Here is a 56,302-nt window from a genome sequence, read left to right as displayed (position 1 = left end):
TGCGCAATGAAATCACCGTGCAGTGTAAATATAAACTCTAATATAAAGTCTAAACGTTCTCCAAAGCCTCTTTCTATTTAACTATTTCTGCTTCAAGTCGTGTTCAATAGAAGAACCTTCACCACTGCAGAAGCAATAAAAGCACATTTATACACTTATGAAAAATCTTTTTGCAAGGACACAGATAAATCCTTCAAACACTACTAAAATTGCTTTTCTTTCCCCAGATTTGAGAAGAGTGATGTTGTGAGCCTTGATGTGTCCCTTGCACTCAATCTTATCTTCAATAAATGAGAGGTGGGAGGAGAGGGTGAGTAGTACAGATACTCTCTTCATATTCAGCCTCCACCAAGCTGTTAAAATGGCAGCTCTCTCCTACACCGACAGCTTCCCAATCTCGCCCTCTCTCTTCATCTCACGTACCGGTGCTCGACTTGAGAGGGAACTTGTGTCCGTAATTATGTTTGTGTATGTGTGTCCTCATTCCTGAGCTCATGTTAAACAATCCCCCTTCCTGATAATGGAATGGCTTCTCCACTGTGATCTGTAGCTGATGTCTGTCATGATTGCACAAGCGGGGACTGGCCAGCCACAGATTAAACAGGTTATTTGCTCAGTGGTAGCCGTCAAGAGAGCACAGGGGTGATTCATCTTTGTAAAAAGAAGAGCTCGGGGTAATTAAATATTCATGAGCATTTTTGGTCATGCCCTCAGTATGAGCCTGCAAATAGTAATGCATTATTAATCGGAATTTAAATTAAGTGAAACTGTTCTTTCAGTGGCTGGCATTGGTGATGAATTCTTACACTCTAAGTGCAGGCGAAAATACGATAAGCTGTGAGAGGAATGAAATACAGATTAAGTACTTTGACACACTGTGTCTAGACGGCCCAGCAAATATTAGTTTGGTGACTGCAAGGCCTCTGTTCCACTAATTTGCTACTCGCTGCTGAGCAAAAGCAGAAATCGATGGGGGTTTGGGGTCACTGATCAGGAAGCCACCGCCAGTGAAACGCGCAAGCTGGAGATCATTACATGCTCACATTGGTCAAGGTCAGTGCAGGATAGTAGAAATATTTCCTGTCCAGACAGGCCTAGTACTAACAAAAGAATGGCAATTGATCTGAAATTGATATCTGTTGAATGTCTGTTTTTGGAAACTACTGCCTTGGCAATGTGATGATCAGTATCTGGTCAGTTATCATATAGGCTACTGTGTATAATGATAATTTAGAAAAACATGTTTTGGATTTTTGTCTTTTATGAAATTATTTTTGGTCAAAAACTAACATTTTGCTTAAAGGTGAAGTTCACTTCCAGAACAAAAATTCAAAGATAATGTACTCACCCCGTTTTCATCCAAGATGTTCATGTCTTTCGTTCTTCAGTCGTAAAGAAATTATATTTCTGGGGGAAAACATTTCAGGATTTCTCTCCATAGTTCACTTCAATGGTTCCCGCAGGTTTGAACTTCCAAAATGCAGTTTAAATGCAGCTTCAAAGGGCTCTAAACGATCCTGGCCAAGGAACTTTGTAAACACTGGGTCAGTACTTCTGCAGCAATGTACTTTAGGACGATTTTGAAGTTGAAGGGAGAAAATGAGATGGGAGTTTTTCGACATATCCTGCATGTCTTGAACCAGAGTTCACACTGATGAACATTTGAGGTTAAAAAGTATATAATTTTTAAATTTTTTAAGGAAATAACCAATTATTTTACCAGATTGCACCCTTCTTCCTTGGCTGGGATTCTTTAGAGTCATTTGAATCTGCGTTTAAACTGTATTTTGGAAGTTCAAATTTGCGGGCACCATTTAGGTCCACTATATGGAGAGAAATAATGAAATGTTTTCCTCAAAAACAATTTCTTTACGACTGAAGAAAGACAGGCATGAACATATTGGATGACAAGGGGGTAAGTAAATTGTCTGTAAATATTTGTTCTGGAAGTGAACTAATCCCTTAAGTAACGTTTATGAACCACAAAAGATACTGCCTTTGTATCGGTGAATCTTGCAAAAATATATCCAGGTTCAATGTAGTGTACCATCAGAATGATTTTGAAACTGATATTTCAAGGAAAAAGCTTACATACAGTTGCTTTATGAATGAAAGTTTGAGACAGTGAAACAGATACAATGATAATAACCTAAATAATGTAACAATGGAAACAAAAAATCAAGCAATCAATTACACTACCAGTCAAAAGTTTTTTGATGTTTTTGAAAGAAGTCTCTTGTGCTCACCAATCCTGCATTTATTTGATCCAAAGTACAGCAAAAACATTACAATTTTGAAATATTTGTACTATTTAAAATAACCATTTTCTATTTGAAAACATTTTAAGATGTAATTTATTCCTGTGATTTCAAAGCTGAATTTTTAGCATCATTACTCCAGTCACATGATCCTTCAGAAATCATTCTAATATTCAGATTTGCTGCTCAAAAACATTTATTATTATGTTGAAAACAACTAAGTAGAAGTTTTTCAAGTTTCTTTGATGAATAGAAGATTTTGGGACAGGAATTTATCAGCATTTATCTGAAATAGAAAACTTTCGTAACATTATAAATGTCTTTGTCATCACTTTTGATCAATTTAAAGCATCCTTGCTAAATAAAAGCATTAATTTCTATAATTTCAAAAATATTATGCTGACTCCAAGCTTTTGAATGGTACAGTGTTACAAAAGCTTTTTATTTCGGGTAAATGCGGATCTTTGGATCTTTCTATTCATCAAAATTTTAAGCAAATGTATCCCCCCACCCCCTTCCCTTGATTTTGGGTAAAAAATGATTTTAAGAGCATTTACTGTAGCATCAGTACCTCAATAGGAAAACACATTCCAAACTCATCTTCTCTTTTTATCTAGAATGAAGCTTACTTGTTTTTGCAGTATGTATGGCATTTTAAGCATCTTCTTTTCTTACCCCTGCTAATTAGGCAGTGCTACCAATCAGAACAGCTGCTGCCATGGTAATTAGAAAAACAAACACACAGCACTGACTTGGACACCTATTTCCATGGGAGTCATCGCTGACACCTCCTCAACCCTGCCAACCATTTCAGCCATGGGGAAATATGAGATACACACAGGTACAGTACACTCCCACATATGTACATTACAAGCATGCACATACACAGACAAACACACAGTGGCTTTTAAAGACTGTAACATCTCATATTTAAATATTGCAATTAGAAGAGAATGAACAAGCAAAATTAGTGCACTGTCCTGTGTAATTATAGCATCCATTTGTATCTGTTATTCTTGTTAAATTGGAAAAGCAAACAAACTTTTACACATCAGCATCACCAGTCTGACAGTGATTTGCATAAGCACTTCAATTAATGGCCAGCTGTGGGGCTTGTTGTCATATATAAGTTCAAATCAGCATATTAGAATGATTTCTGAAGGATTATGCGACACTGAAGACTGGAGTAATGATGCTGAAAATGTAGCTTTGATCACAGGAATAAATTACATTTTAAAATATATTCAAATAGAAAACAGTTATTTTAAATTGTAATAATATTTCATATTACTTTCTGTTTTTACAGTATTTTTGAGCAAATAAATGCAGTTTTTGTAGGCGTAAGACACTTCTTTCAAAAAATATATATATACATGACCCTGGTAGGAGATGAAGGGTGAAGGTCGGGGGAAAGAGAAGCACTGGAGATTAGTGGCTGTAACTCACCTCTCTTTATTTCTCTCTCTTTAGGGCACTGTCAGTGTAATGAATGGACTGAGATTGGTTAATCCCCCTCCTGGCTATTAGGTTATATCCTGACATGCCCTTGGGGGGGCCATGTGTGTATGCGACATGAATGCACCTCCCGTAACGTTATCCTGACAGCGGGGTGCTGTGAGACACACTCCACAGATTGTCTGCATGTGTTCATCCATTCTTCCATCAGTGAGAGTTCTCTACATGCTGTTGTTGCCAGAGGACATCAACTGTTTCAATTCATCAGCTGCAGATGGCTTCGAAGAACGCTTGACGTGAAGTTCACATCAGTCAACATACTGAACATGCTGGGAACACAGTCCGATGCAGATGAGATGCGTTTGAACGTCTGGCATTAGGCATGTCAATGAGAATCATTCTGAATTTAGTAGTATGAAAACAAACAGAAGGATGACATTTCCTTTATTCTGCAGCTCAGATAAATATTCATTTGCTGCTATTTCCCAGAGAGACGCTTTGTAGTGACTCATCATGACTGACGCTGACTTTCGCTTTCAACAGTAAACGAAAGATTCAGTTGAGTAACATTTTGACTGCTGTGTAATAAACATGCCAATTAAGTGCTAATATACGGTACAATTTCTACAGCAGAACAAAATGAAGGCTTTCCATGCTCTTTGGCATATCAAATGACAGAATTGGTTTTAATGAATCTTACATACACAATAGACTTTAGTTGGAGTAGGTGCTTTATTTGATCTGACACATTTACACTACCAGAGTTGGTAAGACAAGGCTTGTATAGCCGATCCGTTATGTTAATATTGTGAAAGATTATTATAATTTAAAATAACTGTTATCTATTTTAAAGGGATAGTTCACCCAAAAATGAACATTCTGTCATTAATTACTCACCCTCATGTCGTTTCAAACCCGTAAGACCTTTGTTTATCTTTGGAAAACAAATTAAGATATATTTGATGAAATCCGAGAGTTTTCTGTCCCTGCATAGACAGCAACACAGCTACCAAGTTTAAGTCCCAGAAGGTATTAAGGACATTGTTAAAACTGTCCATGTGACATCAGTGGTTCATCCGTAATTTTATGAGGCTACAAGAATACTTTTTGTGTTCAAAGAAAACAAAAATAACAACTTTATTCAACAATTTCTTCTGATGGTACCTTTATACATAAGTATTCTCGTAGCTTCATAAAATTAAGCGTGGTATAAAGCAGCACTATACCAGCATAAACCAGCCTGGACCAGCACTAAACAGCATAAACTAGCACTATACCAGCATAAACCAGCCTGGACCAGCACTATACCAGTATAAACCAGCCTGGACCAGCACTAAACAGGATAAACTAGCACTATACCAGCAAAAACCAGCCTGGACCAGCACTATACCAGCATAAACCAGTCTGGACCAGCACTTTACCATCATAAACCAGGCTGGACCAGCACTATACCAGCATAAACCAGCCTGGACCAGCACTAAATAGCATAAACTAGCACTATACCAGCATAAACCAGCCTGGACCAGCACTATACCAGCATAAACCAGTGTGGACCAGCACTATACCAGTACTATACCAGCATAAACCAGCCTGGACCAGCATTTTACCAGCATTAACCAGCCTGGATCAGCACTAAACTGCATAAACCAGCCTGGACCAGCACTAAACAGCATAAACTAGCACTATACCAGCATAAACCAGCCTGGACCAACACTTTACCAGCATAAACCAGCCTGGATCAGCACTAAACTGCATAAACCAGCACTATACCAGCATAAACCAGCCTGGACCAGCACTAAACTGCATAAACCAGCACTATACCAGCATAAACCAGCCTGGACCAGCACTATACCAGCATAAACCAGTCTGGACCAGCACTATACCAGCATAAACCAGCCTAGGCCAGCACTGAACAGCATAAACTTTCACTATACCAGCAAAAACAGCCTGGACCAGCACTATATCAGCATAAACCAGCCTAGATCACCCAAAGCTTATTTATTTAGCTTTCAGATGATGTATAAATCTCAATTTCAAAAAAATGAACCCTTATGACTGGTTTTGTGGTCCAGGGTCACATATTTAAATTGAATGTGGAAAGCAGTGTTTTCAGATAAGTTATTGTATGGCTTCAGAATGTTTGCAATATAGCACAAGTTGGATGTGTGATGTATGGATTACTTGTATGATGTATTATTTTTCTACCTCTACAGCTCCAGTCATCATCATTAACAACAGCACCCTGGACATTCTGTGAAATGTCTTCTTTCATGTCCAACCGAAAAATGAAAGCCATACAGGAACGACATGAGGGTAAGTAAATGATGCCATAATTTTTAATTTTTGGGTTAACTATTTTATATGTTTAAACAGATTATATAAATGTAATATAAAGTTAATACAAACCCAACAAGCAAACCTGTTCGCTGGTGTAAAACACCTAAAGCGCTTTAATCAATGTGCCGAATGCTCCAAAACAACTGGATTTTAGCCCCTTCCCCCAAAACCCCACTGCGTCCTATAGGAGCTGTCAAAGACAGGCAAGCCTAGACACACATGCAATCTGCTCTACACAGGGGGGAAAAGGATCCCCTACCCCTGTGTCTCATTTATCACACCAGGCGTCCAATAAACACACACAAACACACAGATGCACAGGTAGACAACTTGCCCTCCAAGCATAAAATGCAAGCCTATGGAAAAACAAACACGCGTGGCTATTCGCAGTTGACATACATACTCCATCCATTTGAGTGCAAAAAAAAGCCATGCACACACATGCACGCTCCTGCATAATGCATGCGCGCACGCTCGCACACTTATAACCCATAATCCACCCACACAGAAATTGAGAAGGGTTTTCCCCTGGTGCAGAATTAAAGAGCTCACGCTTCCCAGCCCCCACTTCCTCTTACCTCTCTCTTCCTGCACCTCGGAGCTGGGAAACACTGGCAGCTGAGCGGCTCGCCGAACCAGACCACGTGCTCCTATTCATTATGTGGACTGAGATTACCCTGGGTGCTCTTTACAGGCTTTAAGCCATAACAAATGCATGCACTGTTTATATGTGTATTGTATGTGTGAGGTTATTACCTTAGCCAATAAACAATTTCCTGCAAAATCCTCCAGTTTGAGCTCAACATCAATACTTGATTGCATAACGTAGGGACTGCTATAACAAGAACACATACCCTATACAACAGTTATGGTATATATGCAAAAAGAGCACAAAGGGTTTATCGTATAGAAAGCTAAGCGGTGAGCTGAGGAGACACGATAAAAAAGGGTCAGAGTGAAAAATGCAAAATGCACCTGCAAAATCTACAGATTTATATCATCGCCTTCAGATAAACACGCTGCCAAAAGCTTTACATGTCAATCAGACGGTCTCTTCCTGTCTGAGTGGGTGGATTGTGTTCAGAATAAGCTACAATATGGACCGCGCTGTATCCTGGTTGCCAAAAATGTGGTTATGTGCGTCGATAGCAATTCTCTGAACTAATGAAACAAGAGCGCTCACAGCTGGCATCGGTTAGGTAACGTGTTAAAATTGGTAATTGAGGTGAGCTGTGTGAATTGTTATGAGAATTGACTTTTTCCATAAAGAAGTGATTGCACGGAGAACATCAGGACTCCCACTGGTTCCAGTTCCTGAACTAAAGCACTTAAAAAACAATCTCTAATCATCAGTCTTCAGGATTCTGGTAATATAATGACGCACTTGAGATATGTTGTGCAACTTGGATTGAGCTGTGCATTCTTGCTGTAACATATTGGACTGCATTGACTAACAGAGATGCTATTGCATAATTCATAGCAGCTGTGTGTATATTATATTGATTAAATGTGCCTTCATGTCTTCTTTTACGGAGGTCTGTGCGTGTATGAATTTCAAGGCGATGTTCGAAATTACATGCTGTTATCACTGGCTCATGTTAAAGTGGACTCACCTGATTTTCTTTAAACTATTTCAGATTATACTGAAGTCAATCAGTTCATGGTATTAATAGCAGTGGGAGGAACCAAATTGCTTTTGAAAGGAAGGTAAGATTATCATTTAAGTGATTCAAGCTTTCATATCCTAACTAGGTCAGGGAGATGACATCAAATGTAGACATGTTCACCATTTCTATTTGTGACTGTGGGTGACACGTATAGACGCTGTGGTGTTTCCTGATTTACTGCATGAAAGCCAATGTTACGAGACCTGTAATCTAGATGTTGTGAACCTATCAAATCTTTATTTACTACTTTTCTTTCTAGTTGTATTTCTAGCTGTATACTGTTCAAACGTATGTGGTCTGTAATTTTTTTTTATAGGAAAAAAAACTTTTTTATTCAGCAAGGAGTAACAAGAATAACAGTAAATTGTTGCAATAATAATAAGAAATGTTTTTTGAGCAGCAAATAAGCATATTACAAGTATAAGCTTTGCATCACAGGAATAAATTACATTTTAGAGTATATTACAACGAGAAAAACAATTATTTTAAATTGTATCAATATTTCATAATGTTACAGTATTTCTGATCAAATAAATGCAGCTTGTTCAAAAACATTTGAACAGTAGAGGTCATAAGTTTACATACACCTTGCAGAATCTGCAAAATGTTAATTATTTTACCAAAATAAGAGGGATCATACAAAATGCATGTTATTTTTTATTTAGTACTGACCTGAATAAGATATGTCACATATCAAAGATGTTTACATATAGTCCACAAGAGAAAACAATAACTGAATTGATAAAAATCATACGCTTGATTCTTACTACTATGTTGTTACCTGAAGGATCCACAGCTGTTTTTTTGTTTAGTGATAGTTGTTCATGAGTCCCTTGTTTGTCCTGAACAGTTAAACTGTCTGCTGTTGTTCAGAAAAATCCTTCAGGTCCCACAAAATCTTTGGTTTTTTAGCATTTTTGTGTATTTGAACCCTTTCCAACAATGACTGTATGATTTTGAGATCCATCTTTTCACACTGAGGACAACTGAGGGACTCATATGCAACTATTACAGAAGGTTCAAACGCTCACTGATGTTTCAGAAGGAAACACAATGCATTAAGAGGCAGGGGGTGAAAACTTTTTGAATTTGAAGATCAGGGTACATTTAACTTATTTTGTCTTCTAGGAAACATGTAAGTATCTTCTGTAGCTTCTGAAGGGCAGTACTACATGACAAAAATATGATATTTAGGCAAAATAAGAAAAATGTACACATCTTCATTCTGTTCAAAAGTTTTCACCCCTCAGCTCTTAATGCATTGTTTTTCCTTCTGGGGCATCAGTGAGTGTTTGAACCTTCTGTAATAGTTGCATATGAGTCCCTCAGTTGTCCTCAGTGTGAAAAGAGGGATCTCAAAATCATACATTTATTGTTGGAAAGGGTTCCCATACACAAAAATCCAGAAAAACCAAAGAATTATTTTCTCTTGTGGACTACATGTAGCGTCTTTTATGTGAAGTATCTTATTGAGGTCAGTACTAAATAAAAAATAACATGCATTTTGTATGATCCCTCTTATGTTGGTAAAATAATTAACACTTTGCAGATTTTGCAAGATGTATGTAAACGTTTGACCTCAACTGTATGTCATGACACAAATTCACAGCATTTAATCGCCTTTGTGCCTTTACTTCTTCATTTTAAATGGTCCTGTGGTGTGACCAACTATTTAATGTAACCTCAATTAGTATAAGGTCATAACACTGCATATATATTAATTATAGAAGAAATTATTTTTAAGAACAGTTTTAGTGACTTACAGCATGACACACCTCAGGATACTTCAGAAACTATAAAGGAGGCTTTTGGATTTGGTGTTTTAGAAGCATGAAGAATGAGACAATTAGAATGATATGAGAGATTATGTGTAGTCATTGTTCAACCTATAAAAACCCAAATTCCTTTAAATTGACTGTAAGGCATAATCCTTCTCAAAAAGGAATACAAATCCATCCTTTTCAGTCTTACAAGAAAGGCACAATTGATACAAGCACCACAAATGATTTTGATTCCATCTTAATGATTTTAATCCAGTTCACATCAGCATCTCTCTCAAGTGGAGGAAAAAGTGGGTTAGATCTCATGAGTCGACTCCACGTTCTAGAAGCAACATGGATCTTTTTCTGGCGTACGAGTGTTGCGAGATGTTTATCTTCCGGTGGAAATAACACCGTGATTTAATGAAGTTCTGCCCTAAAAATGACGAAACCGAAGCATGAAGCTTTTGAAACCGCATGGCATTTAAATAATTCCAGCTTTGTTATTTAATTTACATTGGAAATGTATCTGTATAATGCATCAAGAAATGTTGCCGTGCACTAAAACCCAGACGCAAGACAGCAGCAGAAAATCTATACAGATGCATTCCCTCCAATGTGAGGTGCATTGTAAATAGTTTGCAACAAAGGGTTTTATAAACCTACAACACTATGAGAATCTAAATCACATTATGATGCATCTGTTTTAACTTTAAAGTACATTACAAATGCATGCGTTATGTCATCAAAACGTAATATAAATAGAAAGTAGTACCAGGAGACATGTCTTTTCGATTCTAAAGATATAAACACCTTATTACATAAACATGTTTAATTTCTTAACAGCGTCAGCATTAATTAAAATAAAACAGCTGGACTTGTCAAGTTACTTCTGCGTCCTTAAATCACCAAACGAACAGCGCAGTCGCCTCTGAAGTTTAACTAGAAATTCAAAGCAGAAAAGCACTGAAAAATTGTAACTGACAGCTTGGGCACAGTGACACAAATGCTTAGTTTGGTTCTTTTGAGGTCAGTGCGTGTTACCGCAAACCCGAAACATTGAAGTAAACATAGTTTAGTTTGAGAAAAGTTGAATTTTTCTATTATAATTCTCCATTCGAGTTACAGAAGCCACAGGCTACTTGGTAATTATTGCAGTCTTCTCACTTTCCGCCTCTGCTTGAGATACAGCTAAAGGGTGAGCTAACTAACTAGAGGCCATTGGGCTTGGGGTTGGATGAGGACGGTTGATTTTTTGGGCTGTGTTCCATATACTATTTTGTTTCTGCTGCCAATAGGCAGCATAGGAAGATTTGTTAAATGTTAGAGCAGAGCCATCATCTGACACCTGGAGTCATCAGGCACTGAAAGGTCAGCTCTGTCCGTCTGTTAAATGCCACAGAAATGTCATTAACATAAAAATGGATGGGAAGTAACGGAACGGGATCTAGAATGCCATTCAGAATTTTTGAACAGCTCACATGCCACAGGACAGGAAACATAAAATCATTTTACAAGTCTTTAGAGAAAAATAAAACTCACTCTTCCTCTACATTCTCATTCATAAAGCAATTTTTAATTCTTAAAAGTAATTTGGCAGTCAGTTACCTGATCTTATTTTATTTATTTATTTTTAATATTTTGATTTATTAAAAACACGTTTTTTGATATCAAAATAAGAATGCACCTCTTCTATAATGAATATGTCTTCAATTTCAAAATTACAGTTTTATTATGCTATTATACCTGGGTTATAATGTGAAAGTGATTAAACAATTTTTGATGTGTATAAAAATGAATAAATAAAAAATGCAATTCTTCTATAATGAATGTCTTCAGTTTCAGAATTACAAATTTATTATGATATCAAATCTGGCTTATAATGTAAAAAATTTTAATATCTTGAAATATGAAGAAAATTGCCTCATTAAAAGGTCGAAATAAATTTTCTGAAGTTATCTGGTAAAAAAAAGCTTAGTGTATCTTGAGAATAAAAAGAGTAAAGTTATACGCCAAAATAACATATTCATAATATTCATATTCATATTATTATTTTTTTTAAAAACAAAAAAATAAATAAGTAAATAAAAAATAAATAAAGGAATAAATTAGTAAATAAATTTACAAATAAAAAATGTCTTAAATTCTGTGATTAAAAGTCATTTTGATAATATTTCTGTAGTAAACGGTGGAAAATGTCAGCATTCTAAAATTGTAGCAAATAAAAATGTCTTAAAAGGTTTAAATAAAAATTCTGGAGTTTTCTGGTAAAACAATTTAGTGTTTCTTGACAATAAAAAAAGAGTAAAGTGGTCAAATGATACACCAAAAAATCATATTCATGATATTTAGAAAAAAAAAAATAAAATAAATAATAATAAATCATTAAATACATAAACATAAAAATAAATGAATAATTAACTACATAAATAAATTCACAAATAAAAAATGCACCTGTTCTGTAATGAATGTGTCTTCAGTTTTGTGTTCAAATGTCTTGAAATGATAATAATGATAAAAATGATAATATTTCTGTGATAAACGGTAGGAAATTTTAACGTCCTAAAATTGTAACAAAAAATGTCTTAAATAAAAATTCTAAAGTTTTCTGGTAAAATATTTTAGTGTTTCTTGAAAATAAAAAAAGTAAAGTGGTCAAATGAAGAGTAAAGTGGATAAATGATATTCATGGTATTTGTAAATAAAAATGAATAATAATAATAATAATAATAATAATAATAATAATAAAATAAATGAATGAATACTTAAATAAATTCACAAATAAAAAATGCACCTTTTCTATAATGAATATGTCTTTAATAATACATAATATTTTAGTGTTTCTTGAGAACAAAGACAATAATTTAGTAAAATGATACACCAAAAAACATATTCATGATATTTGTTAAAATAAATAAATAAATAATAATAATAATACACAAACATAAAATCACATGAATGAATAACTAAATAAATAAATTCACAAATAAAAAATGCACCTCTTCTATAATGAATACATCTTCAGTTTTGTGATTAATATTCATTATGATAATATTTCTGTGGTACACTGTGAAAAATGTCAGCGTCCTGAAATTGTAACAAACAACAAATATCTCATTAAAAGTTAGAAATAAAAATGTACAAGTTTATATATAAAATACGTAATGTACAGAACATATAAATTACATACAAAAAATTGAATTAATAGGGCCTAATAATAGTTCATAATTAAAATTAATAACAGCTATGCAGTTACAAAGCTTGACATTTATGTAGTTATTAAGTCAAAAGCTTAGGTAAACAGGTTTAGTAGGTCAAAAGCAGACGATCATTTGCTTATTTGTCATTGACCTAATAATAAGATGCTTGCTTGGGATACTTCGCTTCTTTTTCAGTTTTTCAGGTTTCATGCTGACTGGTGCTAATCTGCTAGATTTGAGGGTCTGGAATTGCATTCGTATAGTTACAAAGGAACAAAGAAGAATTATGGAGAGGAAGGTAGGAAAGCCCGGTCAGGGAATCCTAATGACTTTATTGATTGTGACGCAGACATGTATAAATGCCTGACATCACAGCACGCCATCAGAGTTCATCACCGAAACAGAAGGGAAAATTGCCCACAAATCTCATCTAAACGACTCTGACAAATGACTCTTTATATACAAGTAGGAAGGAGCTCTAGAAGCTCACAGCACGCTACCCAAATCACTGAAGGAGACATCAACACTGGAGGCATAAATTACTGTCTTTAAACATGTAGTCTGTTGCTCTGTAAACCAAATCTGCACGTTCTGTTTGCTGTGAAATTACACAGGCGAGCGCTGCAAATCTGGGATGTATTTTTCTAAATGTGTCAAGTCTAAAACCTAAATTTCCTCGCATCTTAACACGCTCCTTTTTGAGAAACAAACGAGCGCTCTCATTTCTGCTCCATCCCCCAATACAATCCCCCTCCCAGCAGTAAAATCCCATTCCAGTGTGCCTGTGTGCAATTGCCTCAACCCAGTGATTTATGAAAAGGAAGAAAAATCTCTGTGCAGATGGGACTGAGAGGTTAGAAAGAGGTATAAATATTCCTGATCATGTATTCAGCTGCCCCCGAGGTCCCTCCGTAATAGACGGTATATCTTCTAGTGCCATTAACCCGTGAGATCAGACGTGGTTGCATGTTACAGGGACAAGGGAAGCAAATTACGCGCAACCGCTCACGATCACACCTGTGTCCTATTCTCTAGCGTAACCTGGGTGTTGTTATTGTCACCTTCACCGTTAGAATATTGACAGTGGGATTGTTTTCTAAGAGAAAAGCGCTAGTTGAAAGCACTGCTGGCCCTTTGTAGTGCGAATTGAGTCTTTGTTAGTGATTCTGTTTGATCATCTCTAATTGAAAAGAACATCCGTAACATATCGCAGTGTTTTTTTCATTGTGCACGTGCCATAAAAATCAATAAAAAGCAACACGCACGTCCTTTAGCTGCAATTAATTGTACTTTTCAATCTATAGTATATTTCGTTTGTATTCCTATATCTAGTGAGGTGGTCTGTCTCTAGCATCTGCATTTATATGCAATTGTAGAAACAATTTTCACTCAAAAAATGTGCACAAATACAAAGAAACACAAGTAACACACTGAATTAACCATGCAATTGTAGTCTTTTTTTTAGAGTAAAAAAACTGGCATAGTATTTTCTTAATAATTCTAATCTTTTTTTTTTTTATTTAAATTTCGATTTGATTATTTTTACTGTAATACATATAAACTATAATACATACATATATATATATATATATATATATACATACAGTGGGTACGGAAAGTATTCAGACCCCCTTAAATCTTTCACTCTTTGTTATATTGCAGCCATTTGCTAAAATCATTTAAGTTCATTTTTTTTCCTCATTAATGTACACACAGCACTCCATATTGACAGAAAAACACAGAATTGTTGACATTTTTGCAGATTTATTAAAAAAAAAACAACTGAAATATCACATTCAGACCCTTTGCTGTGACCCTCATATATTTAACTCAGGTGCTGTCCATTTCTTCTGATCATCCTTGAGATGGTTCTACACCTTCATTTGAGTCCAGCTGTGTTTGATTATACTGATTGGACTTGATTAGGAAAGCCACACACCTGTCTATATAAGACCTTACAGCTCACAGTGCATGTCAGAGCAAATGAGAATCATGAGGTCAAAGGAACTGCCTGAAGAGCTCAGAGACAGAATTGTGGCAAGGCACAGATCTGGCCAAGGTTACAAAAAAATTTCTGCTGCACTTCCTAAGAGCACAGTGGCCTCCATAATCCTTAAATGGAAGACGTTTGGGACGACCAGAACCCTTTCTAGAGCTGGCCGTCCGGCCAAACTGTGCTATCGGGGGAGAAGAGCCTTGGTGAGAGAGGTAAAGAAGAACCCAAAGATCACTATGGCTGAGCTCCAGAGATGCAGTCGGGAGATGGGAGAAAGTTGTAGAAAGTCAACCATCACTGCAGCCCTCCACCAGTCAGGGCTTTATGGCAGAGTGGCCCGACGGAAGCCTCTCCTCAGTGCAAGACATGAAAAAACACCTGAAGGACTCCAAGATGGTGAGAAATAAGATTCTCTGGTCTGATGAGACCAAGATAGAACTTTCTGGCCTTAATTCTAAGCGGTATGTGTGGAGAAAACCAGGCACTGCTCATCACCTGTCCAATACAGTCCCAACAGTGAAGCATGGTGGTGGCAGCATCATGCTGTGGGGGTGTTTTTTTTAGCTGCAGGGACAGGACGACTGGTTGCAATTGAGGGAAAGATGAATGCGGCCAAGTACAGGGATATCCTGGACTAAAACCTTCTCCAGAGTGCTCAGGACCTCAGACTGGGACGAAGGTTTACCTTCCAACAAGACAATGACCCTAACCACACAGCTAAAATAACGAAGGAGTGGCTTCACAACAACTCCGTGACTGTTCTTGAATGGCCCTGACTTAAACCCAATTGAGCATCTCTGGAGAGACCTAAAAATGGCTGTCCACCAATGTTTACCATCCAACCTGACAGAACTGGAGAGGATCTGAAAGGAGGAATGGCAGAGGATCCCCAAATCCAGGTGTGAAAAACTTGTTGCATCTTTCCCAAAAAGACTCATGGCTGTATTAGATCAAAAGGGTGCTTCTACTAAATACTGAGCAAAGGGTCTGAATACTTAGGACCGTGTGATATTTCAGTTTTTCTTTTTTAATAAATCTGCAAAAATGTCAACAATTCTGTGTTTTTCTGTCAATATGGGGTGCTGTGTGTACATTAATGAGGAAAAAAAAGAATTTAAATGATTTTAGCAAATGGCTGCAATATAACAAAGAGTGAAAAATTTAAGGGGGTCTGAATACTTTCCGTACCCACTGTATATAGCAAAGTTAGCTAGAAATCATCTGATTCGTCCATTGTTTTACAACTGACACTGATCTGTGTCAAAAGTTGAGCTATTTTTAACTTGGCATAACAAGACACACTGTATGTCTACTGCATGCTTAGACCAACAATTAAAAAATAGGGCAGATGGTAACGCTAGAATGCATTGTGTATGCAGCACCACAACTAAAGTGGGACACTCCTCACAGGCAGTTACCCCTTCTAAATTAGTTCAAAGTCACCATGATACCAAAACTGACTTTTTATTTCTTTATGGAATAATGAAGCGTTTATTATAAATAATTTATCCGTGCACATCCTTAATTTGTCCTCATAATTCATGTGTCCTCATAATCTTTATTCAAAAACAAACTTTAGCTTTACTTCGCAACCGGTTTTTAAGGGCAGGACAATAATACTTTGTTTCTACCTATGTCATTAACAGAACAATGAACTTTCCCTACAAATTTAGGTTCTAAAAACAATTTGGGAACATTGTTTTGAAACATTCTATCAACATTTTACCCACAAAAGAACATTATTGGAATGTTTATTTTTAATATTCTAAAACATTAAAATGTCCTGCTTTCTTGTTGTGATTGTGATAGAATGTTATTTAAATGTTACAAAAATGTTTGCTACAACATTCTACTACATTTTTACCCAAGTATGTCCTTTAAATGTTTATTTTCAATATTCTAAGAATGTTAAAATGTACTCTTTTCTTCTTGAGATTAGAACATTATTTGTGACACTGGACCACAAAACCAGTCATAAGGGTCAGTTTTTTTAAAACTGAGATTAATACATCATCAGCATTCAGGAATGGCTTTTAAAAAAATGCAGCGTAGAACGCGAGGGTCTTGACACGTGCTTTTGAGACGTGACGCAATGACAACAATATTCAGTGACACAGATATTTCTCTCCAAGCTCTTTTTTAAGGAACAAGTTGTGATAATAGCTTGAAGAAATGTCAAATAAGATAAAAGATGTGAGACGTGAGCGTAATGGTCATGCCGTAAAGCATGTTTACATAGAAAAACAATGGAATGGAAAAACGTGTTCTGTGTGAATGGACCCTGAATGCGAATTTTGTCATTGTTTTGGTGCACACTAGCTTACAGATAATCTTATGGTTAACATATTCACACTAAAAGCCAAAAAATTTAAAAAAATGTTTCTTACAGCATTCTACAAAATTTTGACCCAAAATGTGTTATTTGAACGTTAATTTGTAATATTCTAAGAACACAAAAATGTACAGTTTTCTTGTTGTGATTAGAACACTATTTCATTGTTACCAAAAAAAAAAAAGACTTCATAGAATGTTCATCAAGTGCAAATAACATCATGAGGATGTTTTGAGAATGTTTGAAAATGTTAATGTTTTCTCTCAATGCTATGGGAACATTTATCAAATATTAATAAAGTTTTACAATGTTCCGTAAACATTACTTAAAGAACGTTTTGTTCTAACTTAAAAAGTTAGAAATTATGTTTATTAGCTTGACAGCTCGTCTGCTTTTGGTACTTAAAGGGCTGTTTCACCTAAAAACGAAAATTCTGTGATTAATTACTCACCCTCATGTCGTTCCAAACCCGTAAGACCTTTGTTAATGGAACACAAATTAAGATATTTTTGATGAAATTCGAGCACTTTCTGCATAGACAGCCACACAACTACCACGTTCAAGGCCCAGAAAGGTAATAAGGGCATCGTTAATATAGTCCATGTGACATCAGTGGTTCAACCTCAATTTTACGAAGCTAAAGAAAACAAAAATAACTACATTTTTCAGCAATTTCTTCTCTTCGATGCCTATTCACAAGAGTACCAGTATCTTAAAAAATAGATATAGATAAAAATAATTTTGGGTCTTATGGGTCTGAAATGGCATAGGTGAGTAATTAATGGCTAAATTTTCATTTTTGGGTGAACTATCCCTTTAAAACTGATTTGGATATTAGAAGGTTTCAGTCTAATACATTTAATCTAAAGCATCAAGCCTATTTTCTCTCATATAACTGAAACCGTCACACCATGTTTGCTGCAAAGTGGACACGGGTTTACCATAACACATTATACACTGACCTGTAGATGGGCTGCAAGTGGAAGTCAAGCTTAATTAACTAATTAATTGAAACTTCCAGCTGCTGGTTGCAGCATCTGTTGTTGTAATCTTCTGCTGCGAGTCTCCGGTGAGAATTAATTTACTCTCCCTGCTAACAAGCCATCGGTGGGTCAAATCTGCTCCCTTCAGAGGACTTCAAAAACAAGATACATGCATAATTACTCTTTGCAAAGTATGTTCAGAAATACAGTCATCTGTTAAAATGTGCATCAGGCTGGTTGTGTTCATAGCATTGTCTAATTTATGTATACATTGCTGTCCTGGTAAACACTTAAATGAGGACAGTCCAGTGTCTAAAAAGCACCCTCTTGTGGTTGAGCATGGACCTGCAGTGATTTGTAAATGATTGGGGAGGATTGGCTGCAGCTCAACTATTAGGGTGAAAAAAATTGTTATTGACTTTTATTGAATGTGGAACACTCCAGCTGCGAGGTTTAGAGATAAGATTAGTTCTTGTATAAACATCTTCACACCACCCAGTAGTGTATTTCCACATGAACATTTATTGCAGCATTGTAGACACCAGAATATTTGATGGACACCACAAGGAGGCAGCAAATATTTTACCAATATAAAGCGTCTATGCAGAGTTTGCCATCCATCAGTGCTTTCTGTGTCAGTTAATTAGTGGTGCTTGCCAAAGCATCAATTATCACTTGTTTGAGTTTAAACAATCCATCCAACAATCACCTAGCGGTACCACAGCAACATGCAAACAACCACTCAGAACAACTTGGCAACCGTATACCAATTTGGCAACCACATGCAATACTGAGTTAGCTTAATCAGTATTTCAAGTTAAGAGCAATTAACATTTGTGTTCAAGAAAATCAAAGGATAACTTAATCTCAGAGTATATTAACCTAATCAGTTTCTAAGTAACTGAACAGATGTACTCAGAAAACATATTAAGATTTACAGCACACTTCCAACTAATACCAAATGTTTTCTGAACTCTGGTTCACATTCTCATTATGAATAAAATTATGAACAAACGCTCCTCCTGTAATGTTATTAGAATGTTTGTTTAAAGGTATCTGGTTTTTAATAATGTTCTCAAGATCATTGTTTACACATCATTCATGGAATGTTCATTGAAAGTGTTGAAAACATTTTTAAATGTTGATACTTATTTTAGAATGTTCAGAGAACTTTCAAAAGTAACATTCCATAATTGAAAAATGTTGAACCAAAACTGAAAAAGTTACTAAATTTTACACTAAACTGTGTTATTTTAATATCATTGAATTATTATTATATGTCTTTATTAATTTTGTGAATTAGTTCTTATATTTTAATTTTAGTTAAAGTTTTATTTTGTTGCTTTTTTAATATGTATATTAATTTTTATTTCAGTTTTAGTTATTTTAGAATGTTACATTTAGTACATTAACTAAATGAAGATGAGAAATGTTGCATTAGTTTTTTTAATATGTCATTTTTATTTTATTATTAATAACATTTTAGTTTATTTTATTGTAGTGTTAGTTAATTATAATAACTCTGACACTGTTAATAAAAGTGTTTCAACATCTGACTTCTGAAAGCAGATCAAAAAGTCAAATGTCGAAACTAATAAAGGCTTAAGCCTTATAATCTGAAAATCATTGACTGTATGAATGAGAGAGTATTAAAGCGAAAGACAAAAACTTTTGCTTCATTTATCCAGCCAAGCGGCCTTAGTTTTGCTCTAAAATCCGTGACTTGTGTTGTAAGATTAATTACAAAGGAATTTTCCCCTCCTTTTCTCCCCAGTGACGGAGGAGAACAATGAACAGAGAGGGTTGGATGGACAGATTGGAGAGGAGTGTAAATGACAGTGGGAGGTAAGCCCAAGAGATGACATGGGTCACCACACGTGCAAAAGAAACCTGCTGGATTTCCCATTGTCTAGATGAACAAACTATTGAATTGTTACAAAGTAACAATTATTCATTCATTTTGTATTGTCATTTTTGACTTTTGGTTGTCATAAATATAATCATTTAGTCAGTACATTATCAGTTAAATCAACTGAGGCAGTGCCTGGGGGTCATTGTATTCTTCGGGAACTATGCGCGTTCATATGGAGAGGGTCTTTGTGCTAAATCCTTAAAAGATGGTAGCTTTTTGGATCGCTTCTTGGATTTCAAAGGTGAGAGGGGTCACTTGATCTGCTGGTGCTTATTAGGAGGGGCTTCATGACATGCAATAGCTTAGGAGCCCTTCTGTAGTAAAATATCTGTATAGTGTTTGTGTGTGTGCACATATGCTGTGGGTGGGAATCGTATTTTGGCAAACTTAATCCTCTAACTGGTAATTCGTCTTGAAACTTGGACTTTCCAAATGATAAGCTTTAGATAAATCGGTGGGTTTTTAAGTTGCCAGAGAATTCTAGAACATTAGTTGATATTGCTCATTAGTCAGTTGGATTGGAGAGGTCATTATGAGCATTGCTGTGCTGCTTGCTTTTTCTGTGAAAATTCTTATTAATGTTTCTTGAAGGCCTGAGTTATCTGAGACAATATTTTGGATCCAAATATTTTAATAAATGTTAACAGAAGTAATGAGGCCAAATCCTTGATAGTTCAAATCAATCAATACCTAGAGTCTGGTTTAGATTAGATTTTAATCTAGATTCTATAGATCTAAATCTAAAGTGAACTACTTTAAATTAATATGTAATATTTTATATAATATTTTTTATTTTATTTTATTTTATTGATTTATTTTATTGTATTTTATTCCTCTTTCCTGTTTTTTCCCTGTTGCTTCATTGTAACAGCCCGGCAACCGTGCTTGAAACAGAGTGGATTGTTCACCGCTATTCAAATCCAATTTGCTTTATGCCCTTCCATCATGTTTCACTTATCACCTCGTGTTGACAACTCGTAAGTAGTGAGCAATATAAGCCTGTGATGCGGGCAGACAGGTCTAATCAAATTGTTTCCTGTACATGCTGATGATGTGTGGGCAGATGTTTGTAATGTGGCCTTGTTATTAAAGGTCACCGGAAATCTCTAGAACAGCTGGAAAAATACAATTATCTGAACTGACAAAACAGGTGGAGATATTATCTTTTTATTCCCCAGAAACATCTCCCATACAAGACTTTTCCCACTTGTTTTCTTTCTCAAATTTCTTTAAGCATCCGGAGGGGAAGCATGTTAATTTACCATTCTTTTCACTTTGAGGCTAAACATTAATGTAAAATGTCCGCATGTGTGGATCCACTGTATGAGCGAGTCATTGAATCATTCAGTTGAATCATGCAAAAGAGCTGATTCATTCGGAAGCGAAGCACATGACTGTCTTTATAAGTGAGTCACTGAATGATTCAGACGATCAGTTCAAAAGAGCTAATACATTCAGGAATGAGACAATTGGTTGGAGTCATTGAATCATTCACTCATCTGATTTTTTTCAAAAACATAATCATTCATGAATTAAACTCTTTGTTTTTTTTTTTGAGATTTTTTCCTGGGTGAAGTAAAAACAGAAAGAGTATTGCAATATTGCGTCCAAAATGTAAGGTACTCAGCATTAACCTTTTGTTTATTGAAGTTCTTCTTTTGTTAACATGCTAGATGGACATATTTGACAGTTCTTGGATCTGTCAACTAGGGTTGTCATGATTCCTCGATTCAATTCGAGTATGTGATTAAAAAAAACAAAAACCCCGAAAGTGGCGCATTCCACAGATGAGAATCCATGAAAGACATTATTAGCAGGGTTTGCCAGGTTTTCACAATAAAACCACCCAATTGCTACTCAAAACTAGCCCAAAAGTAGTCCATTCGCAATTTGGGTGGGGGGGTGGGGGGGTGGGGGTGAAATATGCATTCCCTTGGTAAAATTAGCATTCCAGAGGCTAAATATTACATTATTGTGGTCAATTCAACCCAGGGCAACAGTGTTAAAGTAGCCCAATTCCACGGGAAAACTGCAAACTGCAACACTGATTATAAGCCCATTTTCCAAGGCTGCATGTTATATTAAACCCGTTTAGAAATCATAATAAAGCATAATGCTATTGTGAATTCACAAGTGCTCAATTAAATTAAATATGTAAATGCTATGAAGGTTTCATATATGCGCTAAATTATTTACATCAGCGGCTCTGTTAACAGTAAATGCTGCTCCACACAAACAGTTATCAGTTTTATGTGCAAATTGCTGTGGGTTTGGGTTTATTGTAACGTTCATCTGGGAACGCAGTATGTGCCATTTCATCAGATTTGTAAGGTAAATGATTTATAAACCATAGGCAAACACAGGAGAATACATCAATATCTTTCTAAACATGCTAACTGTTCATCACGATTTTAAAACAAAAGCTCAAAGGAAAGGACAGGAAAGGAAAGGATGTGACGTGTGGCCAAGTATAGTAACCCATACTCGGAATTTTGTGGGGCTGCCCCACGGCTGCCCACATGTTTTAATGTCCACATATTCAAAAATAAAAAATAAAAGTTGAAAGAAATGGCCAAATATTAAAGAATAAGTGGACATTTGAACTAAACGTTGATTAGTTAATATTAAACAAGGATTAGATCATGCATAAACTATCGTCAGGCCATTGGCACCCTCTGCAGGCATTTGTGATAATGCATAATCAGGATTTCCAGGTTTTCACAACAAAACCAAATTGCTACTCAGAACTAGCCTAAAAGTAGCCTAATCATGTTCCGAGGGGTAAAAAAGGAATTCCCCTGGTAAAACTAGCATTCCAGGGACTAAATATCACATTATTGGGGATTACTTAAACCCGTGGACATGAAAAACAACCCGCGGCAACAGTGTTAAAGTAGTTCAGTTCTGTGGGAAAACCACAAACTTGGCAGCACTGTGCATAATGTATTAGTTCTATTTTTTATAAGACATTATGTATTTAAACAGTTTTGTTCAATAAAACCATATAATTACTTGCTTTATTTGAACTACGTATTATTGCCTTGTATATCTATTTTAAATCATTTTAAATGCTATTGTTCCCAACAAAAAAATTATTACAATTATCCGATTACTCAGTTACCAAAATAATTGTGTGTGACAGCCCTACTTTCTCAGTTGAACAATTATAAATTGTAACTTGTAAAGCATATAGACATTCGTTTTTTTTTTCTATTTTACTGCCTTGCATCTTGAATTACACTCGAAGACACATTCTGTGTAAAATGCTTTAGTATATGCTGATATGTCAACACACCATGTGATGTGGCTTTCCCTTTAAATAAACAGGAACAACAGCTTTAGAAAACAGTTCATTGACAGATAATAACCCTCATTCAGTCTCATTTTAGCCTAGTTAAAAAATGGGACAAGGAAGATTAAACAATCATCAACACTTCCCTAACAGTTGTTAAAATATCTTCCAGATACTGTATAATAAAGGATATAGCATGACCTGTGTAACGCCATAAACTGAAACACAACCGATTACATTCAATTCTTTTAACAACTCTCAGGCATTCATATGAAAGATAAAGAAATTTCTGTCTGAGAATGTGAAGCACTGAACTCAACAGGAAATAATGCCTACATTGAAGAAAACGAACAAAGGGGCGCCATGTGCAGACGGCGAGAGTGTGAATTAACACTTCTATTATTGTGGCATAAAAATACTGTTCCCCCTCAGGATAAAAATGCAAATTTTGTTCAAACCTCAAACTATGCCACATATTCATATAGAGAAACAGTATAGCTGCCAGTTTTGTTCACATTGAAGGCACTATTCATGTTAAAGGTCACTGCGTACTTAATGTGCTGAAAAATGCATTTTAAATGCGGATTTAATATAATAAAGAGAACATCCATCTCTAACAGCTGTGAAAAAATAGAATCAGTTGCATCTAGTCTATATGAAATTGTCTAATATGTTCTCGGTTTTCTAAATGTTTTCTTTTGTGTTCCACAGAAGAAGGAAAGTCAGTTTTGGAGCAACATGAGGATGAGTAAATGATGACAGAATTTTTATTTTTTAATGAACTGTCCCTTTGAAGCTGAAGTGTGTAAACATTATAAATACTCATCTTTCGTCCACTGTTCAACAAACAGCCTCAAAGTAGGTATGCTGGTCTAAAACAAACAGAGCAATGAAAAACTACACACTTCAGCTTTAATACTGTAATGCCATCATAGTGTAAATGATGATAGTGTAAAAAGATCCCTTCGGCTTAATGGCTGAAGATAAATTCTTCAGCATTCTCCAGAAGATTATATGGTTATTAAAACTTGTCTGTTAGTGTCTAAGGTGAAAATGTTGTAAGCATTTGAACAAAAAGAGTCTGATGGATCAGATAAGTATGCTCTGTTTTGTGGTCTGTTAATAATCTATGTCAACATGAAGAGTTTTTTTTTTTTTTTTACCGAGCGGTTCACACAGATTTCTAGTCATTATCACAATCATGGTGCTAAAGCCGTGTTTTTTGGCAGTTTCTCACTGACGTAATAAGCCGAACATGTTCAAAGTCAATATTTTCAAAGAGGCGGTTGTCTGTTCCAGAGAACATAAAATGGCGGGAATTTGTGCATTTCTGTCCACGTTGTTGTCTGGGAACTGAAAATCCAGCATGGAAATCGACCTTTACATCTGACACAACACTGATACTGTCTTTCCATGTGGCTGGAGCGAAATGATGTCCGTCCTGATGGCTCAAGGAGAAGGTCAAAAGGTCTTCTGGCAGCAGATTCTGGGGCTTCGCAGTCTGAATTCCTTCATTCTGACTGTATGGCAGTCTTGAGAATCTGCAGAGATGAGGAGACTTTCTTCTCATCTTATGAGCAACACTTGGCTCACGTTCGCGTAAAGAGGAAATGACTTTTCCTAGCCACTCTTCATCTCAAGTGCAGAATGGGGGGGTGGGTGCATAAGTTCAGCTCTCGAGTGCATAAGTTCATTATTGTTCACACTGCTGTGTGTTTGAGTTACATAAATGGTATTGTTGAGATCAGTATGCTGCTGCAGTACATCTGTGTGATTTTCCAATTATGGATCCCTTTTCTGTGTTGTCACAGGGAGTGCATTTGCATGTAATGTATAACAGAATGCCGACAGCCATAAGGAATGCATTTACATGAGACTTTGAAGTCATCGTGTTTTTATCTCCAGTTTTGATGTCAAAACTTATTGAATTCAGTTTTTGTGAAATTAGTTGAAGTCAAAAGTTGCAGAATCTGCAAAATAAGAGGGATCATACAAAATGCGTGTTATTTTATTTTTTATTTAGTACTGACCTGAATAAGATATGTCATATAAAAGACATTTACATATAGTCCACAAGAGAAAATAACAGCTGAATTTAAAAAACAAATGACCCCATTCGAAAGTTTACATACACTTGATTCTTAATACTGTGTTGTTACCTGAATTTCTTTTTTTTTTTTTTTTTGGTGTGTGGTGTGTTTTGTTTAGTGATAGTTGTTCATGAGTCCCTTGTTTGTCCTAAACAGTTAAACTGCCTGCTGTCCTTTATGACAATGAACAATGACTGTATAATTTGAGATGCATCTTTTCACACTGAGGATAACTGGGGGACTCATATGCATCTATTACAGAAGGTTCAAACACTCACTGATGCTCCAGAAGGAAACACAATGCATTAAGAGCCGGGGGGTGAAAACTTTTTGAATTTGAAGGTCAGGGTACATTTAACCTATTTGTTTTCTGGGAAACATGCAAGTATCTTCTGTAGCTTCTGAAGGGCAGTACTAAACGAACAAAATCAGATATTTAGGCAAAATAAGAAAAATGTATACGTCTAAGTACTATTCAAAAGTTTACACCCCCGGCTCTTAATGCATTGTGTGCATCTGGAGTATCAGTGTGCGTTTTTAACCTTCTGTAATAGTTGCTGAGTCCCTCAGTTGTCCTCAGTTTGAAAAGATGGATCTCAAAATCATACAGTCATTGTTGGAAAGGGTTCAAATACACAAAAATGCTGAAAAACCAAAGAGTTTGTGGGACCATTGGGATTTTTCTGAAGAACAGTGGGCAGTTTCACTGTTCAGGACAAGCGAGGGATCACAAACAACAACAACAACAACAACAACAAAACAACATACAAAATGTGTATCATTCAGTTAACAACACAGTATTAAGAATCGAGTGTATGTAAACTTTTGAACTGGGTCATTTTTATAGTTAAACTATTATTTTCTCTTATTTATTTTCCATAGTCATGAAACCAAGTCTCTCATATTGATCTTTCTCTTCTATTTTTGTCAGTTCTTGCCTCTCTTCTTTCAGTGCCATCAGGTTTGTTTGTCCCTCAGGATCTTCATGAATGCTTCTTCAATCCTCACGTCTTCATTCTCCTCGTTAATAAATGCCATCTTTACAATAGCATGTCACATGGATCTCAGTTGCTTCTCTTGTGGACTATATGTAAATGTCTTTTATGTGAAATACCTTATTCAGGTCAGTACTAAATAAAAAATAACATGCATTTTGTATGATCCCTCTTTTAATCAAATAATTAACATTTTGCAGATTCTGCAGGGTGTATGTAAACTTTTGACTTCAACTGTATATGTATAAAATTGAGAAATTTATAATAAATATAGAAATTTCTATAAATGTTTAAGATTTTATTAATTTCCATGATTTTTTCTTGGTCTAAAAAGCATACTTTTTAAAATTCCCTCATATGTCCCAGCTTAAGTGGTTCTCACATCTTGCAGTCTGCACTTTTCACGCCTGCATTTTTACATTATTTTTATTCCTTCTCCCTTTTTTCTTCGCTGTGTACTACTACTGTACCGCCTTTGAAGTCTTTGAAGATATTAATCCTCCTTTCATGCTTGATTTAAAATCCTTACTGATTATTTTCACGAAAGAAATTCAAACAAGCGAGGAATTTATTTTTTCATCCACTCTGGGTGTATTTTTGAGGGGGGAAATTAATAGGAAATGATCTTGTAATTCTTTTCATCTGACTGGAAGACAAAGGTGCTTGGTAAATGCGAACAGATTGCGTCCATGCAAAAGGTCTGTTTGCACTTATTCCCCAAAACTGTGAAAGTTGAGCCGCTTCCTACATATCACATAATACGTGCAGAAAAAAGAGATGTGGCTATGGAGATCCATATACGTGACGCAAGGCGATTTGCCTTTGTTAGAGGTATGTTCAGTATGTTCCTATCCAGTTACTTATTTCACACTCCTCTAAAGACATCTGATGACATTTACAGATCAAATGGCAATAACTGGAATTAATAGATGACACAAACCCTGAAAATTTGTTAAGCACAATAGCCTTGATTACTGATATCAACCAATTTAAATGGCAATAATACACATTTACCTCCACCTATCTGTTCCTCAGGTGTTTTTTTTTAATAGTTGCATTTAATTATGAAGAAAAGAATAGTTTGTTCCTGGCCTGAACAGGATGTTCAATACTTTGTTGAACATCAATACTTGAAAATAAGCACCTTATAGGTATACTTTACCTAAAAATGAAAATCCTCTTATTGTTTACTCACCTTCATGTCAATCCATCTCGTTTCTTTTCATTGCGGAACATGAAAGATGATATTTTAAACAATCATTCAGCGGTTTTTGTCATTGAGATCCAAAAGAAAGTCATACAGGTTTGGAATAACATGAGAGTGTGTAAATGATTGGGTGAACTATTCCTTTAAACCAGCCTAAACTTGTTTGCTGGCCTTAACTGCTCTGACTGGTCTTTTAGAAGGATTTTACATCGGCTAAGACCAACAAATCAGCTGGTTTAATTTTTGTTGCTTCCTTTACAGTAAATGTCGGTTGGATAGTCTTCTGGATATTTCTTGGCCAGAATGAGCTTATAGGTCATCCAGATGTGACCAGAAAAACTAGCTCAGGAGTAATATGATTAAGATGTTAAAACCTAGACGCAATTTCCCACTTCGGTTTTGTCCTATTAGTCAGCACGTATTTTGTATGCTGTCTGTTGTCATGCTTATTGAATGTAATCCAATTGCTCAAGACTATCTTCCAGACTCTTACTTTTCTTTCCCTGCTGTTTTTGTTTGAAAACAACAGAGAAACAAGAGTCCTGAGCCCATGCCAACACCAACCAGAAACAATACTGTTTGGAATGCCGTGGCCTGCAAACCTCAAAAATTACATTTACACAGTTGCATATGACCTGGAGGGTTTTACTTGATTGCGTGCCCGCAAACACGACAATTTCCTATCACGTATAGCCTTAAATCTCTTTTATGCCGCAAGCAGCATCAGCACCCTTTGAGGAAATTTTATAGACTGTGATATGCTTTGATTTTGACATCATTATGCGTCACCTCATGTGACCTTGTACATCTGTACAGTTTGCGGGAATCCATTACTCCATCTCTACCAATGAAAAGTGAGACCTTTGTATAACACCCTGAAGAAAAAAAACAGAGTAGAAGTGTCATGTATTTGTTTGACAAACACAAACAACAAGCTGGCAATGACCTCCATCCTCCAGCGTAAAACTGAGCTGTTACTTTTATTAGCTGGGCACTTGCCAAGACAAGCATCATTATTATTTCTAATAGTCGAACGTGTTGTTAACTGACAAGTTGTTTAACTGGCAAATTGTTTCCTGTACCTCTGTTTCTCTTGCTTTGAAATTGAGTGTTTTAGAGAGTGTTGCAATTCAGTCATCGGATGGAAAAACACATGTTTGTGCCTCTTTGATTGGCCCCTAAATGTAAACAAGCGTGTGTTGCTGGGCAGCGTCATCGCCGTGCAAATGAGGCTTGACGAATCTGGATATTGCAAAATGGCATTGAACTAACAAGGACTGACTTGCACTGGAATGCTTTGGCTAATGTGCGTTTGTTATAGAAATCCCATTATAATTATGTTTTGTTTTTTTGGAATTACCTCAGGATGTAGCAAAGACTTTGGAAATCCTGTGCAAGTACCCCTCTGAGTCTCTACGTCACAAGAGCATTTTTAATTTAAGCAGTATTACAGGAGTTGCATTTGTACAACGGAAACTAATATCAACCGCTATTTTGTTATAAAAACACAAACTGTAAATGGAATTCCATACTGAACTATATTCAGAGACAAGCAACATCTGTTAACAAATGTTACGTTATTTGGAAAAGGGGGTATACTAAAATATCAATGGCTATAAATGGATTGGAATTGTAGTTATAAATAGGATTTTTTCTGTTTTATACTCTTAATATTAATGTTGACATCTCTGAGGTCGTCTGGTCTATCACTGGGTTTGTGACTGCTGGCGTCATGTGTGAAATTCCAGTGATTGCTGTTGTGACTTTGTGTTGTTTCGGTCTTCAGCTTGCTATTTTAAGAGGTTGACATATGCGCTCTTTGCAATCCTTCTTCAACAAACACAAATCAAAGGGTTACGACTAGTTGAGTCACTCTTAAGTAGACTTATGCAGACTCTAAAGTCCATTTCAAACAATATGAGACAGGTTCTGTCAAGAAGTCTTAGTCATTAGCTCATGCTGTGTGCTATGATGACATATAAATGTATGAACCGTCATCCCTGGTGAAAAAAACAGCATATGCTGGTAGGTATGTTTTGATGCTGGGATGCCGGTTAGGTATGTTTTGATGCTGGTTTAAGCTGGTCCTTAGCTGGTTTAAGATGGTCCTTTTCTGGTTTATGCTGGTCATGTTGCTGGTCAAGGACCAGCTTAAACCAGCATCAAAACATACCTACCAGCATATGCTGTTTTTTTCACCAGGGATACTTTAAACTGTTTAACGTGCTTGAATTATATTTATTATTGAGACACTTTTCTATTAAATAATATTAACTAAATGTGGAGACCCTCCACCTGCTGAATTGTGATGCACTTATGGCTGGTTCTTTGATACAACACTGAGTAACACTTTAGAATAGGGAACACATACTCACTATTAACTAAGAGTTTGCTCCTAATTTGCTGCTAATTAACAGTTAGTAAGGTAGTTGCTAAGTTTAGGGATCTCAAATATTCTCATGCAGAATAAGACATTAATATGTACTCTTTAAGTACTAATAAACAGCCAGTATGCTAGTAATATACATATATAAATTTAGACAAGAGTTCTTTGTGGTTCTTACAGTAAATCTGATTGGCTGAGAGCCTTTCCCAGCGGTGTGATATTCTGGTGATAACAGAGCTCCAACCGCTTCACCGTTTGTGTCACTCCAGCTGGGCAGACGCCCAAACCCACTTTAATTTTATAAATAATATTTTTTTTTGTCACAGAATATGATTAAAAATTTTTTTTAGGTGAGAATGTACTTTTTTAGTCTTCAAATATGCGGTTTGTTAATAAAGATAACATCTATTTGAAAATTTGCTTCAGTGTTTTTGGAGCTTCAGTACCCTGATGTGAGCTTTAGGGCATCAGTGGCCGTTCAGTGTTTTTTTTTTTCCTTTTAAATAATGACTCAGTTTATAGGATCTAATGACCAATTTCACAATCCAGTTATATGTAAAAGCCCTACATTTTTCTCCTTGAATATTTTGTTGTACTCAGAAACTGGATATAGCAAAATAAAATGGCTAGTTGTTGAGACTTAAAAAATAATTTTCATAGCATTCAAGTTTAAATGCATTTCTTTATGGCATGGCATATCATAATTAGGAGACTTGCAATACAGCACAGAAGTTGGAAAAACTATTTTTTGTTCTTTTTGTGTTGTAGTGTTACATGGAAAAGAGCAGCATGGACTTTCCATAAAACATCTCAGAAGAAAATATAAAATAAAACAATACAATAAAAAACAATAAAAAACAGTAATATCTGATACAAAAAAGTAATATCAAAATTCGGATTTTTTTTCTTACAGTTTGAAGATTAAAGATTAATTCAGATTTTTATAAAATCTACTAGTTTAAATCTCATAATTCTGACTTTTTCATTTTAGAATATCCTGTTTAAATCTCAAATTTTCAACTTTTTTTTCTCAGAATTACCCATTTAAATATCATAATTCTGACTTTTTTATTTTAGAATTACCTTTTTCAATCTCATAATTCTGACATTTTTGTTTTAGAAATACCAGTTTAGATCTCATAATTCTGACTTTTTTATTTCAGAGTTACCTGTTCAAAATCTCATAATTTTGACATTTATTCTTAGAAATACCAGTTTAAATCTCATAATTCTGACTATTTTATTTTTAAATTACCTGTTTAAATCTCATAATTTTGACATTTATTCTTAGAAATATCAGTTTAAATCTCATAATTCTGACTATTTTATTTTTAAATTACCTGTTTAAATCTCATAATTCTGACATTTTTTTTCTTAGAAATACCAGTTTAAATCTCATAATTGTGAAATTTTTGTTTTAGAAATACCAGTTTAAATATCATAATTCTGACTTTTTTTTAAATTAGCAGAGTTATTATTATTATTCAGAGTTACCTGTTTAAATCTCACAATTTCAACTTTTTTCTCAGAAATACCAGTTTAAATCTCATAATTCTGATTTTTTTTATTTCAGAATTACCTGTTTAAATCTCATAATTTAAACTTTTTTTCTCAAAAATATATAATATCAAAATTCAGATTTTTTTCTTACAGTTTGAGTTCATATCTTAAAATTTGGACATTATTTCAGAATTTTGACATATAAATTAAAGATTAATTCAGAATTTTATAAAAACTAAAGAAAAACCAGTTTAAATCTCATAATTCTGACTATTTTATTTTTAAATTACCTGTTCAAATCCCATAATTCTGACATTTTTTCTCAGAATTACCACTTTAAATCTCATAATTCTGACTTTTTTTGTTTTTCCAAAATTACCTGTTTAAATCTTATAATTTCAACTTTTTTCTCAGAAATATATAATATCAAAATTCTGATTTTTTTTTCTCACAGTTTGAGTTCATATCTCAAAATTTTAAGAATTACCTGTTTGAATCCCATACTTCTGACATTTTTTTCAGAATTACCTGTTTAAATCTCACAATTTTTTTCTCAGAATTACCAGTTTAAACTTTGTTTATACTAAAACTGACTTGGTATTACCCATTTAAATCTCATAATTCTGACTTTTTTCTTAGAATTATCAGTATAAATGTCATAATTCTGACTTTTTTTTTCCTAAAAATTGAGTTTATATTTCACAATTCTAGAGATAAAAATTTACATTTACCTTTTTATTTATTTTGTAGCAGAAACAGGCTCCCATACCTTTAAGAAGTGAAAATGACTTTCTTCCCATTGTAAACTAAAGCCTGAACCTGTCAGGTTTTAGGACCTGTGGCTTCCCTGTCCACAGAGGAGGCACTAAGACAGGGGACTTCTGGCTCTAACTACCACAGCAATCAATTTCTCAACAACAGGAGCTGCTTCGGACTGGGTGACAAGAGCATTCTGTTTCCCCATTCAGGATTAAGCATTGGAGCAAAAGTGGAATACTGATCCATAAATACAATTAAGGCATCATCTGTTAAACTTTCTGAAGGGATAGAGAGTGAAGAAGAGGAGGAGAGAGGTAGGACAGTTTGATAACACATGCATGCCTTTAATACTTTCACTTTACGAGTGTAGTTGTGTCTATAAATTTTGTACTTTGTGCCCATAAAAAGGCTAAAACAAACTTGATTTTATGATTTTATTAAACCTTGATCCAGTTTTAAGTTATAGACTTAAACCCTGACCTGGACTGATTTTTTTTTTTTTTTTTTTTTTTTTTTTTTTTTTTTTAATTCTTTTGCATAATTTTTTCTTGTTTTTGTCAAATTTTCTATTCCTCTCTCTTTTCTGTATGTACACAGAATCAGTGCAATCTTTAGAACCAAAGTTTATGCATGTAATAGGCGAGTTTATGACAATACCTATAGGAGTAACTTAGTTTGCAGTCTTCAGGGCAACCAACAATCCCATTAGTCCTGTCTTTGGGGGGCTTAAAGGGTCTCCCCTCCCTTTAAACTTCAGGATCATCAGGTTACCATTGCGATACGGGTCATAGCAGCACTTTCAGCTGCAGCACACATGCACAAACCTCTACTCACACATGACTCATATTACCTCCAGTCATATACTACTGAGGATGTAGCATCAGGTCAGACATACCTTCCATATTTTTCATATCATGAAAGTGCACAAACTTTCATCGCTCTGCTGTTTTTTTTTTTTGTAATCATTTTTCTCTGTTGTAAGGCAGACGTGACTAGCCATCTCAGTTACCTGCATCACTCATTACTGATTCATGAGTACCAGTCATTACAAGGCATAATATGCGTGGTACAGTATACACATGGAAGCCATGAAAGGCAGCCTTTGACATTAGCATTCTTGTAAGGCACGCTTTAACTTTTTGTACGGACGGTGCAGCTTGCATACGTAAAACGGCATAAAAAGGCAAAATAATTTTGAAGTGTAAAATTATGAGGTGTTTTATACCTCTATGTTTTTTCCTCACATCATTCCAAGCTCCTTTTAACTTCTCTTTCTTCCGCGGAACAACAAAAGGTACTTTTATAATGAACGGGAACTGGGGTTTGTGAGCTTCAAAAAGGAAAAGCACCATAAATGTATCATAAAAAAATCATAAGTCATCCAGTAGACTTGTGTGCTATATTTAAAGTCATTAGAAAGCTTTGTGTGATAAACAGACTAAAATTGAAACCAGTATTGACTCAGTATTGAATTAGATATCACACAAAACTATTGTATAACTTTAGAAGACTTTTTAGTATAGCGCACTAGTCATGCAGCACGGACTACTTATGTGGTACTTTTTACTTGCATTTTATTAAATGTAGTGATCTGGATGATCTTCACCTTTTGTGTCCCACAGAGGTTTGGAATGGCGTGAGGTAAGGGTCGTTTTTGAGTGAACTATCCCTTTAAATATTTACTGTAAGTCTCTCAACTAACTTACATTTCACGCTGTTTAACCAGATGTTTATTCAGGTCAATTACCACAGAAAGCCAGGTTCATGGACCATGATGTTCTCCAGACACCTGACACACTTTCAGCTTCAAACTTTGAACACATCAGGTTGTCTTTTGCCCTTTAATGATGATCCAAGTTCTTGTGCCATTTCTCTTTTAGAAAGGACAGTGTTTTGATAGGAGAAGGTGATCCGCTCACAGCCAAGTGATATGTACTATTGGCCTACTCAACAGGCTTTTCAAGTGGTCTGTACTACTGGCCTACTCAACAGGCTTTTTAAGGCTACCAGGCCGAGTACACACACGCTTTAGGAGTGAGAACAGGAATGAAATGCAATTAAAAGTAAATTATTGTTCTGTGTGTGTACAAAATACAGGTGTTGCAGCTTGAATTTGACAGTTTGGTGTTTCTAAGTTGTAAACAAGAAACATAGATGGGAAATATTAACAATATTGGCTGTTGGCTAACAATATTGGCTTTTAAAGCACTATTAGATCATTAAGAGACACTACTGTTCATATATATATATATATATATATGTATATATATATATACATATATATACTTTATTTACCAGGGATGTAATCAATTAACCAAAAGTGATAGTAAAGACTTTAAATTGTTACAAACATTTTCTGATCAATAAAAGCTGTTGTTTTGAACTTTCTATTCATCAAAGAATCCTGAAAAATGCTTCTGATTTCTGAAGGATCATGTGACACTGAAGAGTGGAGTAATGATACTGAAAATTCAGTTTTGCATTACAGGAATAAATTACATTTTAAAGTATAGTAAAATAGGAAACAGTTATTTTAAATCGTAATAATATTTAACTATTTTACTGCATTCTTGATTACATATATGCAGCCTTGTTAAGCACGTAAGACTTATTTAAAAAACATTTTAAAAATGCATTAATATTTAACCTTTTTTTCAGTATTTTTGATTAAATAGAAATAGGAAGCAGTTATTTTAAATTGCAATAATATTTTACAATTTAACTGCATTTTTGATTACATCATTGCAGCCTTTAGGATAAGAGACTTAGTTTAAAAACGTTTAAAAAATGCGAACTAATGTTTTTGATTAAATATAAGTAAAATATATTTTAAAATAGGAAACAGTTATTTTAAATTGTGATAATGTTTCATAATTTTACTGCATTTTTGATTACATCAATGCAGCCTTGTTAAGCATAAGAGACTTATTTAAAAAACATTAAAAACTGCATTCATATTTCCATTTTTTTTGTATTTTTAATTAAATAGAAATAAAATATATTTTAAAATAAGAAACACATTTTAAATTGCAATAATATTTCACAATATTGCTGTTTTTGCTGTATTTTTGAACAAATAATGTAACCTTGGTGAGAAACTTTAAGAAACAAAATATTACCGACCCCAACCTTTTGGATGATACTTTATAATATTGTCCTGCAATATCAAACTGGTCTATTTTTTGTTATTGTTTTAACTTTTTTTTTTAACAGAATTTTTTCAGAATTTAATGATTTTTTTATTTTTATAAAGGACCAATTTAGGTTATGACGTGTCTGCCAGTTTTGTAAATTGAACTCTGCGTAGTACAGAATGAAATTAAATACTCTAAGGACAAAGTGACAACCATAATTAGCTGCGATGTATATGTGGACATTGTAAAATCAAAAGCTGCTTCTCAATTTCTGTCCGTATGCTTTGAAATGTTTATTGGGGCCCGTCAGGTATTTTAAAATTGGCTGTAACTTTCAAATTTCAACATCTGCCAACACATTCTCGCAAAAGGAAAAAATTTCCATTTGGCTTGAAATTCAAGAACTGAACAAAGGGGGAAAACTTGACTCGCTGTCGTGCCACAGACCCTCACAAGACATCACTCTCTTTGGGATTTTTAGTCCACCTGCCCCCTTTCCCACAAGCATCTGAGGCTTTTTCGGAGGGGTTTATGGTGTCAGCCTTGAGGGGGTTATTGGTGATGACCCTGGGCCTTCCTCCTTTGAGCCAGGGATTACCTGAAGAATAACAAGAGAAATGGGCGAGAAAATCTGTGAAAGCAAACACCCAGAGAGCGAGAGGTGAAGGGGAACTGAGAGGTGATTATCAGAGCTCAGACTAAATACAAATTAACAGCTGGATTTGCCATGTCAAAATGGTTTCAAGAGGTGTTTGAAATATGGAGCGAAGGGCCACAGAAGGAAAAAAAAACTTTGTTTACCGTATGATAAATTTCAAGCATGTGCTAAATGGGTCTCATGTGTGTTCTTGGGAGTTATCAGCGCCGAAGAGTGTAGCAGGCAATGGTAATTTCTGTCTCTTTCCCCTTTGAAGAACATAGAGACAGACCTTTAAAGTGTCCTAACACGTGGTTTCAATTCAGAGGCACTCCAATAAATAGCGGTCTAAATGTATGCCTTCAGTCCCCATACCGTTCTAAATCTGATTTTTGATGTAAACTATCCAGCATATTTACCATTTCTCCTCCAAATAGTTTCCAGAGATGCAGGTGTTTGCCCGTGAAATATTCTCTGACACATCCTTTTATGCCGCGCTCTGTAAACTATTGGAACGCGTTGGAGGCCTTTATCCCAGACCTGGATGGCCGCCAGCCTCGCTCACTCTTTTCAACCTGGTGGAGTCTTTCTTCAGGAAGCTGTGTGTTTAAGGACTTGAACTTCTAATTCCTCTGCAGTTTAGCTCTCAAACCTGACATAACAAGCTCGTACTGTAGTTGCTGTAATTGCGGTGTCATGTCTTGTTCGGTGTTAATGATGTCAGTGGAATGCACCTGTAGGGAAGGAATTATGTCGACTATTATATCTGAGGAAGACAAACCATTCACTCCTAGTAGTGGTGGGTGGTATGACCAAACGAGTACTTTAATAATATATAAATTATAGTGATTTTTTTACTAGAAATTTGTTGAAAAAAATGTATATTTACTTCTGGAAGCTGGGGTCAATAAGAGGATTTGGCAACACTTTTACAATAAGGTTACATTAATGTATTAACTGACATGAACAAACAATGAACAATACATTTATTACAGTATATTTACTAATCTTTGTTAATGTTAGTAAATGAAAATACAGTCATACAGTGTTAGCTCATGCTAATTCACAGTGCATTAACTAATGTTAACAAACACTTGTGATTTTAATAATGCATTAGTAAATACTGAAATTAACATATGGTTAATAAATGCTGTAGTATTGTTCATTTTTTGTTCTTAGTTAATGTTAGCTAATGAACCTTATTGTAAAGTGTTACTAATTAGTTAATAAAAATACAAATATGTGACCCTGCAACCTTAAATCTTAAGTTGCTGGGGTATATTTGTAGCAACAGCCAAAAATACATTGTATGGGTCAAAATTATAGATTTTTCTTTTATGCCAAAAATCATTAGGAAATTAAATAAAGAACATGTTCCATTAAGATATTTTGTAAAATTCCTACTGTAAATATATCAAAACTTAATTTTTAATTAAAAATATGCATTTTTAAGAACCTCATTTGGACAACTTTAAAGGCGATTTTTTCAATATTTTGATTTTTTTTTTGCACTCAGATTCCATATATTGAAATAGTTGTATCTCTGCCAAATATTGTTCTATTCTAACAAACCATAAATCAATGGAAAGCTTATTTATTCAGCTTTCAGCTTTCTCAATTTTAAAAAATTAACCCTTATGACTGGTTTTGTGGTCCAGGGTCACATATACATTTATAGTTCATGTTAACTTAAGTAATAACAAATGAACCTTATTGCTAGTTGTGCTACTGAGTTTTTTTTTAAGAAATTAATTCTTTAATTCGGCAAAGAGGAATTAATTTGATTAAAAATGACAACAAATACCTAAACTACAGTTTTTTAACTTTCTATTTATCAATGAATCCTAAAAAAAGTATGTGTTTCCACAAAAACATTAAGCATCGCAACTTTTTAAAGCATTGATAGCAATAATAAATGTTTTCAGAGCAGCAAATCAGCAGATTAAAATGGTTTCTGTAGGATCATGTGACTTAAGACTGGAGTAATGATGCTGAAAATTCAGCTTCGCATCACAGAAATAAATTACATTTTAAAATATATTAAAATAGAAAACAGTTATTTGAAATTGTAATAATATTCCAGATTATTTACTATTTTTACTGTATTTTTATCAATTAAATGCACCCTTAGTGAGCATAAAAGACATCTTAAAAAATATGACTAATTTTTGAACAGTAGTGTTTAACAGTGTATATTTTGTAATTGAATAAATTAAATACTTCATTTGATTTATTTTGAACTTGATGGACACAAACCAAAACATGACATTTGAAGTATCAATTTTTAAAACTCACATTACATTTTACTCTAATTCTGATTGGATTTATTTATTTAGTTATTTATTTTAATTAATTAATTAATTATTACAGTTCCACCGTGCGGCCCAAAGATTTTTTTATTTATTTAAATGTGATATAATAATATAATAAACTGTACAAAACAAAGTAAAAATGAAGATATTTATTTCGTTTCTAGCCACTGTTTCCTTTGTACATACAGAAAGGTTAGCTGTTATTACTATTACTGAAGTAAAAGATGCACATAGGAACATTTTTAAAACATACTGGGAAATATTATAACATTTTTATACATTGTTAAATTGTTTTTTTTTTTTGAGGGACCTACTATATTTATATCACAGTGTAAACATTTTTACAGTCAGAAATGTATAGCGTCACACCGCCCAGCTGTCACTCCCTCTTTAAGAGCCGGTTTTGTAGGTAAATACAGTCATTTCATCAGACTCTTCTTGGCAGGTGGTTGTTTACTGGCTGTAAATCAGTAATTCTTTTGTGGTTTAACGATGATACTACTGTTTGATAAGATGTTATTTATTGCAGGAAGAAAACATTTTACACCCTCTCACCCTCTTTTTATGTCAGGTTTTTTTTCGGTTCCTATGAACATGTCTTACATTTCCTGCTTCAACTTCAGATACCGTAAGTGATTTTCTTGAGAATTATAAGTTTCTGGAGAAATCACATTTGCCTTAGCAATAAAGTCAACCAATCAACGTTTACGTGCCTTCATTTCCTGTGGTTTCAGAGTTGATTAGCCACATGGCATTTAGCCCATAAGCAAAGATGGCAGATTTCAAATCACATACTTTCCAGATGGGCACGGAGCAGCCGAGCCACTCAAAATAATGGGATTGCTAACAAATAGCTTTCTCCAGGTATTACGGACCACCTTTTACCCACATCTTTGGAGGGAGGGAACGTAGTTGAAGTTCGCAAGATGACGGAAGTTAGCAAGACAGCTGAAATCGCTTACAGCACCTTTTAAGCCCTGTTTATTTTACTTGTGGAAGAATGATCTTTTCCAATGTGACAAGGATTTATTTTCACCCTCCTAACATTGGAACAAATTTCAATATTTAGAGCGGCTGAGGACAGTTGTATACATCCACCATGAAGCACAGTGTAAATCAGAACATCTGGGATGTGAAGAAAACAGCTAGAGCAGGGATTGGCCATAGGAGGACTTAACCACGCAGCCTCGGGCTCGGGTTTGTACGCCACAAAGAAAAGCCGGGCTGTTTGATCATGACAGATTCACAACATCCTCAGCCCTTTTTTTTTCCCGAGTGAGTTTTAGCTCGTGACTTGTTGATAGATTATATAACTTCTCTATTCACTTTGCTTTGTCAAAGGCAGCACGTAAGTGTATATAGAATGTGTCGTTTTTCATATTTAATTTACTTTTATATTGAATGTGTGTGTGTGTATGTATATGTGTGTATATATATATATATATATATATGACCGATTATCAGCTCTGATATTAAGCATTTTTATGTTTATCATTATAAAATAATTGAAAAGAATTTAAAGAAAGCTTTTGTCAGAGCCCTTGTTTTTCTTAATTTTGACAATTGATCATTTTAATTTTTAGGCCGGACATATATATATTGGTTTAAAATATCGTTTATCGGCCTACTTGATCTTTAATAATTTAAATTTTATTGGCATCGGCCCTATACTACTATAAGTCTATGCTATCACTTTTTTACACATTCTGAATAAAAGTATTAATTTGTTTCAAAAAAAGAAAGAGAAAGAAAAAAATGACTGACTCCGAGTAATGATGCTGAAAATTCAGCTTTGCATCACAGGAATGAATTCATTTCAGAATTCTGACTTTTTAAAAAAATATAAAATTATACATTTTACATCTTTGACATCTTTTACAACTTTTTTTCTCAGAATTATTAGCTTACATCTCAGAATTTAGATTTTTTTTTTTTTTAGAATTATGAGTTTACTCATTATAGTTCTGACTTTTTCTCAGAATTCTTAGTTTACATTTCAGAATTCTGATTTCTTTCTTAGAATTCTGAGTTTATATATTTGAATGTATATATGGCCGATTATCGGCTTTGATATTAAGCATTTTTTATCATTTTTATCAATCATTTTCAAAACCGATTTGTTGATAAAATAATTTAAAAGCATTTTAAGAAAGCTTTTGTCAGAGCCCTTGTTTTTCTTCATTTTGACATTAATTTTCCATTTTTAGGCCGGACATATATATATTGGTTTAAAATATCGGTTATCGGCCTACTTGATCTTTAATAATCAGTATTGGTGTCGGCCCTAAAAGTCTATACTATCACTTTTTTACACATCCTGAATAAAAGTATTAATTTCTGTTAAAAAAAAAGAAAGGAAAAAATGAATGAAAGAAAAAATGACTTAAATTTACCTCTTAAATTTAAATTTCTTTTCAATTTTCAATTTCAATTTTCTATATTTCATTCATCAAAGAATCCTGTAAAAAGTAATAAAATAAAATAAAATAAAAAATAGTAAAAAAAATTAAGTAGCACAACTGTTTTCAACAGTGATAATAAATCAGCATATTAGAATGATTTCTGAATGACCATGTGACACTAAAGACTGGAGTAATGATGCTTAAAATTCAGCTTTGCATCACAGGAATAAATTATATTTTAAACTATATTAAAATACAATGCTTTTATTTTAATTTGCAATAATATTACACTGTTATATATCTCACTTTCATTAAGTTTGAATGACAGTGTGTGTATATATATATGTTAATTATTTATTTATGTACTTATTTGGACAAAAGGGACAATTTGTCTTTATTACTCTTTTTGTTTTGTTTTTGATTATATATCTATATCATTGATAGATATATAGATAATAATTAGATTATTGTTATTAATAATATTATTAATATTAATTTTAAATGACATTATTTTATGTTATATATATAAATATAAAAAAAATTAAAATTAAAAGGCTTCAATAAGAGATTGGCAAAACATACATAGCTTTTCGCGCAGACCAAAATTATGTGGTCTTAAACCGCTTGACAGCTTAGAGATAATACAGAAATGTCGTTCAGTTCACGTGCAGTGGAATTGGCTGCCGAGACGGTAACTTTGTCTCTTTCTATGGTATATTTCGAGTGTAGCCATAAACAAATCTGAGGCCAAATCTCACAAATCCCTAAGAGCAAAGGTATCAGGTCTGCATACCAAAGCAGTTGCTGTTCTCCCACCCATGATAATTAGTCTAAAGAAGCATCAGTTCGTCTGAACCCTGTCACAGTAGATACCAAACATGGTTTAAAGCGAGTGATGAGACTGTCCAGGTGAAACCTGTGTGCTGCAGCAGTTTCTTTAAATACCGTTCGTGTCTGTGTTCTCCAGCCATGGAGGGCTGTTTTCGTGACTGTAAGGGTTAGAATGTCGAAGTGTTTATTTCAGGACTGTTAACAATTCATACTTAACTGTTCCTGATGTCATTTTGCTCTTTTACTGGGATCCAGAGCCTTATTCAGGCTTGCTTGTAAAGTCGCTTCTTACCTGCCAAAAGTGTTGAAGCAATGTAAATACTGTATGTCTTTTGTCTTCTGCATTGCTTTCAAAGACGAGACGCTGAACTATTTAAAACCTTCGCCTGTTCATGTGTGCTTTTGCAATCAGTTGGAAGTTGCTTTGGATAAATATGGAAGCCTCTTTCCACTACGGATTTTATTTTACAATTCACCAATTTATATATTGTAATTCTTACTTTTTTTCTTAGAATTCTGAGTTTACAACTTTTTTTTTTTTTTTTTTTTTTTTTTTTTTTTAATTCTAAGTTTACATTTCAGTTTACATTTTTTTACATTTCAGAATTCTGATTTTTTCCCTCAAAATTCTGGGTTTACATCTTTGAATAATTTGTTTTTTTACATTTCAGAATTCTGAGTTTACACCTTTGAATTCTGTTTTTTTGTTTTAGAATTCTGAGTTTGCATCTTAGAATTCTGCTTTTTTTCCTTATCAGAATTCTGAGTTTACACCTTTGAATTCTGTCTTTTTTCAGAATTCTGACTCTTTTTTTAGAATTCTAAGTTTACATTTCAGAATGCAGTTTTTTTTCTCAGAATTCTTTTTTTTTTTTTGACATTTTAGAATTCAGATTTTTTCCCTCAGAATTCTGGATTTACATCTTTAATTTTTTTTTTTTCAGAATTATAAGTTTACATATTAGAATTCTGACTTTTTTCTTAAAATTCTTAGTTTACATCTCAGAATTATGATTTTTTCCCCCTCAGAATTCTGGGTTTTCTGATAAAAGTTTAAATATTACAGTTCTGACTTTTTTCTCAGAATTCTTAGTTTTGTTTTGTTTTGTTTTTTTAGTTCAAATCTTACAATTTCCTTTTTTTTCTCCCAGAATTCTGGGTTTACACCTTTGAATTCTGTTTTTTTTTTTTTCAGAATTCTTAGTTTACATTTCAGAATTCTGACTTTTTTCTTAGAATCATGGGTTTACATCTTTGAATTCAGATTTTTTTCCCCATACAGTTTATATTTCACAGTTTAGATTTTTTTTCTCATAACTTTTAGTTCATATCTCAGAATTTTTGATTTCTGTTTTTTTTCTGTTTTTTTTTTAGAAATCTTACAATTCAGATTTTTTTCTCAGAATTCTGTTTACAAGAAAAAAGTCTACATTGTGAGAGATAAACTTATAATTGCAAAGAAAAAAGTCAGAATTGTGAGATTAAAAAGTTGCAATTATGTTTTCTTTTTTCTTTCTTTCTTTTTCTTTTTTCTTTCTTTCTTTCTTTCTTTCTTTCTTTCTTTCTTTCTTTCTTTCTTTCTTTCTTTCTTTCTTTTCCCCAGTTATTCATATCTGCTAAATGAATAAATATTAAAAGGGATGCCTTGAAGTAATAACATTTTGCATGGCCTTAACAGATGGAAAATGTACAGATGGATGTAATCTGTAATGTATTAACACTGTACATTAATACATTAGCAGCTTGGATTAACAAATTATAACCTACTTAGCTCCTGTATATATTCACAAATATAAAAAAATAAGGCCTTGTGCGGAGCCCTTTTTGTCTCTAATTCTGGTACTCTAACAGAAATATTTCAGCTTGTTCGTAAACCTACCAAGTCCTCCTGATTTTGGTCAGAAGATCCAGCACATCTGTTTTAGATTGAAATAGCCTGACAGAAGCAGTCAGATTTAGGTATCTTTGCCTTCATGCCTGCGATTTCCCCACAGTTACTCAATAGCAGTAATTCAGTAATTGGCAAGCTTACACCTCTACACAGAGAAACAGGAAGGGTGTTGAGAAAATGGGACACTTAACAGTTGGTCTAAATTGCCTGCTATTATGCTTTTTAAGACAGCTTCTGCAAAATAACGTCCAGAGGGCAAACGAGAGAAAATCTTGGGTTCTGGATTCCAAGCAAGCCGGAGCTAGCCAACAGCGTGCAGTCTTACAGAAGCACTCACTTGGCCAGAAGCATCAATCCAGTGCAGTTATACCTTTGATCAACTCACCATCAACACATTTTTTTTCTCAGTTGTAGTTGTCAGTTAAGTAGCTGAATGTCAGTTTGTGCAAGCAAATTTACTTAAACAACATGAGTTATAAGAATTAAGACATTGGTGAAGTACTGATTTGTGAGAATGGATTCCCAGACAAAAGCATTTGCTATGTTGTTGTTTTCTACATGATTCCTTATGTGGGAAATCCTTGTTTACTATATGTTTTTGGCAGCTCCTACAAACCATGTGATTAGGCCACGCCCACACATAGTGACATCATGCATGATCATTTGTCTCAGATGTAAAATAGTGTCTTGTGGAATTTAAATAACATAAATAATAATAATGTAAAATTAAAAAAATATATATTTTTTATAAATATACATTTTTTTAATAATTAATGAAAATATTAAAATTTATATAAAAAATAATAATAGTTTTGTAAATCATAAATGATACATTTTAAATATTTTACCATTTTAAATAATTTCTTATATGGTAAAAATGCATGATATTAAATAAAAAAATATATTTTTTTATAATAATACTAATAATAATATAAATATAAATATATAAATGTTTAATTTAGTTATCATTTTTAAGTTTGACTTTTTTTTTTTGAGTATTTTACTATTTTTAACTATGGTAAAAAAGACAGGTTTTTAAAAAAACTGTTTTCAAAAATTTATATATATATATATGTAGGGCTCTCATATCTCATAAGAATTTGTGTCCGGTGTAAAAATTGTGTGTCATGGAGTTTTGTTAAAAGTTTTATTACATGTTAAAGAAAATTACTCTAAATGAAAATTTAAAATTTATTTGTAAATTAATTATTATATGGATAAAAATAATAATAATATTAAATAAAAAATAAAAAAATGTTTTTTCTGAAACGTTTTTTTTAAAGAAAATTAAATAAATTAACAAACTAAGATCATCATGCAGAATTAGTCTCAGATTAAATAAACATTAAATTATTTAATTTAATTATTTAATTAAATCTGAAACATTCATAATGTAAATGACTTATACACATACTTTACAATGAACTTTTTAATGGTCTCAGTTTATCAAATGTAGTCCCAACTCTTACATTAAATGATTTTCACTCGGTGGTGTAGTTTCTGGCATTTTTAAAAAATGCCTTCTCATACTTTGATGTACTGACGTGGATTTGGATAATCTTTTTAGGCCTTTTTCGTTTAGAAAGTGCAAATCTGGCCAGCTTGACAAGAACATCTTGTCAGCACTGAAGCATAGTTACAGTTTTGTGTAAATACATTTCGTCCGCCTCTCTGTCCTGCAGGCTTTGTTGCTTAGATGTGGTTTCTACGCAGAGTAAAAATCAGCAAATTTAGTCATAACTCATAACACAGCGAGGGGGCCCCCGCACAGGGCTGTCCCAAACGCCAGTGCTCTCCCATTGTTGTCCAAGTAAATGATGTAACTTCTGTTTCTCATTGTGTGAATTTGTTGAAATGGTTAAATTGCACAGCTGGTGGTTTGGAGAAAAGTAGAAAAGATCTGGCTTTACGCTTGGGAGATGTGAGTAATATTTTACATGGATACTCTTTACTCTTTCTCTTGTGGGAAAAGTCAACCTGTTTTTATTGTTTTGACATTGTTTATACTTTTATGTACATATTGTATTTTCCTTGTAACTGCTCTTAGCTTAATATTTAACTTTAATTCTTAGATTAACAAGGTATTTAAAAGATGGGTATCTTGAGAGAGTTTCAGGTCGGTAGACGGACGTCCATTTGCCCTATTAGGCCTTTGCTGTTTTTCTATATCCTCTTTCTAAGTAAAATCTGTAATATTAAGGCACAATGTATTGTGTATCCTTTTCTCTTTTTTTGCACTTATTGTGTTTTATGCAAACATACAAATTTGGTTTACGGTGATGTATGATTGAACAGTGTCGTTGCGATTATACAACGTTATCTAGTTATCTAGTATCGTAGATTAGGTTCTGATTTAGGTAGTGATTTGTGATAGTCTTGGAAGCATCGTTTAGCATTGGTAGAAAGTTATAAACAAATGTGTAATGTTTTGGAATGTATGTCCTCATTTTCCTGCAAAAATACATATATAGATTTACAGCTGTGACGGAGTCACATTACAAGCCAGTGTTGTAATATATAATGACAATATGTAATATATGTGATAGTTAAATCAATATATATATATATTTTCTTACATTTTTTATTTTTTGTAATAATGCATTCATAATTACGCCACCATTCAAAAGTTTGGATCAGTAAGATATATATATATAGAATTTTCAGCATCATTACTCCAGTCTTCAGCATCACATGATCCTTCAGAAATCATTATAATATGCTGATTTGCTGCTCAACAAACATTTCTTATTATTATCTTTGATGAACAGAAAGTTTTGTATGAAATAGAAATGTCTTGTAATATTATAGATGTCTTTCAGTCATCGTTGCTCAATTTAATGTGCCTTTGCTGTAAAAAATAATGAATATATTATTAAAAGAAAATAAATATAACATTAACAATTTATATATTCATTTTTATGAATTATTAAAATATTTGTATTTTATTTATTTTGGGATCTGAGCCAGATTATTCTATTATTCTCTCTCTCTCTCTCTCTCTCTCTCTCTCTCTCTCTCTCTCTCTATATATATATATACTTATTTGGACAAAAGGGACTTTGTTTTTATTACTCTTTTTGTTTTGTTTTGTTTTGTTTTTTTTTGATTATATATCTATATCACTGATAGATGTGTTGCCATTTTTAATAATTAGATTATTGTTATTAATTATATTATTAATATTAATTTTAAATGACATTATTTTATGTTATATATAAATAAAAAAATAATTAAAATTAAAAGCCCTTAATAAAAGATTGGCAAAACATACATAGGTTTTCGCACGGACCAGAATTATGTGGTATACTTTATATTAAATTTATATTAAATATTTTTATTTTATTTATTTTGGGGTCTGAGCCAGTGTATATATATGTATATATATAAAATAAACAATATATATAATTTCATATTATTTATATATTATTATTATTATATATTTATTTTAATGTATTAATGTTAAATATAATATTAATAAATATAACATTAATATATTCAAATATATATTCATTTTTATGAATTATTAAAATATTTTTTATTTTATTTTATTCATTATTTTAAGTTTACATTTTTTAAAGAATATATGTGACCCTGGACCACAAAACCAGTCATAAGGGTCTCTTTTTTTTTAGCTTATACATTTATACAAGTTTATACATAATCTGCAATCTGAAGGTGCAAAAAATCTTAAAAGTTGTTCAAATGAAGTTCTTAGCAATGCATATTAATAATCAAAAATTAAGTTTTGATATATTTACGGTTGGAAATTTACAAAATATTTTCATGGAACATGATCTTTATTTAATATCCTAATGATTTTTGGCTTAAAAGAAAAATAATTTTGACCCATACAATGTACTTTTGGCTATTGCTACAAATACACCCATGCTACTTAAGACTGGTTTTGTGGTCCAGGGTCACATATTACTAATTACATAATTATTATTTAAATAATTAATCATTATAAAAACAAAAGAGTTGTCAGGCCAAGTAATCTGAACTACATCCCTGTATCAGTGAACAAAAAGTTCTATTCATTGTTGAGCCCTGCTACTTCTTTTGAGAGTCTCTTTATGTGATTCTCTGGAGCTTGTATAAACTTGATAAATAGATTTTGACTTGACTAAACTTTAACTGTCATATCTGTTCATAACTGCAAAGAGACAAAATGTAGGTGTTTTAGGCGGTCCCGGGAGAGGCCTGAGCACCTGTCTGATACAATAGCCTGAACCTCACACTGTGTACCACACACATACAGCCTCTGGCTACTCGCTCTGACAGAGGAAGTGATGTGTGTGCATTCCGCCCTGATGACCTGTCCTCACAGGAAGAGCAGGTACTTCATCTTGAGCTGCTGTTTGCAGAACACTAGATGCACTGGTGTGCATTCAGCTGTAGGATTTTGTAGGACTTGTGCTCACAGTATGTTATTCAGTGTTTACATGACATATTCTTTTAAGGTTATTTTATGTATTTCTTATATTTAAAGGAATAGTTCACCCAAAAATAAACATTTGATGAAACTTTATTCACCCTCAGCCTATCCAAAAGGTTGATGAGTTTGTTTTTTCATCAAAACAGATTTGGAGAAATTTAGCATTTCTTTACTTGCTCACCAGTGCATCATTTGCAGTGAATGGGTGCCGTCAGAATGAGAGTCCAAACAGCTGATAAAAACATCACAATAATCCACATGACTCCAGTCCATCCATTAAAGTATTTTAAAGTAAAAGCTGCATGTTTGTAAGAAACAAATCCATCATTGAGATGTTTTTAACTTTTTAAGTCTGGATTTTTTCATTAGAAACACCTCATCAGTTGCATGAAATCTTTTATGTCTGTAACACAAATTTTGTTACTCACCAGTTTAAAACTGAGGGGGTCAGGGGTTTGATCATGTTTCATGTGTAAATCATACATGTCTGTTTACATTTAGCGAAGAGCTGATTATATGGCCCCATCTGGAATCATTATCATCTGTAGTCAATAACACCAGCGATAAGTCTTTTCCAGCATCCCCTCATACAGCCATCTGGATGTGTGAATGTGAGCGTGTTTGTGTGCATTATGTTCCTGGTTGGTTTTATTAACAATCATAAATTTGTCAGGGAAACATTGATAAACTGTGATGGTGGCAATGAAGTACTTCAGCCATTATTTTTAATTGCTGTCCAACCAGCTTTGTCTTTGTGGCCAAGCTGCCTAAATAAATGTTCTTTATATCCTAACAAGTTTCCTTCTGTAATTATACAAGTCATTATGCTAAAACTGTACATATGATTTATGATTTCCTCCTGGCAGATGATCATTCCTTGGAAGGAGGGATCTGAGCCAGAAAATAATAGAAACTAGGGCTATTTAGACTAGGCAATATATATTATATACAGTTAAGTTCATTTGAGTTCATTATTATTTTGTTCATTTTATATTTTGTTAAGAATATACAAATGTACGAAAAGGAGTTCATGAAAAAATTAAAAGTAAGATGAAAATAAGTGTTATATATAAATGAGTGTTATATATATATAAAATAAGTAAATATATATATGTGTGTGTGTGTGTGTATATATATATATATATATATATATATATATATAAAAGAAGTAAAATATATATATTTTTGTTATTTTTTTCATATTTTATTATATATTAATATTTTATTTTTAGTATTTTATTTTTAGTTATTATTTTGTTTATTTTACATTTTTAAATATATAATTTTTTATGAAATATTGTAATTTTACAATTAAAATAATAATTATATATATATATATATATATTCATTTGTATGGAAAAAATATTGTAAAATGAAAATAAGTGATTATATATATATATATATATATATATATATATAAAAAGTAACATAAATATGACATTTTATTTATTATTTTTATTGTTTCCATTTTATATTTTTTAAAGAAGATATCAGTTGTATCAAAAAATGTAAAATGAAAATAAGTGAATATATTTTTTTAAATAAGAAAAAACATTAACAATAATGTTAATTATTAATAATAATGTATTTATTATTATTATTATTTACATTTTATTTTTTGTTATTTGTTTATTATTTTGATGGTTTATTACTTTATTTTTTATAGAATATAATTGATATAATTTGTATGAAAAAAAATTTAATTGTAAAATGAAAATAGGTATTTATATATATATATATATATATATATATATATATATATTATATATATTATACTTTTTCATTGTTTACATGTGTGTGTGTGTGTGTGTGCATGTAAAATATATATCTTAGAAAACTGCAGAAAAATAAGACATTTTCACTGTAATTTATATACAGCTAGGCTGTTTTCATTTGTTTGCCACTAAATTGAACCCATGTTTTTCATCTTGGTATTTTTCATACTTTAGAGTCAAGTTTCATCTGACTATCTCCTTTTTGGCAGGATGGTCTGAACATTAACATGCAATGATTTTCATTTTACCTAATGTCATGTGACAGCTTCTCATGAAGCAATGTAGACTCTAGCACAAGTCGTCAGCGTGAACTAAAGCTGATGCTACTAGTCCACAGGCCCAGATCCAGCACAAAGCCACGCTTCATCTCTGAGCTCTGCCACACATGAGTGCTTAGAGAAAGCTGCCCTCCAGCCGCTGGAATCCATAGCCCTGTGGAGGCTTCAGATAAGCCCGTGCGTATGTGCGCTTTGGAAGGGCTCACGTTACACGCTGAAACCCTTGCCACCCAGGAACTGTTACCATATGAAAGCAGACTGTTTTGAAAGGAGAGCACCGCCTGGCTCGGCTCTTTGTGTCAGCGCGATAACACCGGCTATGCCAGACGGAACGTGTTAAATTGTCTCTATCACAGCTAATGAGTTTGAGGTCAGTGGCTGAGGATTTCGTAGACCACCTCCGCAAGCCACACAGAAAGGCTGGGATCCAAAGCAATTTGCTGGAGGTTTGTGTATGTTGTGGCAGTCGGATGGTTTGGGCGTGGGGTGTAAGTTGATGTGTGTCACATTTAAGCTTTGGTCTGTCTTGTTTGTCTGCGTGTGTCACGCTTCAGCAGTAATTTGACAGTGATTACTACATCACTCATAGAAGATGCTGTTTATTCACTAAAACATGGTCTGTGAAGTCTGAAATGTGCAGCATTTCACCAGTGGAAGGAATGTATTTGGAGTTGTTTCTCCCTGTAGGAAAGAAATAAGTCATAAAAGATCTTTTTAAGATGACAAACATTTCTCCTTGACAGCAGTATGTCACTGAGAGCAATTTTGGATTTTTGTCTTCAGAGAAAAAGGCCTAATGTAACACATCTCCTCTTCTTGGTCTGGTGAATCGTTTTTGTAAATCTGCCTGAATGAATCGATTCACTAGAATCCCGTGCTGCATGAGTGATACCCGTGCGGTAAATGGTAATTATGTCAAATTACAGCTTGCTTCATACTTTTCTGTACCTCTCTGCAGAGGAGCTGGAAGCAGAAGATGCCACGCTGGGAGATACATGTACCATGAGGAGCACAGGAGAGCTACGCTAAAGACAGACGGGAGAAAACAGTTCACCTGGACACATTTCACAGGTAAACACGCTCTTTTTTTCATTTCTTTTTTTTTAGCACAGGATTACCTGTGTAGAGCAAGGATATAAATTTATTTTCAGTTTTAAAAAGTCAAAGCCATGTTGTGCAAGTTTGCGGAGGTTCGGGTTGTGCTGATACACATGTATGAGGGATTTCTACTGCTTGAATAGCTGTCAAAAATTTAAAGTATATAGTCCTAGCTGCCAGATTAAACAAAAAGAACCAAAAAGTCTGTTAGACAGTAATTTAGACTTGGTATTACCATGGTTTTGGATGTCTACTGCTCATGCTGAAGTATTCTTAAAGAATCATGAAATTTGTATGGTTTATAGATATGGAAATTTGTATTATGGTATTTATCAAAATGTCATGGTTTTGCCAATCTGATATCATCAATACCTTCAAAATGTCCAGTTTAAGAGACTACAAAATATTCTCTTGTTACGCACTTTTATTATTTTATTCCTAAGATTTTTTACATTAGATAATCCATTCTTAATTCTCAATTGATTGGCTAGGTTTTATATACGCACTAACAAAGAAGATGAAAAATACTAAATATTTTATATATTTACTTCCGTTCAAAAGTTTGGGATCAGTATGTTTTTTAATGTTTTTTTAAAGAAGTCTCTTATGCTCATCAAAGTTACATTTATTAGATCAATCATACAGAAAATAATGTTATGAAATATTATTGCAATTTAAAGGGGTCATTGGATGCAAAATTTACTTTTACATGTTGTTTGAACATTAATGCGTGTTGGCAGTGTATGTACACATCTACTCTATAATGATAGAAAACCATGCAGTGGTTTTTAATTAATCTGTAAAAATAATATCCCCTTTTTCAAATCGCGCCATTCTCACATGCCTGTCGGTGTGGCGTCACACCCAGAGGCCGCTCCCACGATAGTTGATTGACATGAGCGTCTTACCTCAGACCCGCCTTAAATCAGCTGTAACAGTCGGACCTCCATTGTTTCGATGCCGGTGCAGGGATGTAAGTTAGATAAGAATATCTCCGATTGAGTGATTGAGATGCTGTGTTGCTCTATGTAATATTGAACAAAGTGGTCGTCATTTACGACATAAATGCGTCTATGTTCACGCAAATCATTCGTGATCCAGCTTCACCTACAGCAGAAGTATAAGGTTTTTTTTTTGAATGAATCTCTGCAACCACCTTTCCTAATAACATGCTAGTTAGCAAGTTTCGCGGCTAAACGTGCTAAATAAGTTTAGTAAAGTAAATTTTTCAAAGCAGCACTTCACTCCACAGAGAGAAGAGAGGGGCGGGGTGAGCAGAGCTCATTTGCATTTAAAGCAACAATCCCTCAGAATGGCACGATTTTTGCAGAGCTCATTTTAACAAGGTAAAAGGGTGTTGTTTTACACTACCATTGAGGATTTTTAACCAAAGTATATTATAGACTTTTCATTAAGACCCTGAAGAATCATATCAACTTGTGGAAACTGGGCATCCGATGACCCACTTAAAAATAACAGTTTTCTATATTAATGATTTCTGAAGGATCATGTGACACTGAAGACTAAAGTAATGATGATGAAAATGTAGCTTTGCATCACAGGAATAAATTCTATTTTAAAATATATTCAGATTAACAACCACTATTTTAAATTGCAATAATATTTCACAGTATTTCTGTTTTTTGATCAAATCAATCAATCAAATCAATAAAAAACTGATAATTTACTCACCCTCATGTCATCCAAGATGTTCATGTATTTCTTTCTTCAGTCGCAAAGAAATTAAGGTTTTTGAGGAAAACATTCCAGAATTTTTCTCCATATAGTGGACTTCAATGGGGATCAGTGGGTTTGTGGTCCAAAAAACTGTTTCAACGCAGCTTCAAAGGACCCTACACAATCCCAGCCAAGGAATAAGGGTCTTTTAAAGCGAAACTTCATTTTCTAAAAAAAAAAAAAAAAAAGCTACAAATAGTCATCTTGCACTTGTCACGTTCTGAGACAATAAAGACATGGGGGTGAGTAAATTATCAAGAAATTTTTATTCTGGAAGTGAATTAATTCTTTTAAACGTGTAGATCTGCAGATTTCAACTGGGATTTTGTTTGTCTACAGTTCTTTGGCTGCCAAGAACTGCATACCTTTATCAGCCAAAGTGTCTGTGCATTCTTATGCAGAAAAAAATCCAAAGAATTTGGCATCAGTTTTGTTTGTATGCTACTGCTATTCTGTGTAATGAAAGCTAACATTAATCTCTGCTGTATTCAGGTCACGCTGAGCCCATGCGGTGGTCCATGCTAGCCCTGCTGCTCTTGTCCTGCAGCCAGATGTTTGCCCAGCGCCCAGGTGACATCTGTCCCCAAAACGCAGACCGCGGACAGGATGATGTCACGGCCATCCCTGTGCCGACCGTGGATCCTAAACTCTTCAACAAGAGACGCTACCGCTCACCCCGCGTCCTGTTCAGCGAACAACCCCCCGACTCACAGCCAGCCGGGCACCAGACGAGGAGCAGGACGAAGAGAAAAGCAGGAGCGCCTCAACACCGCGGAGTTTACTCTGTCTGCGAGAGCGTTAGCGCTTGGGAAGGAAATAAAACCAAAGCTACAGACATCTCGGGCAATGAGGTCACCGTCTTGCCTGATGTAATCATCAACAACTCCAAGAAAAAGCAATACTTTTTTGAGACCACCTGCAGCAGTGGGCGGACTGGAGGATCCGGGTGTTTGGGGATCGATGCACGCCATTGGAACTCGTACTGTACTAATTCGCACACGTTCGTGCGAGCGCTGACTTCTTTCAAGAACCTTGTGGCGTGGAGACTCATACGGATCAATGTAGCTTGTGTGTGCGTGCTGAGCCGAAAGTCTTGGAGACAATGACAAACTGGCTGCTTTTTTAGGCCAGTGCCGGCCTTATGATATCAAACTCGATATTCCTCCATGTGATGGTGGACATTTTCCTTGTGCAAACCATTAATGACAACACAAGACATAAAGCAGACCGTCTAAGGAGAATAACTATGATGTGTTTTTGTCACTACAATGGAATGAGTTGGACTTTTTTCAAGGTTCTTTTTTTTAAGCATTTCTGTCTTTTTAAAATGTCTTCTTTTGCAGCAGTATGAGAACATGTACATACGTTGTTGTGTGGTAATTGTTATTTATTAAACCGCATTATTATTGTCTAGTTTATCTTGTGCGTATCAGGAGACAAGGTTATTTTAAAGCAACATTGTGAGTAAATTCAACAAGTCTGTCATCATTTACTCATACTTGAAAACCTCAGTCTCTGTTCATTGTAATTGCATTGAACTTTCATCTTTTTTTGTTCTGTAGAAGAAAAAATAAAGTCATACGGGTTTGGAACGACATGAGAGTGAGTAAACGATGACAGAAATTTCACTTTTGGATGAACTTATTGTTAATGTGACTTAAAAAGTAATCTAATTTGCTTCCTAATATCTTAGGCTGATTTCAACAAGCTCCTCCAACCACTTTTCAACAAATTTTCACAGACAGCTAGACAGTTAGCAATCGTTCAAAAAGTCCTGGGCCCATTTACAAGAAGAGTATTGTCAAGGGTTTTCTTAATGGATTAGTTCACTTCCAGAATTAAAATTTCCTGATATTTAACTCACCCCTGTGTCATCCAAGATGTTCATGTCTTTCTTCTTCAGTCAAAAAGTAATGAAGGTTTTTGAGGAAAACATTCCAGGATTTTTGTCCATATAGTGGACTGCAATGGGAATAACAGATTGAAGGTCCAAATTGCAGTTTCAATGCAGCTTCAGAGGGCTCTACAAAATCCCAGTCGAGGAATAAGAGTCTTATCTAGTGAAATGATTGGACATTTTCTAAAAATAATAAACATTTATCTGCTTTTTAACTACAAAGGCTCATTTTGCACCAGCCCAACCTCACACGTTGTAAAGGTCACACATAACGTAGGCAAAACTATAGACCCAGTGTTTTCAAAGAAAACGTGCAAAGAAAGTCAAACGCTCTTTACAAAAAAAGTAAAACAACGATGTTGAATGATTTTGAAGTTCAAAATGAGACAGAGTTTTTCGCCCTACCCTACTTTTTACGTAGATGATTACGTAATGCGTCAAATCACGTATGCACATTGTAGAGCTAGTGCAAGATGTGCATTTGTGGTTAAAAAGTATATACTTTTTTATTTATTTAAAAAATGGCCAATCATTTGGTTAGATAAATTTAAGCTTTCTGGAATTTTTCGGGAATAAAGGTCACACATGACGTAGGCAAAACTACGGACCCAGTGTTTACAAAGAAAACGTGCAAAGAAAGTCAAACGCCCTTAAAAAAAAAAGTAAAACAACGATGTCGGATGATTTTGAAGTTCAAAATGAGACCGAGTTTTTTGCCCTACCCTACTTTTTACGTAGATGATTACGTAATACGTCAAATCACGTATGCACATTGTAGAGCTAGTGCAAGATGTGCATTTGTGGTTAAAAAGTATATAATTTTTTATTTATTTAAAAAATGGGCAATCATTTGGTTAGATAAATTTAAGCTTTCGGGAATTTATCGGGAATAAAGGTCACACATGACGTAGGCAAAACTACGGACCCAGTGTTTACAAAGAAAACGTGCAAAGAAAGTCAAACGCCCTTAAAAAAAAAAGTAAAACAACGATGTCGGATGATATTGAAGTTCAAAATGAGACCCTTTTCGCCCTACCCTACTTTTTACGTAGATGATTACATAATACATCAAATCACGTATGCACATTGTAGAGCTTGTGCATTTGTGGTTAAAAAGTATAGAATTTTTTATTTATTTAAGAAATGGCCAATCATTTGGTTAGATAAGACTCTTATTCTTCTGCTGGGATTGTGTAGAGCCCTTTGAAGCTGCATTGATGCCCAAGTCCACTATGTCCTACTAATCCTGGAATGTTCTCCTCAAAAACCTCAATTTCTTTTCACCTGAAGAAAGAAAGACATGAGTATTTTGGATGACATGGGGTGAGTTAATTATTAGGACATTTTTATTCTGGAAGTGAACTTCTCCTTTAACCTTAGGAATTTCTTACGAACACCTACTGGCCTACATGGTCTTGGTGAATATCTCTGAAATACTGTAGAGGTCAAAAGTTTACATACACCTTGCAGAATCTGCAAAATGTTAATTATTTTACCAAAATAAGAGGGATCATACAAAATGCATGTTATTTTTTATTTAGTATTAACCTGAATAAGATTTCACATAAAAGATGTTTACATATAGTTGAATTTATAAAAAAAGATTCTTCAGAAAAATCCTTTAGGTCCCACAAATTCTTTGGTTTTTCAGCATTTTTGTGTATTTGAACCCTTTTCAACAATGACTGTATGATTTTGAGATCCATCTTTTCACACTGAGGACAACTGAGGCACTCATACACAACT

General features: G+C 34.0%; 1 protein-coding gene across 3 annotated transcripts; it reads left to right on the top strand.

Moving 5' to 3' along the window:
- Positions 1 to 5,930: 5,930 nt before the first annotated feature.
- ngfb (nerve growth factor b (beta polypeptide)) lies at positions 5,931 to 54,236 on the top strand. Of its 3 annotated transcripts, XM_051112897.1 has the most exons (6): positions 5,931 to 6,026; positions 7,688 to 7,757; positions 12,873 to 12,975; positions 19,763 to 19,833; positions 50,783 to 50,895; positions 53,152 to 54,236. In XM_051112897.1, the coding sequence occupies exons 4-6, from the start codon at positions 19,778 to 19,780 to the stop codon at positions 53,763 to 53,765; spliced, it is 783 nt and encodes a 260-aa protein (XP_050968854.1). In that variant the 5' UTR covers positions 5,931 to 6,026; positions 7,688 to 7,757; positions 12,873 to 12,975; positions 19,763 to 19,777; the 3' UTR covers positions 53,766 to 54,236. The 3 variants fall into 3 exon arrangements, with proteins under 3 accessions (XP_050968854.1, XP_050968855.1, XP_050968856.1); XM_051112898.1 differs by lacking the exon at positions 12,873 to 12,975; XM_051112899.1 differs by lacking the exons at positions 5,931 to 6,026; positions 7,688 to 7,757; positions 12,873 to 12,975; positions 19,763 to 19,833 and adding an exon at positions 32,287 to 32,443.
- The last annotated feature ends 2,066 nt before the right edge of the window (positions 54,237 to 56,302 follow it).

This window comes from Labeo rohita, chromosome 6 (assembly GCF_022985175.1).
Source record: "Labeo rohita strain BAU-BD-2019 chromosome 6, IGBB_LRoh.1.0, whole genome shotgun sequence".
NCBI lineage: Eukaryota > Metazoa > Chordata > Actinopteri > Cypriniformes > Cyprinidae > Labeo > Labeo rohita.
This window is presented reverse-complemented; position numbering and strand designations above follow the sequence as displayed.

Excerpts from the sequence above, each read along its gene's own strand:
- ngfb (XM_051112898.1), top strand. The coding sequence starts at position 19,778 with ATGAACAGAGAGGGTTGGATGGACAGATTGGAGAGGAGTGTAAATGAC. Across the intron at positions 19,834-50,782 it reads AGTGTAAATGACAGTGGGAG|AGGAGCTGGAAGCAGAAGAT; the intron begins GTAAGCCCAAGA and ends ACCTCTCTGCAG. Across the intron at positions 50,896-53,151 it reads CACCTGGACACATTTCACAG|GTCACGCTGAGCCCATGCGG; the intron begins GTAAACACGCTC and ends TGCTGTATTCAG.